At 40.9% G+C, this 72,089-nt stretch overlaps 2 protein-coding genes and 1 pseudogene across 4 annotated transcripts; 2 read left to right on the top strand and 1 right to left on the bottom strand.

The window, feature by feature from the left end:
- Positions 1-13,352: 13,352 nt before the first annotated feature.
- On the top strand, positions 13,353-40,306 carry sh2d3cb (SH2 domain containing 3Cb). Of its 2 annotated transcripts, XM_076730181.1 has the most exons (12): positions 13,353-13,465; positions 17,611-18,316; positions 25,687-25,726; positions 27,088-27,216; positions 28,192-28,583; positions 29,344-29,447; positions 30,783-31,249; positions 32,084-32,199; positions 35,018-35,189; positions 36,078-36,189; positions 36,325-36,531; positions 37,341-40,302. In XM_076730181.1, exons 1-12 carry the CDS (start codon positions 13,447-13,449, stop codon positions 37,508-37,510), a joined length of 2,634 nt encoding a protein of 877 aa, XP_076586296.1. In that variant the 5' UTR covers positions 13,353-13,446; the 3' UTR covers positions 37,511-40,302. The 2 variants fall into 2 exon arrangements, with proteins under 2 accessions (XP_076586296.1, XP_076586297.1); XM_076730182.1 differs by lacking the exons at positions 13,353-13,465; positions 17,611-18,316 and adding an exon at positions 19,168-19,363 and having other exon boundaries at positions 37,341-40,306.
- Positions 40,307-44,635: 4,329 nt separating this feature from the next.
- Positions 44,636-48,258, bottom strand: LOC143320488 (UDP-glucuronosyltransferase 2A2 pseudogene; annotated as a pseudogene). The gene is made up of 2 exons (XR_013077159.1): positions 48,144-48,258; positions 44,636-46,357 (listed from the first exon to the last, which is right to left on the bottom strand). The product of XR_013077159.1 is annotated as a UDP-glucuronosyltransferase 2A2 pseudogene (transcript).
- A 1,880-nt stretch (positions 48,259-50,138) lies between these two features.
- Positions 50,139-54,900, top strand: tor2a (torsin family 2, member A). Its single transcript, XM_076730183.1, has 5 exons — positions 50,139-50,322; positions 51,040-51,305; positions 51,578-51,753; positions 52,770-52,897; positions 53,835-54,900. The coding sequence occupies exons 1-5, from the start codon at positions 50,202-50,204 to the stop codon at positions 54,077-54,079; spliced, it is 936 nt and encodes a 311-aa protein (XP_076586298.1). The 5' UTR covers positions 50,139-50,201; the 3' UTR covers positions 54,080-54,900.
- The last annotated feature ends 17,189 nt before the right edge of the window (positions 54,901-72,089 follow it).

Raw genomic sequence — 72,089 nt, 5'->3', positions numbered from 1 at the left:
TCTTTTCTGCAATCTGAAATGTTGTTGTGTTTTGTGAAATACTGTGTTTTTCTTTTTTCTGTCTTTATTTTCCTTTTCCCAAAAATGTCCTCAGTTTCAAAAATGACCTCACTTTGCACTCATGCATTCACTTTTCCAAATGTTCTCACTTGCACACTCACTTAAAGGTCTCAAAGTCTGACTTTAAGAAGACTCCTGACTTTCCAAACATTGTCTCCATTTTCCAAAATGTCCTTAGTTTTTAAAACACTACTGGTCCTCACTAAGATAGAAGTACAAGAAAACACACATACAGTAATGCTCACATGTACAGTACATGCCTACAGACACACAAAAATGTGAAGGGAAAACACACACACACACACACACACACACACACACACACACACACACACACACACACACGATTGTGTTTCCATAATTTTTGGTGAGATTACACAGATTCACATTCATTTCCTTGAGATTTACCCTAACCATAACCACGACTTACCTAACCCTAACCCCAACCCTAACCTAACCTTATCTAAGCTTAACCTAAATTTACCTGAATCTTAACCTCAGTCTTCACCCTAAATTTTAATAATTCAGATTAGGAGGGCCTGCATTTTGTCCTCATAAGGAAGACGAGTCCCCACAATGTGACTGTGTAAACAGATTTATGTCCCTGCATCATGAGTAACACATGGCCACACATACACACACACACACACACACACACACACACACACACACACGCACAGATGCTGCAGCTTCTTGGTTCACCAACTGTATGAAAAATACCTGATCAATTCGTTGATACATGTTGTGCTCTCATATATCATTAAGGCATCGTCAATACTTAACTCATTTATAATTAAAAGCTGCCTAGAGGGCTGTGAAGGATCAGAGAAAAGAGCAGCACACTAAACGTCCTCGCCTCCATCTCTCTGCTGCTGGCGTCAGTCCATCTGTGCTGATTTATACATGTCGCTGCCACTCACATCCATCTGCTGCAGGGTCGCTGAGATGTGAGACGGCTGATGGATGGAAGCGAGGATGCAGCTCTGCCTGTTTGGTTTAAAGTTTGAGGAGCGGGGAGATCAAGGATACATTACTATTTTGCCACTAGGGGGCAGAAAACAAAAACAATCTGACACAAACTGGACTGAGGTCAGAGCTGGAGCATCATGCATGAGGAAGGTTAAAGATCCCTGAATTTTCATACAACACAATAATGTGTGTGCTCCATTAAACTCCATCTGGATACAGGCAGAAACAGCTGATAACAAGTGTGTATTCACACTGTTCTTCACAGAATTTCCTGTTCGCTCTGGTTCACCCACCCTTCTGGTAGGTTCATGTGTGTTAACTTTGTTCCACCGTCTTCATACTGCAGTTATTAATCTTAGATAGCCACAGATACATTATCTCATCACTATATGCGTCCTGCAAACAGCGGTGTATAAAGAAGAAAAACAGTTTTGAAAATAAGTTGCAGTAGTTCACACACGAGCCAGATCAAGATCTTTGCACCACAAGGCAGCGATGCTCATGGGAAAGACTCCGTTGCAGTGCAGGTGTCATTGTGGGTGTACTAGCGCTTTTCTCTACAGGGGCTGCTAAAATCAACACAAAATGAAAGTTCTTTGTAGTTTCTTCAACTTAAACTTCATTTTTACAGAATATCTCATGGATGTGGGAAGTGATGTGTCCTTTCAGGATTTGGTTTCAGGCATTGGTGGTCCCCCCGGCATGAACTGTAATAACTTTGATTATAATCTTTTGACTTTTGACTTTTTGTCAGAATGTTAATTTGTCCATTGTTTTGGTTTATGACCACATACCTGCAAAACTCATGATAGTCCAAACATCCTCACCGGTGCTTTGTGTTAACTGCTAATGAACACATTTTAGCATGCTAACATGGTAATATCAGCTTGTCAGCATGTTAGCTCCGCAGGTCAGAAAAACGACATAGTGCATGTTAATCCGTGAGCTCTGGAGGATGTTGATGGGTGTATTTTGAGCTTTGGACCGAGCCAGCTAGTTATTTTCCACAATTTCCAGTCTTTGTACGAAGCTAGTCCTGACTCCAGCTCTGTACTTAGACAACAGATCGGTATCGATCTTCTCATTTAACTCTGCAAGAAAGTGAACAAGTGGGTTTCAGAGTATTTCAGTCTGCACAGAGTATATTGTAAGCACACAGATGCAATTTGGAACAAAAAAGTGAGATGTGTTGTCAACAAAGACTCGATTGGTGCCCCCCAAGTGTCTCTTTACACTCAGCACAAGTTCATTCTGATGGTCATGTTACGGTCACTGTGGAAATGAGCTGATTTTCCATCAAGAAATATGAAGACATCGTATTTACACACTTACAGAACCACAGTTGATCCAGGATGGTCTGTGCTCCTCACAGAGAATAACGGATCAGTCAGCCACAGTATTTGCTCTTCCATATCACACGGAATGTGATTAAATACTGCAGAGAAATCTAATCCAGCACTGACTTGTGTACCCTCGATTGTCTTTAAACAAGCAGAGAAACCTTTTAGTTAGGTGTGCATCAGCTCGGCAGTGGAAGAAAGTGCAGACATTCACACTGTTTCAGGGAACAGGGGAAGGAAGACGTATCCTCCGTAGCCTACTTCTGGGTGATAAGTCTGCTATTTTGGGCAGTCGTTAAGACAGGTAGCATCACTTGGGAATTACCTGAAAGCCACAGAGCGGTGATAAATCACAGCCGTAGAGATGTGCTCAGCAAACGAAGCGCAGAGGGAGAGGGGATGAAATTAGCAGCAGAACATGTCTCTCTCAGGCTCCAGAAGGTAAAAACAAAGACAGCGTATAAAACAGCTCTCGAGGAAAGCAGCAAACTGGGCACAGATCATAGTGAGATGAAAATAGTGACAAACTGTTCACAGCGCAGGATGGTTACCCATCCTCTCCCCTCTTGCTTTATGTGGATTTTAAAAACATGGTCTGCACTGCGGCTTTTGTTAACAGTAAACAGTCCTGGTTTGGCAGGAAAAACACCACAGCGTTCATCAGTCAGAGGCAAATATCTGAGACAGCGTAAAGGGAGGCTCATCAATATTTCAGTGCATGCGATAACAGAAAGGAGGCCAGTGGCTTTAAGATGACATTTCTGTGTCGTTATTCACAATGAGATGTCTGCTGTTCATCAACGCTTAAGGGTAAGTGAGTGACAGACACTGGGCTGTGTTGGACTCGCGGGTTTGGGTGCATGGGATGCCAAATTACCACCACACAACCACTCCTAAAAACACAACTTTAAGCGCCTGACTGGATTAAAATAAGAGAATAATAGAAGATATGAAAAGGACAAAATCAATGCAGAAATAAAAGTAAGGATTAATCCACGCCTGAAAATAGTCCCCAAGAATTGCACTTCCTCCCGCTTGAGTAACGTTTGCTAAAAACTACAATGACCAGCTGTTTGGGGAAATGATTCACCACAGACAGAGTGTCAGGGAGTACTGAGAGACACACGACCACACCGATGGTTCTGGTCTTTTCAGGGGATTTGCTGACAATCAGAAAAATATATACTTAGATTTACTGTTCTGCTTTTAATAGAAATACCAATGATACTATTTATCTGATTCTTATTTTCTTTCACATTGTCACATACGTGTTGCAACTCGATGACACCTCTTGTTAGATCCTCTCTGTGTGGACTCAGACACCACACCTCCAGCATGGAAGACAGGCTGTTGTGTTAATGTAGTCCTTGACATACTGAAGTGACATAATGCACATTGTTTTCTCCTGACGTGGCAAACCTCTTCCAGAGCCAGAGGACATTACACCACTGTTTCACAGGTTGAGTAGATCTCCTGCCACTAGGAAAAAATGTTTGTTTCATGTATGAATGTGAGGTCCAGTGCCCTCATCGCTGCACACAGATTCGATGTTTTCGTCTCCTCTTCTGAGGCTGTAGTGGACGTTTAAGCCACACGCCTCGTGTACGATCTAATTAATCCACCAAATGTGTTTCCATTGCACTTTGTCACATTTCACACCAACTTGTCCACCTCACCCAAGTGTAAAAACTGTTTTGCCACTTTATTTATGAATTCATTTATTGAATTCATTTTCAGCATTTCCTTTCACGGTTTTATATAAGTATATATACACAAATTGGGTAAAAGCCCACCTGGTGAACGCCCTATCAAAACTAGACTAATGTGGTCTCTCATGCGAGTTGGGGTTAATATTCCAGCAGCTGTGTTTTCTGCAGTGATCCTGGACAGAGCTGACAAAAGGTAATGACAGGGGAGAGAGTGGATCAGGATGGAATCAGGCCATGAATAATGCTCTTTTCACTCCATAATCCTCTTGATTGATCAGGATCTGATCCTGTATTTCACTCAGAATCACTTTAGCCAACTGCCACAGGAAAGTGACAATGTGTGTTTTAATTAATGTGCAGTGATTTAGCATTTATTCACTTGAGTGTTGTGAAAAAAAAAAAAAAAAAACCCTCATAAATTAGCGAGTTTACAGCTCAGTGGGCCAGATGGTGCCGTTAGATGAGGGACACATTTTAATTTGATCAACCAGATGTCCTCGTATTCTTCATGTTTATTTGCTGTAAAAGAGACCTTGACAACATCATGTCAGACGTCATGTTTCTTACTAGCAGATGGTTCAGACAGGAAAGTCCTCAATGATCACAAAATACTTTCAGGGATGCTTCCAAGCTTTAAGGAGACTCTCTGGTGACTTCTCTTCTGAGACAGATTTGAGACCTGCGACAGTGACGTCCTCTCTGATGGTTTCAACTCTCCGGTGCACAGAATTCATTTCATGCTCCTGTTTTTATCCAGTGTCACTGCTGCTGAAACTAAACTGGACTGATATACAACATTTGAGTTTGTGGGGTTTTTTTTTTTTTGGTTTTTTTTTTTGCGTTGATTCAGATTCTGATTATTAGTTCTGGCTCATCCCAGTTTTTATGTTTTAAAACCAAATAAATGAAATCGCCTTTTTACATTTATTTTTCTTAGTCTGCTGTTTGACTTCTCTTTCCCTGAGTTGGACTCAGTACATCAGCTGATCCTGGATCTTATGACAACAATGGGGGGTGGGGGGTGATATCCAAAACTAGTTTTGCATTAATCTTGACACACATTTTAAGATAAGGTACAAGACATATGCTGCATTCAAATACCCATTCTACCACTCTATGGGTATGCCAGAAAATGAAATATGTATTATGTCTCAGTACATAGTATGCAGAATACTGTGTGCCAAATGAAAACAAAGAGACAAAAAATAACAAATAAATAACATTATCAGCCCCTTTATGAGCTACAACATTACATTGAGGAACACATGAGTGCATCAATGATTAACAGTATAATAAACATTATTCTGAGATGGGCCACTCTGTATTATGACTGCTTTCCCTTTTGATACTTACATTGAAGACTTTTACTCGTCACAGATTGTTTCCTCCAATACTGTTGTATTGGTACTTTTACTTCAGTAAAAGGAGTACTTCTGGCTCCACTGCCTGGAGGTATCCTGATCGAATGAATGTTGCAGATATTACACATTTACATTGATCACCTTCCTGGACTCACTCAACATTAACTGTGAGCTAAACCTGAACTGACTAAAAAGTTACTGTACGCTTAATGCAGGTTTGTTTACAGCAAGTGAACTGTACCTGAGCCCTGCCCTGCTGGTCCAGGATCAGATATCGATCATATCCCAGCAGAGAGAACGGCTTTCTCCTTCTGACTGAGCTCATAATGGAAACTGGATTATCTCACCAGACAGGCTTTTTTTTTTTTACGCTTAGGACAAATGATATTTGATGAGTCAGTCAAATTAAATGGCATGTTACAACAGATTTTCTTCTGCAGAGACTAATCTCATTTAGCAAAACATCTGACGGGAGACCAAGCTGGTCCTGGTTCAGTGTGTCTGCTTTCAGATGTAAATGGAGGCGAGGGGCCACGCAGCATTTTCGCTTTGATTTCATAAAAGACAGAATGTGTCTGTTTTACCACAGCTGTGTAAATCCCAAATCTAAAAGAACCCACTCCAAAGCTAAATGTTTTATTCTGTCATTCCTCTGCTTTTTACTGCTGCTCATCCTTTTTCTTTATTCCACTAAGCTGCATTTTCTGTGTCCATTATTCTCTCACTGCAGATTACCTTTGAGAAGTGAAGTGAATGCACCAACCTATGTGTGTTTGTACTGCATGTTCATTTCTGTGAATCCTGTTATCCTCAGCAGGGCCAGACACTTCAGCATTCAATTACTGCATTGACAGAATCAGGAAACACATTCTGTTTTGTCAATTAAAAGACTACATTGATTTTTTTTTCGGTACTTTAAGTTCCTGAAATATTTTATAGCTTGTATGAGGGTCAGATCAGGTGTTCTGGATTTATTTTCTGGATGTGAATGATTATTTTTTTCTGACGGTACAAAGAAAACAAACAGCTGAGCAAGTGATTTTTAAATGGAACAATATCCAATTTAATTTAACCCTAACTTGCAGTTTTATAAGTTGTTGTATATTCGTTCCCTGAGCCTGAATTCAAAACCTGGGATGAAATTTCAAAGTGCCATGAACATCAACAGTGCAGGCAGTGATGTCTGACCTCCGTACTTTGACGTTCTTACACTGAAGTAGAAGAACCTTGAGTCTCAAAACTGCACTTCACTTCTTCAGCATTTGTAGAATTTCTTCTTTTACTGCACCACTTTTCTGAGGGAAATATTGAACGTTTCACTCCGCTTATCTGACGACTCCAGGTGCTCTGAAGGATAGATTGACATTTTTTAAAATCTTTCTTATGCAGCATAATATTCACGTCTGTATTTATAATGAAAGCATGAATGGTCACCGTGATCTTTATTCCTGATCAGACTGATCACAAGGACATCCCGAATGATAATAATAATACAGTAATACAGTATGTAATAGTAAACATTCATAGCTGTCATTTTTCAACCGAATAAATCGTTTTACTTTTGAAACTTTAAGTGTATTTGATTGTATGTTTTTCTACTATCTAATATTTTCAATGGAGAACATTTAGTAGTGGAGTATTTTCATGGTGTGGTATTAGAACCTTTACTTAGGAAATACTATGATGAATGTGAACCTACCGATTACACAGTATGGACTTCTCTCTCAGAAATGTCGAACTTTTCAGGAACTTTGGAAAATTAAGTAACACATTTGATAAAAGGTTTGAGATTTTTCTCAGCCCACAGGGGAGCGTCATGAGCCGAAGATACAAACCATGTACACACCTTTGTCACATTCAGAATCAACAGACGATGATGTGATGGAGTTTAAACCCTCCATGAGCTAAAACACTGCTTTAACAAACCATCTCGAATAACATCATGAACCTCTCGAGGCTCTAAAAAGACTTCTGGGACTCTGCTACCACCTAGTGTCCAAAACCAAAACAGCAGGCAGGATACACTAAAATTACTACTATAATAATAATAATAATATAATAATGGAATGTGTGGAATGTAACTAAGTATCTGTGCTCAAGTGCAATTTTGAGGTCCTTGCATTTTCTTACTATATCTACTCCACTACATTTCAGAGGGAAGTATTGTACTTTCATAACCAACATTAGTTAGTTATTTACTTACTTTGCAGACTTAGATTATCAATAAAGTTAACAGCTGCAGTATTAAGGTGATGGACACATCAATCACTACTTATTATCCAGTAACGTCATCTATACAATTTTAAATGGGTCATTTGGCATAATGAGTACTTTTACCTCTGATATTCTCAGTATATTTTGTACTTTTACTTTTTAATGCATGACCTTTACTTGTACGTAAAGTGTTACTACTCTTACATGAGTAAAAGATTTGAGCACTTCTTCCACCAAAGCAGCTTTCTGCAAATACACTGATTGTAAAACCTCTAAAATGTGAATAAAGACTGTCTGTACCATTCACCATCACACTGATGGCTTCATCTGTGATGTTAGTAACAATTCAAGTATGGTGCTGTGATGGTGTTTTTTTTTTTAAGTGTGACTCAAAACCTTCAATGTCAGAACGGGAGGAAGTACTCACTGCTGAAAGCAAAGTTCTGACTGGCGTCATAAAAAGGCTGAGGAACACTGAGAAAGTTTCATACAAAGAAATCAAAGGAGACAAGGCTTTTATCATCTGGGCTGATTTTAATTTTATGACTTTTACTTTGAAAAGTAGAGGACAGGTTGTCTGGCATTTAGATTTTATTCTTCATAGGAGGGGACAGTGAAGCTGAAACATGAAAGGTCTGATATATAAGATCACAGCTGTGATGTACAAATTCATTATCATTGCTTCGGTTTTGTGTTTGTGTGATTTGTGAACTGACCCTTTAAGTTACAGTCTCTTATGAATACAGTAACACGGCTCGCTTGGTACATACAGTGTTCATTCATCTGAGCGACTCTGAGCCGTCCTTGTTCAGATGACATATCTACTGTTATACGTTGCAGACAGACAGTCAGTCACAGCTGTCAGCTGGGCCGAAGCACAGTTCAACACCAGCAACAGGCAGCGGTGGAGAGTAATGAATTACGTTACTCAAGTGCTGTGCAGTACAGTTTAGACGTACTTGTACTTCTGAGTATTTTCATTATTAGATAAATCAGCTCCACTTCAGCCATCTGCAACACTAACAGTAATTTTATGGTAATACTAATGGAATAAGATAGTATATGATGTGCTAGCATTACAGTGACAGAGGCCATTCTGCTGCTTGATGAGCCGTGCTGGAGGAAGTATTCAGGTCTTTTACCAAAAGTATTAATGGCACACTGTGAAAAGTCCTGCAATGAAAATGTTACCTATGGAAAAAGTATGTTAAGATAATCAGGAAAATGTACATGAAGTACAAAAAGCAAAAGTACTCAGTGTGGATTGTTATAGGTGGGAGTGGTTCTGTCTCAGCGTTCAGCCCCAGATCAAGTACTTCACACAGGCCTGGTACAGGTGAACCGTGCTCGTTCTGTGTACTATTCTGTAACTCACAATTAACGTCCAAGGCCAGCGTTCAGTCCCAGTGCAGGGAGCAGCATGACCTGCTTTCTGTCAATTCAATGAATAAATTGTTGATATAAAATATAATATCAAAAAAGTTAAAAAGGAAACACTTCTCAAGTATTGTTGCAAACAAAATGAGCCAAAGTCTGAGTCTGGGCTTTGTTTGGAGCACTTGACTCGACTCGCTCTCTCTGCACAGTCTGAATGTCTGAAGAGAGCAAGCTGACCTGTGATGCTCTCCAGGAGGAGCTCCGAAAGCAGCTGGCAGAGAGAGGGAATCCACCAGAAGGAGCTCTCAGAGAGACGAGCCAGCTTCAGGAAGCAGCTCTCTGAGACCGAAGAGTGCTTCCAGAAGGAGCTCTCTAACGTGTCTGAGAGCTGGGAAAGGAGACCCAGCCGAGGCAGAAAGAGATGCTGGATGAGATGCTGCTTGTTAAGGAAGAGATCCGGAAGCATGAGGAGGCAAAGGCCAGCTCCTCACACAGGAAAACGCTGCTCTTAGCTTATCTTTTGGATTCTAACATCTTTTTTCAGAAGACTTCAGACCTTTGGAAGCGAAATAAAAACATGCTGTGTTTCTGTTTTTAAGTGCTCTTAAAGGAAAACAAGAAGAAGAAGAGCTTTTGGGGCTGCTTTCATGTAGAAAAGAGTCCTCGTCCTCCTTCATCCTCTTTCCTTATCCTAACCCCAACCTCTGCTCTCCCTCCTACAACTCCCTCCACCCTTCCCTCCCCACATTTCCGTCCGTCAACTGGAATAAACAATTTATTAAACTTTTAAAAACCATTTCCATACGTATCTGTCTACTGACTGCAGAGAGATCCCACAGAGGGATCACAGCAACAGAAGTACAGGAACAGATGCACACATGTCACTTTAAAGAGATTTTTTTTAAATCTAGGCTACTACATACATAAAACCTCCTCCACCACTGTGAATAACAAACAAAATCTGGGAATAACGCATCATAATTCAACGTCCAGAGTGCCACGTGGAGCTGTTTTGGTCACTTTAAAGGTAAAGTCAGGAAGAGGCGCTCATATGTTGTGGGACGGTTGAGGTCTGGGACAGGCTGCACACTTTCCATCTAATCATCCTGCTGACAGAAAACACGCTCCCCTGAGAATCACCATGAACTGTAACTAGAATCAGGTTTGCTGTGAATTTGATTAGTGGTGAAATTAAAACCTGCCTCGTCTGCACCGTCTGCCACGTTCGCATCACATGTGACGGATGGCAGAGATGGAAAAGATTCCAGTGTCATACGAGCGTTCGCATCATCCAGATGGTTGTATGATTACAGAGCTGGACGTGTGAGGAGTCAAATACTCTGCATATGACACCATATCCATTAAATTCGAGATTGATTACCCTGATAGAGGTCTGCCCACTTCAAAAAGTTGTATACTTTAGAGTCTTAGAAATATAATTCAGTCATTACAAGTACAAGTAAGTTTGACTTATACTTTTAGGAAGTGGACTTCTAAATAGATTCTAGTTAAATGCATTAAAAATGAATATTCTAATTCTGCAATACTTAAAGTGGTATTTCAAAGTACTATATTGACATCACATTGGTACTGTAATACAGTTGTACTGCAAGTGTGTTTTGAATGATTCATGCATCCTGATTTTCACTGGTGTGCGTCAGGACACTTAAAGTTTCTGCAAAGTTGTGTCTCAGAGTTGTTGATATTTGGTGAGATGATGCCTCAGAGAAGACATTTATTGGAGCAATAACTTAGGCTGCACACACACACACACACACACACACACACACACACACACACACACAGAAATGACAGTGAATCGCACATCATAATAATTTATGCTGTGATATCGTGAAGTGTGGGGATAAAGTTTTATCCCAAAGGTTCAGTTTCTCATCACTCTATCCCACAGTTACCCAGTATTTATAAAAATTCTGTACTTTCTCCTTTTCTCTAACTTGCTCACATGTTTTATTCCACTGTACATACATTTAAGCACCAGAGGGAACCGGTAAGTATTTTATCATTCGTGCAATGCAATGACACTGTAAATCTGTGTGATGAAGTGTTACCAGATTTTCTCGCATAACTTCAGTTACTTCCAAGGTGGATGGAGATGAGAGTGTGAAGAGGTCAAAACTGCAGTGGACGGTACCTCAGTTATGAACGGTCCAATGTCTGCATGCGAGGTTGGTGATATTTATTCTGCATCAGCTTGAGTTTTGCTGTTTTGGGCTTTAAAGACAAGGTGTTTTCTGCCTTATTGTTTACTTCATTGTTGGATGAGGCGTGTCTGGATTTTTAAATCTCAGTGAAACTACCTGCAAAATAAAGTTTTCTTGACTGTGTGGTTTAGTTAAGCGCACAAAATCTGCCCAGTTCGGTTTTGGGATTATGGTTCACCAGCGAACGTTGGCAGGAAATGTTGCAAGATGTTGACAGCTCTGTGCCTCCACCCACAGAGCCTGGAGAGTGATAAATGCTCTCCTGCTGTGGTGACATGTTTTCTTTTTCTGTGTCTGCCTGCTAAAGGAGAGCCCCCAGTCGGAATGATTTATTCTCTAATCTGACAGCAAGAACACAGAGAGGGAAACATGTCAGCAGACAGACAGACAGACAGATAGCAGCAGCAGCAGCAAGGCAGAGGAGTTTACCTACACTGTGTAGGCAAAACTGAAAAGACTTTTGGTCCATTTTTATTCAATTTTAACTTTTTTTTGTGTCATAGTAACCTTCACACAGCTTTAGATGCATACAGATTGAAGATTTTAATTATGCACTAATGAGCAGGTTCATTCCAGGATTACACACTCAACACTGACCTTGTCAAATGACTGATAGTGGAATAAAATGTGCTATTTTTTCCTTTATGTTTTGCAGCAATGAAGATCGCTAAAATTCTTAGTTGAAAAATTGATCACAACATTACAGACGCAAGACAAAATTTTACTCTGAGAGAGTTTGATGTGGTCATTAGAAGATGATGCCACTACTTAAAAACCTCCAATATACATAGATACATGTGCACAGTTTTATGATATGATACGGATTATTTTACAAGCTAGATCGTCGGTGCTTTGAAATGAAATGAAAATGAAAGACAAAGTTTATTCCTCAAAATGGTTAGCGGAGGACCATGTCCTCCCTGCAATGTGTGTTTTAACAGACGAGTGAGGAAGGAGTCAACCGAGCTCCACCCAGTGATTTTAAGAAATGAAACAGGAAGTGAAATTGCTTTAATGTCGTGTTGTTTAGGGAATGCTGTGCTGTGTCTTCTAGTGTCTTTGCTTATTACTTCTTCATATACTGTATATATATATACATATATAACTCAAAATATCATCATGGTAAAGAAGAACATACGGAGGAAGAGGTGGGAGTTCAAAACATGTCAAACATTTTGCTCTAGTTAAGTCTGGAAAATTTTCATTTCATGAAACAATATGTTGTTTTGTACCTTGAAGAAGCGACATACTGCTTTACACAAAGAGGCTCCAGCTCTCTCTTCACTGGAGCAATTTGTGCCAAAAGATTAACTTCAATAAACAGACTGTGGTGCTTTCAAAGACCGACATTTCCAACCAGCGATTAATGATTCAACATTTTTATATCAAAATATGACAAACTCACACAGCAATTATTACTTAAGACAATGGAAATGTAGTTAGACATGATGCTTTCTACCTGGAGGAAGCATTCAATTCTAAATACACGTAAAACTCACAATATCATGACAGAAAAAGTACTGCATTTGAGACAAAAGCACAAGAGGTCAAACTGTCCCTGTCAGACACAGTTAAGTCATTGATGAATAAATGATTGCTTATTGCTAATACTTGATCTTCATGTATTTTTGTGTCTGACCACATCATCACACCGATATGTCAGTGTGTCATCTTGCTGCTATCAGGGCAAAACCTCCTGTTTTGGGGATTTTCCTGCTGTCAGATCACTGAAAGGATTATATGATGCTCTTCAAGCTGGGGAAATTTCCTTCAACAATGCGTCTTTAGAAATGGTAACAGTAATAGTTTTAGCATTTCTAACAGCAGTCAGAAAAGGGATGAATCCATGTTTGCCCTTCGTGCTCCCTTAGGGAAAGGAAGAACGTCTGATTTGGCCTTTGAGTTGACATTTTAAACTAAAACGTTGTCAGTGGCTGCTGAATGACACACATTTTCAGAGTAGTGGAGTCAAAAAAACGTCTTGTCACCTGATTGCATCAACATAACATGAAACTGCTTTGAAATTTAGCCCCAGCGCTTCCGCTGTGTTCAGATGGCAGGAAGCAGATTCACTCTGTTGGGTAAAGAGCATGCGACTCAGGGGCACACTGCAGCAACAAGTGGAGGTTTTCTGACCGTTTTCTATGCGTGAATGTATCCAAAAGTCAAGTCAAAGTTTAACGTCTGAAACATGAACAAACGAAAACTGAGTAAGTAAACATTTTACTTCATGATGCTGTTGTGCAATATTTTTAGAGTTTATTTCCCCAAATTATCATTAGAAAAGCCTGACATCTCAGTGAACTGTTATGTAAAATACAGTATATAAATGTGTATGTGACAAAACAACAGATAGTAGACTTCTTTGTTTTTAGAGGCATTACTAATATTGCTTTTTTCATTTGTTGTATTTTTCTTAAGAATTCTGTAAAATGTCCCCTGTGACTGTTATGTGTGTGTGCGTGTGTGTGTGTGTGTGTGTGTGTGTGTGTGTGTGTGTGTGTGTGTGTGTGTGTGTGTGGGTGTGTGTGTGTGTGTGTGTGTGTACAGTTACTCAAGCACTGTACTTTTTACACAATTTTGAGGTACTTTTATGAGTATTTCCATTTAATGTGACTCCATACTTCTGCTCCGCTACATCTCAGTGAGAAATACTGTACTTTTAACTCCATTTACATTTATTTGACAGTTTCTTTAAAAACAGATGACGACAAAACAAACAGTTTTGGTCTGTGGCCTCGTAGTGTCTAGTTGTGGCCTCGTTGTCACATTTCACGCCTTTCAGACTTTCCCTCTAAATCTATCACATGGTTTCATGTTTGGGTCCAGACATTAGGGAAAGCCCTGAAAAATTAATCCGAATTTATGTATCAGAGCTTACAGTTTTTTCTTCTTTCGTCTCCTATTAATCATCTCATGAGCCCTCACATTTATGCTGTGACCTACCCTTTTGTTTGGGAACCACTGGACTGAACTACTGAACGCTGCTTACACATTGGCACAACACTGTTAATTAAGTCATTTATCATCTCACAATTGTTGATTTTCTGCAAGTGCTTTTACTCTTAATACTTGAAGTAAATTTAGCTGATGAGATGTCTGTAATGGATTGGATTTTGAATGAAGGATTTTTACTTGTAATGCAGTATTTGTAAGTAAAGAATCTGAATAATTCTTCCACCACTCCTGCGAACATCCTGTTGAAATGTGAAATATGAGAACGAGATGCAAGCCAAAAAGGTTGGGAGCCACTGGTTTAATCTTAGAAGCTTATCGTACATATTTTAAATATTTCGACCTAAAAAAGTAACTAGTATTCATAGCTGTCAGATAAATGTAAAAAGTACATTATTTCACTAAAGTGTAGTGGAGTAGAACTGTAGAATCGGTATGTGAGTAAATGTAGTTACTTAGTTACTATCCACCAGTGGAGAATGAATTAGTAAAGAGACTTAGTGTTACATGATGAGTCAGGGAAAAGAGGCTGATGTGGGTTTATTTGTGTAATCCTGTAAAAGAATGTGATCTATTGACACTTGTCTCACTGTGTGTGTGTGTGTTTGTGTGTGTTGCGTCTTTGTTCACTGTTCCACTTACAAATAGTTTTTTGGTCTATTGTAAATGAAGCATAGATGTGTCTTTGTGCAGTTTGAATGGACAGCAGCCCGGCTCAGAGCAGAGTTTAGCACGGAGTTGAGCTAAGAAAAGACAGCAAATGTCTGAAAGGACGGCAGCTCACAGCGCTTCTCTCACTCTCACTCGATAGTTGTTCACTGTTTAAAAGCTGAATTTCACCCATGGTGCATCTGAAGGCTGCTCATTCAGCTTGCTTAGGCCTGAAAACAGGGCCAAAACTGAAATAAATCATCAGTTTTCAGAAACATTTTTGGAAATCCTGCTGTATGTGACCTTTCAGTGGATATCAGTTTAATCACTGAGTCCAGTCCGCAGACAGATCCAGAATGTGTTTAGGCTATTTTAGCACAAAGCCTCAAAACAGGGAGAAACTGGAAAATTAACTGCATCAAAGTGAATAAAAGTCATTCTAGTCTTAATTAACACTAGTCAGCTGAAACTTTACTTCAAAACCAAAGTCCACTTCAACTACTGTGTACAAGCTCAAGCACCCTTCAGGATCTTGAATCTTAACAGATTGTCCTCACCATCATAATGACGCCATCAGTCATTTGTTCAAACATTTAAAATGGCCCTCCTTTATGTTTCCCTGATAAGTGACCTATTTTGGCTGTGTTGTCTGACCAAAAGAAAAGAGGACTTTGCTGCTGTTGCTAAGGCCTCGTCACACCAGGAGAAGTTAGTCTACGTGTCTTCATGGAATATTTGATTCTGGGTGACGTATGTGGGCGGGAGGAGCTGGTGAGCTACACACACAAGCTCATTAGCGGCCTTAGCTTGACTGCTAACGGGACAATAAGTTCACCTGTTTTATTTAATAATCATATTTGTCCCATTGTCTCATAACTGTGAGTAAAACATGTGTCAGTTGTGGAGCACTTTATTCTCTGACAGACCAGGTTCAGTAAATCTGGATGGTGACACGCAGTTAATGAGAGCTAATAGCTTCCTGTTCATGGACTCTCTGTCTGTCCGTTCCCTCAGTGGCCAGCCCTGTCAACATGGCTTGTTATTGATCAATGGCGCAGTCTTGTTTGTTTAAGTGGTTAATTAGCGAGCTAATTGGTGGCTGGCGGAGGACTTACATTTATTTAGTGGACAGATATGAAAGTGCCATCCATTTTGTCATGTAATTCTCATCTAACCAATGAGGAAGCAGATTAGAAGATGGCGCATGAATAATTTTTTCAACTGTTGTTTTTTAAAGTGACTGACAAATCTTGAAAGCACCTGTGTTGGTCTCGTACTTATGCATCATCAAATCCACAATCACAGTAAAGAATGCACTTCAAAATGAATGTCAACACACTGTATCGTACAGCGTTCAGATATTTAACGGCCTAATCAGGAACCCATTACATAACTCTAACATGAAAACAACATATGTAGTTTCTTTGCATCTGCACCCCCACCGACTCCCATCTCGCTGTTTCTCAAAATCATTAGTCTATCTTTAGCTGAGGAAATAAATATCCATCAGTGTTTTCCGAGTCTAATAGGTCCCTGGGGCAGAAACATAATCAAACACTGCTGAGAGCTGGAGGGGCTGCAGTTTAGAATAGAAACGGGGAGAGTTTCAGCAGACGAGGGCACAACAACATTCCTCACATGACTCTGAGGCAAAGAAAACATTTTTGTTTTTCACAGGACAAAGTGAAAATTAACTGTTTGCAGCTGCTGGTGACTTAAACATCCCACATTATTCTTTAACTGTCCTTAAAATGTATGACTACATCTTAAAGAGGGAATACCTGACTGAGACATTGACCCTGAGCAGGAACGAGCAGGTGGAACACATGATGGATAGTATGTCAGATTAGAGGGACCTAAATTTTTTTTTTTTTTTTCGAATATTTTGGTTTTGCCTTCTTTACACAGCTCTGATAACAAGGTTAACAGTCACATTTTGTGTTTCTCTGCTCTACTAAGTGTAACATCTTATCTTTTGAAAGAACAGGAAGTCGTTTTCTACACTTCACCATTCAGTATCTCAGACTAGACTGCCTCATCAGTAAGGTTGGTAGGTCAGTCCAGTGTGCAGACATATCACAGGTGATTGGACATTAGGTTTGACAGAGCCTGTCTCATTTTTACCAGCCCCATGAGGCTGTAATGCTCATTACAAACCTGAAAACTAACGTAAGTACAGATGAGGCTAACAGGAATTTGGGGGAGGGGAAATTCAGGTATTGCATAAGCAATCTCGGACTGTGTGTGAATGTGTTCAGCCAAGAGCTCCAGCTCTTTCTATTACTTCCCTCCATAATGGCCCCTCTTGTTAAAAGCTTGGACAGTTTTTCAGCTTCCATGGTGACGTCTTCACCTTGAATCCTCACAGGCAAACTGGTGTCCCCTAACATCTTTGCACGGACATTATATGCAAATGTGCTGCCTCTAACATTCGCAAACACATTTAGAATTTATCATTTGGGACCGTATACCTTCAAATTCAAATTCAAAATCACTTATCCAACAGCTGTGGAGAGATTTCACTCTGAACCACAGAGTTTGGAGAGAAATCTCTGCACAGCTGACTCTCTGACTGAATTACATCTGGTGTTTATAAAAAGTGAAATCATTTGTTTGATTTGTGTGTGACATCATAAACTCTTTACGTCATAGTTTACGTACTCAGACTTAAATTCATGATGAAAAGGACGTCTAATGATGTCAAAGGAATGTTTCTGGCAGCCCTCATTAACTACCTCCTCATCTCCAGGTTTCAAATGGTTTGGGAGCCTCACTAATCTCTCCACCCGCCGCTCGTCAGAGAAGGCCAACATCAAGGCAGCCCCAGAGCATGATGGGATTCTCGGTGGTGCCAAATCAACAGTGGGGGGGCAGTCGGTGGATGACATGGAGCCCTGCCTCCACAGCCCCAGTTATGCCCACTCCAATGAAATGTACACACACGTGGGCACGGTGCCCCGCAGCCAGAAGCAGAAGAAGAGCTGGAAGGGGCTGAAGGAGAAGAAGAAGACAGAGGAGGAGGAGGGGGTGAGTGGGGGGCAGAGCCAGTGGAAGTCAGGGGAGCATGTCCGAGACTCCCCCCTGCTAAGTGCCCTGTCTACCCTCAGTTTGAGCAGTCTGGACCGGCCGCTGCCCGATCCCCCAGCACCCACTCAGACATCACCTTTGACCTCGGCACCTGAAAGCCGCTTCAGTGATCCTTCAGTGGACCTCTTTAAGAGCCAAGAGGGACTGTCAAGGACCAAGGATGCTTTAGATCATGATAGACCTGCAATAGAGCCCTCAAACATGGCAACTAAAGGCTCCAAAGTGTCTTCGTCGCAGGATGTGTATGTGCCGATGGACCCGATAGCAGAAGCAGCTAACAGCCACGTGGACGAGCAGCGAGGCATCACAAGTAAACAGGAAACCACAAAGACTGTCAAGGACTTACAGGAAGTGGATAGCATTGACAGGTGAGAACGTTGAACTATTGCACTTTCAGATGATGCAGTGACCAGCCCAAAAAATAGTCTGTGGTTTGGTTATTCAACCTGCCCAACAAACAGCAGGTCAAAGCATATGAGACTGAATGGTTCAGGTTTAAAGCAGAAAAAATTTCCATCCTGTCACTTGTCAAGTCTTGTTTTCTAAAGAATCATTGTGGTGGGATTATTTCAACCTGTTTCCACTGCAAAGCAACTTTCAAGAGTTTTCAAAATGGAATCAAGAAATCAATTATGATGTATTATTATAGTTTTAAGACTTTAACAATTCCTCGGCGTAAATTCACAATCTACCCAACAGTATATAAAGTAATAAAAATGAGCTTCACCTTTACCAGCTGTGGCATTCAAGTGATGGCACGTGACTGCATCAGTAATCAGAATCCAGTAAGTTAAATTATTCTGAAATGGGCCATTGTTCATCATGAGTATTCTGGTATATTATGATGCTAAAACTTGTACTTTTTAATGCATGAGAGAGTATTTCTACACTTTTACTATTAATACTATTATCTATGACTTATTTTACTTAGAAGTGAAAGATCCGAGTTCTGCTTCAATCACAGCCATCAATAAAGAAAACAAAAGAAAAACAATAAAAATACGACTTAAAATAACTATTAAATAACTCTTTAAAATAAGAATATACAGCCTACCCATAATGTACACTCATTTAATACAGATGATTTTAATAACCGATATAATCACCATTATTTGATTTGCCTTAAAAAAGACGACGTTTATTTTTAGTGACTCTCTATAAAAGTCGTAATGTAATGAAAGAAGTTGTGTAATTTTACGAAAAACGTCATTATAAGAAGAAATACTGCGATATTGCTCCCGTAACGCCGTGCGGAAATTAGACCGCGGCAGCAGCGCACATGCGCAGTGGCTCCCCGCCTGCCGCTCCGCTTCACTCGCACTCCGCGGCGCTGCGTGTCGGACTGTGCCGGACAAGATGTGCGAAGTTGGGCACATGAACTGTCGGTCAACCCGATCCGGGGAGGGAGAGAAAAGGTGAGAAAACTAGTATCAAAGAATAAATGAATAGCGGGTGAGGTGAGATGAAGTCAGTGCTGTGCTTGTGTTGAGATTATTCTGAGAAGCTCGCATCTCTGACAGTCAGTGTCAGAGGAGGACTGTGCGCTGTCTCACTGTCATCTGCTCCTGTCTCCTGCAAAAGTTGGACATTTTCAAGGACTGTCTTAATGTCTCCACTTTAATCGGTTGTTCGTGCGTGTCGTCTGCGGTTGATGCATTGAGAGCAGGAAACAGACACATGTTTTAGGTTACTGGCTTTAAAACATGAAAAGCTGGTAGTGAAACATTTACAACAACTAGTCCACTTTGAAGTCAGTGGGTTGCCAGGCCGGGCTGCAGTCTGTCTGTGTGTCTGTCTGCCTGTTTGTGTGTTATATGGAGGAGTGCAGGCTGAATCTGTTACATAAGAGGAGGAATTTGATCCTGGTCTGGTTTCATTCAGAACAGTGATAAGGCTTTTTTGGCAGAGATGCAAGCGCCTGTTTAATTTTCTTCTGTGTGCTTCGGTCTGACCTGACTTACACCTGAATTTGACCTTTGACTGTGCTCGCCCTGCAAAGGCTAACCGGAGGAACGACAGAGACAGTGAAGCTGAAAAAAAGGGTCTGAAGTTTTCAGGCTGGAGAGCAAAACTGTCAAACACATAGATAAGGTGTAATGTTTTTATTTGAGTTTTTTCAGGATGATTATTTTTCCCAACAATCATCATAGAACCCACACAGTAACATTACCTAAGAAATGCACATACTGCACCCTGCCTTTGGATAATCTTCACTGAACACTCAGAGAAGCTGCAGTATCTACCAACAAAATGTGTTCTCTCAGCTTTCAGCTCCACTGAACTTTGGTTTGATCATTACTCACAGTCTTATCTCTACACTTATTGCCATCAGGTGCTCCTGTGTTTTCTATCTGTCCAAGAACTATTAGTATTGATATTACAGATCACGACTAATGTCAGGGGAAAATCCATACCTAAACTTGGCGTTAGTTTTGGATAAGGCTAGCTCACAAGTGAGCTTTCACCTGACCTGACCTTCTTGTCTTGCCATATCTTGTTTCAGATTTCAGACTTCTCCAGCTGAATGCTGGTGAAATATGAAGGTGTTTGGTAGATTTCAAACAAAAAATAATGACTTGAGTGGCTGGAGAACATTTACCATTCAATAGCTGTTAGATGTTCACATTTTACAAAGTCAATTTCCCTCATCTAAGATTAGAAGAAATGATTCAAATTTTCAGAAATATAATATTAGACTAATGAAGTTTCAGGGAAATTTAGGTGGGGTTTAAAGACCATGTATTTATGGAGTAAGGTGATCATGTGAACCGCACAGTTATGGCAGTTGGGCTGCAATTACTGATTATTTTCTTTACAATCTATTGATCATTTTCTTGATTACTTGATTAGTTGTTTGGTCCATAAAATGTCAGAAAATGGTGAATAATATTGAACAATTTGCATCAGTTGCATTGTACAATGTCTTGTTTTGTCCAGAACTCAAATATATTCAGTTTATTGTCACAGAGGAGTAAAGAAACTAGACAACATTCACATTTTAGAAGCTGAAATCAGAAAATTAGGGTTAGGGTTAGGGTTAGGGGTCTTTTCAGAAAAATGGCTCAAAATGATTAATCTATATCAAAATTGTTGCTGACTAATTTAATAGTTGACAACTAATCAATTTATCAACTAATTGTTGCAGCTATAGATAGCAGTAAGCTCGCGACATACGCAGCGTATCTATAAACAAGCTGCTTCAGGTTCAGCTCTGTTGATTCATTGTACAACTGTGTTTTCACATAATTTAACATTGACTTGAACTAATAACTTCCTGGGGGAAGTCCACAAGTCTGGTGTGTAAATGATTTCTGAATATTAAAGTTTGCATGTTGTCACTTGGGCTGGTTGATGTGGTGGAGATCATTGTCATTATTCACAGCAAATCAATGCGAAATCAAGCTGATGTTCAAAACAGTCAGCTGTCCTCCATTGTTACACTTCAAAAGAGACTAATCCCTCTTCATGCTAAGAATTTGCTGGTCGAACACTTAAGAATGAAAGTTTTCCTGCAGTGTTAAATGAGATCTTTTCATTAATATCAATATCAGTGTGCTCAATCAAAGTTGGCTTTTCTCTCATTTTCAAACACGCTAAAAGTAGAAACGGGGGAAATATGTTTGAACTTACTCACAACACATCTTAAATATTTCTAAAATACTGTATTTCCCTTTGATATGAAGAACAAAAGACACCTTTAATATTACTTATAACATTTCTATTTGAATTTATTTAACCTAATTGAGTGTTTCAGAGTTCAACGAGAGCCAACAAAGTGAAAGTAAGGCGTCCTTGGAGGTGGCAGATCAGCCATAGTGTTGAGTTGGACGTCTGTCATGATCAGAGGGACGCTTCTCTTTCACACTTTATGAATCACTCAGAGCTGAAGTGGTTACTGAGGTTAACCCTGACCTTCATTTAAAAGTCAGACACGCTCACTGCCTGCATCTCTTTTTCCACTTTGTGTTTGTCTGTCTGTGGTTAACGTCGAGAGCCTCTGCTCTGTGTGGACACGTAGGTGGTGTCACACTTGTTTTGGGTTATTATGGGAGCTTTGGAGCTAGAGCTAGTGTCTGTGTGTGTATGTGGATGTTATGAGTGCGTCTAATGTGGTGGTGCAAGATGTTCTGGCTGGAGGAGCAGGAAGTGCTGTAAAATTTGATGCTGGTTTGGGGAATGCAGCCCCAAGTGGAGAGAGTGTCCCCCCTCAGAGGGCTGTCAGGACATCGCTTCAGAAACACGAGGCGGAGACGCTCACTGAGGCTGTGGTTTCCTGTCATGGTCTCTGCTGTCCTTCACAAAACTAAGAAGAGTCAATCTGTTCAAGGGGTTATCTGCTGCACAAGATGCCTCTTTAACTGAGACCTTTGTGAAATTGCCCTTTGCATGTGCACATGGCGGTCCATTGGGACAGGTATGAAAACAAGCTTTTGAGGCCTGGTCTGTCTTCATAAATTGCTTTGCTGTTGAAGCTTGTGGACGGGAGGACTACTCGTAGGGCTGGTTGTTGAACTATTGTAGCTGGCCAGCTAAAAGCTAACATACCAGCAAGCCAGGAACGTGCAAGCGCTAGTAAGTCACAATAGCCCTCTGATCCATGGATCATGGTGGTCGGACATCCCTCTCCCCAACAATACCTTGTATTTTCTCTGCATGGCACTGCCTACCCTACTGGTATTTTGTTCTCAGGAATGTACACAATATAGTCCAGTATTTAATCAATTTTATTAAAGAGAGCAAAAACGTTCTCTAAGCTAACAAGCCCTCTGACTGCAGCTTGTTATGACTCCCAGTTGTGGCAAAATCATCCAACTGCATAGCTTAAAGTTCTGTTATGTGCCCCGCTAACAGTGAGCATGAGCTAAAGACGAGTGTTTAGGAATGGATAAAACAATGTGCATCAAATCTGCATCAAAACACCTGCACCTGTTGGTTTCTACGTGAGCTCACATACTGGCAGCATCTCGACACGCGTCAAATCATTGACACCGTCACCGTCCTGCCTCCCAACATTCATGCACATTGACTCTCCAGAAAAGCCAAAGTTTTATCATTTTATTATTTATTTTATTCACTCCTGGATTGACACTGCATTTGGAATCAGCTGTTATACAAAGGAATAAAACCGCTTTCCAACGATAAGGCTAGACTGTAACATATGGGTACAGTAGGCTTGCATCAAAGTGTCTGTAATTTATGTGCAACAATATTTAACTGATCTTATCTTATCTAATACTGTGTTGAAGCAGTGCTTTACTTGTAACGAGGGCCAGATGATGAAATGTTTTAAGTTATTTTCTTGTGATCGTGAGAAGTTACAGTATGTCGTGATCTCAATAAATCAAACCGGTTTCCTTTAGAGCTCTTGTCATTTCATGATCTCTTTTCTTTTTGCTGATGAAAGAAAAGTTTCACAGGAAAACAAAATGTCAGAAATAAATACATTCATATCCTCTCCTCCCAGACTTTACCCTGATTAGGAAATAATTACAAAAAATAATAATTCTGATGTCATCCAATGAGCTCCACACAGATACAAGCAGCAATCCAGGACATAAAATCAACTAGATAAGGTTTGTGAACGCAGCTTTTGATTGTCAGGGAGTTTCTTATGCAGTGTGTGTTTTACTTAAGTGTTTGTATGTGTGTGTTTGCTGCCTGCTCTCAGAGTTTGTGTTTGGGAACAAAAGGTCACCTCCCTTGACGTGACTCATGGAAATATGCAACATGTTGAGGAAGAGGAAGAGCAGAGTGACTGAAAAAGAAAAGCCAGTTTCACTGACACATCGCTGCTGTGAGAAAGAAACCACTGCACTGCACTTTGAGTGTTTTTCCCTTTGTCGAACGTCAGTTGAAAGTGTCTGCGCTCCCCCGTGTGTGGAGCTGAGTTTTATGACTCCCAGAGCCTTTGGACTTGGTGAGAAGCCAGCTGGTGTGATTACTGGTTGGACATCGGGGAGAAAGGAAGTTTCCTTTGCTTCAATCCTGAAAAACAGAGTCTTTTGCAGATTGAGGTTTCACACAGCAGTAGAAATATTCCCCGTCCTCCCTGGAGAAGTATGTTGTGTTGTAAGCTGTTGCTGGGTGGTGGCGCATTAACACACTGCAGCTGTCAGAGAGTTGTGCAACAGGACAGAAAACTGTACTACTACTACTATTGCTACTGCTACTACAGCTACCATCAGTACTATTACAGTACTTAGGACTGGGTATTCATCCTCAATACTTCTCTGGTCCCCCACTTTAGTCCAGACCGAAATATCCCAACAATTCTCCAATGGATCGCCGTTAACTTTTTGTTCAGATATTCATGGTGCCCAGAAGATGAATCCTAATTACTTTTTCTGTGGTGCCCCCAGGAGGTCAGTGTTTTCACATCCATATCAAAAATCAAGCTATTCTCTGATCAGATAGTTTCTGATTTAAATCGACATTTTAAGTTCTTGTATGGTTGCTTGCGTTTAGAATTTTGGCTTCTTTTCTTAAATAAAAAAAATGGGTTAAATTCCTCAAAGTACTAAAAAAAACCTCCAATATTCAAAAGTTTCAGATGAACTTCAGCTCCACTGCAGCTCCTGCTACCTGTGCTTTTGGTTTGAAGCGAGTGCTGTTGGGAGAAGTGGGACCTTCCCACACATGAACTCAGGATTGGCTAATATAAAAATGCTAACCTCAACAGTTGTTTGGGTTGTTTGCTTCGGTTGCCAGGCAGATGACACCGTCCGTCAAATCTGATCCCTCACAATCAAGGTGAAGCGTGATGAATGCTAATCTCTGACTAAATCCTTCCTCAAGATGTCGAAATGTGATTGTTGCATTCATTTTAAGAGGCTCACAACTTCCCAATAATGTCCAAGAAAGTTTCCCTGCAAAGAGCTGCTGAAATTAATTAAAGGCAAAATGGATATTTTCTCAAACCTCAGTACTCTTCTAATTTTAATTAATCATAATTCATTGTTAATGTAACTTAGAGAGTCTTTCAGTCTGTGTACTCACCGACAATGAATAAATATTGAATGATTATTTATTTGATTTAATCAGAAATGTTCTTTGAGTAAATTATTATTTTTTATTCAATTTATTTATCCTTTATTTAACCAGAAAAGACCCATTGACTAAAACACAAAACAGTCCAAAATACTTGAATAAAATGTTCTTTGTCTCTTGGAAACAATCTAAAACAAACCAGGAGCTGTCAGATCCCATAAGAATAAAAAGGAGCAATCTAAAACAGTAACTCACAAAGTATCTGCAGCCAGAAGACAGAGCATAGCATCTGTAGCAAATCCACAGAAAGAGACCAAATTTTGCAAGTAATTTCAGAAGGTTCCAGGCAGAGATAGCCACATTTAATAAAAACACATTGTGGGAATGAAGAGTCAGTCTGTCGGTTCACTCCTTTGACCCACACTGAAACATCTCAATAACTATTGAATGGGTTACTATGATATCTGGTACAGATATTGGTGGTGTACAGGAAATGAATCCTAGATAGATACATAGATAGAGCATTTTATTGATCCCCAAAAGGAAATTGCAAAGGAAAACGAGAAGTATTTGCGTCACCCACAAAGTTCCTAATGACTTTGATGATCCTCTGACGTCTCCTCGCCACCGGCACATCAAGCTTTTCTCTTATTTTTTGAAATATCTCAGCATCTTCTTCATGGTGTGCCACCAAATTGGTTCAGATATCCATTTTTGATCCAAATTTCTCATATGTTTCTTTTCTTATCAGTCTGCAGGAGCTGACAGACAGCAGTGGAGAGTACGTGAAGGTGGGCTTCTCCTATATATGACTTTAAATCTGTCTTTGTCAAACACTCTGTGATGCTGCTTTGCTCTCTTCCTCTTGTCAGAGAAAACACTTTCTGTTCCCAGCAGCGACACCATGCTCAGAAAATCTGAAATTAAAAATTGTGTCTGTCTGCTGCTGTGATCTTCTACACACAGCACACAGGGTCTAACCCAGTCAGCTCGAGTGACAGAGGGGAGTCGGGGAACCCTGTCCTCTACAGTGAAATACTTTGAAGCTGTTGCCGCTGGTAATGGTGACGGCCTTCATTCGGCCGGCAGCTCTGCCTGTAAGAGGTGGAAAGAGACACAGAGAGCGAGAGAATTTCCAGTTCATTGACCTATAATTGGATACTTGACAAACACACTTGTCTGAATGGGACAAGCTGGCAATGAATGATAATGCTAATGAAATTAAAGCTATTCAGTAGATGCTTCCAGGTCTTTCCCCCTCCAAAACACACACACACACACACACACACACACACAGATACACACACACACACACACACACACACACACACACACACACACACACACACATTTGTACACACTCTCCTGTTTTGTTTTGAAGTGTTCCTGGCCTGGTGCCCAGCCCTTTATACACAGGCCACTGGGACAAACCATTCTGTCAAGAAGCGAGGGGTGGGAGGTGCCAGGGAGGAGAAAAACAACATGTCACCTATGCAACAGTGTAATAACAGTAACTTGTGTGTGTGTGCGTCTGAAAACAAAAGCATTCCCAGCCCGTCAGTGTAAACTCTTGATATACAGTATCTTCATTTTGTTTTGTGTGTGTGTGTGTTTGTGTAATGACATGTCAAACAAAGCACCACTGAGCGATGACCCCCATCGCACAATGACGTTGCCACGGCGACGAGGCCAAGACTCTAGCATTGGTCTGGGTCTCGGGCCCCTGGTGCCGCCAGTGTGGGTGCCAGTGTGGGAATACCAGAACTGTCCACCCCCCCCCCACCCCCCCATCCCCGTTCTGTTCTCCTCTTAACACACACACACACACACACACACACACACACACACACACACACACACAAAAACAGAGCTGAGAAGGCAGCAGTTTGACTAGATTTACCCACAATGCTTCTCTCAGAGGACAAAATTTCAAGCAGCTTTCTTGAGGAAAGAGATTCTGGTTTGCTTTTACAGATGGCAGGAAAGAGGAAAGCAGCAGCAGAAAGGCAGCAGACTTCAGACACCTCTGTTGGTAGCTGGTATTGAACCCACTGTCAGAAGTTGCTACATGATGCTCTAAACTCTTGTTATAGTTTTGTTTTTGTTTGGTTTGGTTTTGGCATCTGATTGTGCACCTGTGATGCCCTTTAAGTTCTCCAAAGACAAGTTCTGGTTGGAACCGCCTTCGGAGAAACTGAGGAAGCAGCTGGAGGACGAGCTGAAACTGAGCGGCACCAACCTGAAGAGCCACGCCTGGTACCACGGACGAATCCCCTGGGAGGTCTGCCTCACACACACACACACACACACACACACACACACACACACACACACAATCATGCACACAGTATGCTTGTGACTGAGGAGGACATTGCATTGACTTACATTCATTGCCTGGATACTTGCCATAACTTCAACCCAAAGCCTTAACCCGTATCCTGATCTTAATCTAAATCTTAATTTAAAACTTCAGTGTGTTACCATGTGAGGACGTGTGTCTTGTCCCCAAATGGGAAGTGAGTCCTTGCAGTGATCAGAATTACATTATTGCTATTTAGGTCATTTCTCATCTGAAGAATTTCTACATTGCGTTTTGCTCAGAAGGGGATCTCCAAATTAGAACAGGATATGAGGACCTAACCTTCAAAGTTTCACTTTAAAGCAACACAGCTGAATTGTATTTTAGAGTGGATTTTTCCTTTAAAGGAGGGATCCATCTAAATAGTAGTATTATTGCAGTAAACAGTCATGATTTAGATGAATAGATAAGTATCTGAATAGATACAATATTCCAGGTGAAATCGTTAGAGTGAATCCAGATGCAGCAGGAATCATCGAATTAATCGTCCTGAGATATCTGATTGATTGGCTTTTTTGTCTGAGAATCTGAGAATATGAGATATCCTCACTTTACCCGCCTTTCCTTTCTGGATGAAACCGTTCATAAACTGAAAAAACAAATAGTTTGAATTGCTCTTTTATTGAATAAGCCAGAATTACAAACAGATACATTTAGATTTATGTCAGCCTCCTCCCGATTTGGACTAATTTAATTGGAAATAAAGGTCATGTTTCTGTCAGAGGGGTAACTTGTGATGACTTGACAGAGATCTAACCCAAAATTACTTACCCTAACCTCGATAAAAATAATCGAACATATGCTTTACCTACATAAATACAACTGACACTAAAACATAAACCAAAAAAGATCACATAGTGATTCGGAGAACCAAGAAGCATTAAAATGTCTCCTCAGGTGTCGGAGAGCCTGGTGGTGATCCAAGGCGACTTCCTCATCAGAGACTCTCAGTCCAGTCAGGGAGACTTTGTCCTCACCAGCCACTGGGAGAAGAAGACACTTCACTTCCTCATCAGGAAGACGGTGGTTCAGTGCGGTGAGACGTACACTCGGGTCCAGTACTGCCTGGAGGACGAAGCCTTTGACTCTGTGCCGGCTCTTGTTCACTTCTACGTGGGGAGCAGGGCGGCTCTGACCCGGTGGAGCGGAGCTCAGATTCACCAGCCGGTGAACAGGACGCTGCCTCTCAGCTACCTGGAGATGGCCTTCTGCACTGCCGCTCCTCAGCCCTCTGCGGCAGGACGGCGGGCTGACGCCGTGAGTGGAGAGGAGAGGGTCTGTCCGAGGAGGTGAAACATACAACACAGAGGACGTGTCTCATAAATTGTTTCAGTTGTTTTGTGTCATTCAGAGGAGTACAAACTATCAGAAGAAGCTAACAGCACCTGCTCACAGGAGGCTTCTAATGACTGATACATCATATTTGCTTGATATTTTATCTTTAGAGATGATGTTGCCTTTAAGTTGTATTTCTCCTAGACCACCAGACCAAAATGTTTTTACTCAGAGTGTCAAGGGATGCATTAAATGATCATGCTCACCAGTCTGATGAATATTTTTAGAAGTACTTCATTAAAGGTTTAGTTAATAAAATGTCAGAAACATCCAGAATATTCAATGTAAAATTTTACCAAGCAGAGAAAAGCAGCAAATCGGAAACTCCGAGGACATGGAACCAGAGAATGTAAATCACTCTAACAATCAATCACTTGTCAAAATTGTTGGCAATCAATTTTATGCCAATCAACAAATTAATCATTTGACTAATCATTTCAGCAGGACGCCTAAACACTTGGTTTGGAGTGTCTCATTTAATCTCAGAGAAAACTGGTCACAAAAGAGGATCCTACACAACATCTTAAAAACTGTTGTTTGGACAGATAGAAGTGTCTCAGGTAGTGTACAAAGTTGGTGCTCTTCTCTGTTACAGTCCCATTCCTGTGATAAAGGATGATAAGTTTTTTTTTTTTTTCAATGAGATTCAAAATGAGATGCTGTTTCCTGTATGTGATATCCATCTGCCATCTCTCTCTCTGTGTCTCCATGCAGTCCTTCCTCTCTCCACCACAGGGAGGCAGACGTAAACACGGAGCAGGACGACCGGCCTCTGCTGACGGGTGGAGAATCCTCACTCTTGACTCCATATAACAGCAGTGAGTGTAATACCACACAAAACTCTTTTTCCTCTTTGCATTGTAATAACATAGTTAAATCAGTAAGCTGCTCATTATTTGGGTAAATCGTTGTAAATCTGTTAGCCATGGCTAACAGGATACAGTAAGTGAGCAGCTGGAGCACAAGTGGTGCACTACTATTAAAATATTTCACATTGTTTTGATTTTATTGATTTTATCTGCATCAAATAGAGCTCAACCGATTGAATGACATGGCTGATTATATCAGATGGTGTTAGTTCATTAATACGCAATATATATTGTAGCATATAATTGTGAAACAGTCTACTGTAATGTAAAAGAGTAAGCGTGAGGAATAAACAGAAACTTCAAACACAGTGGTCATTTCCTACAAGCTCTTTTGTATTACAATAACCCAAAACTAGTTTAATGCTATGAATAGTGTAAGAGGATAGCAATAAGCTGCTGAGCTTCGGTGAGTCTCCTTAATGATACCACCTGCTTCAAGGCAGACAAGAGTAATTTAATACATCACCATCTATTTATCCTTTATTTAACAGAGACAATACCAGTTATTAAGCATTTACACGAAATGTTCTTTTCCTCGTGCCTTAATGTCCTTTCAGTAAACACATCCAACTGTATAGTCTGTTGTTTTCTTTTGTAATGCACAAAATACAACTTTGAGAGTGAAAATTACAAGAGATTATAAGATGTTTGCTACAGAATTGGACAAAGATGACAACTAAAGTTGTTAGATGGGTAAACTAAGCATGAATTTTATTCATTTAATGAAATATTTGTTTCAGTATCTCTCAAAAATTTTGAAAGAACTAAAGTAAGAAAAATACAAATTACAGACTAAAAGATCTTTATTTTATATCGGATTTGTTTATACAATTTATCGTATGTGTATACATGGACAAGTTCTCACATGCACAGATGTCTTAAATTTTGGGCCCCATTTAGGCCCGAAATAGATTCTGGTGGCAGAAATGAAAGAATCATTTGATCTGAAGAAGGTTTCATGTCTTTGCAGAATAGAGGACTGTCAATCGCCAATTTAAAATTCATTTTCAGTCATTTTTTCATAGTTTAATTCATTAAGCTATAAGGCAAATTCCATGCTCTTTTATGAGACAAATAAATTACACATTAAAACAAATGTGCTTGACCCAGAAGCTGAGTTGAAGGGTTTTGTGAGGACAAGGGACAATTTGTGTTGTATGTAACTGTATGAACAAAAAGGGGTTGAAAAATCATTTCTCAGCTTCTGCTTTTCTATACTCAGTGTCTCAGATGGTAAGACTTGGGATTAAGGAATAACTTCAATGCTTTTTCTTCTCTTTCCAGCTCCACAGTCTAGAAGTCCTAGCATTAGCCGGGCAGCCAGCGTGGCTCCATCCCCCTCCCCCTCCAGGCGCTTGGATACTTCCCGACCCCTGCCCTCTCCCAACAGCCCCCTCCACAGACAGTGTAACGACGGACCCCAACCTCATCTGAACCAGGACTTCCCATCCTCTGATGCAGGTGGAAGCTGCTACACAGAGCTGTACTTGGGCCCTCAAAGCTACGTTGAGAGGCTGCGGGTGGAGGAAGGGTCAATGGCAATTGATCCGCTGAGGGTGGAGGATGGGAAGGTGTACTTCTCCCCGGTGGTGGAGACAGTCTCTTCTTTCAAGCCGAGTAGGTACCAATCGCCACTGATGCCCAAGGAGAATAAGCCTTTGGAGGTGGGCATCCTGCGGAGGGTGAAGGAGCTGCTGGCCGAGGTTGACCCCAGGACAGCAGCCAAGCACATCACCAAGGCTGACTGCATGGTACCATTTACAGCTTCTGTCATCAATGTTTTCACATTAACAGTGGCTGAAATGACTATTTATAATGTGGAATTATTACCTAACTCAACTCTACTTTCATTTTATGGCCTGCAACACTACTGCTATGATGAAGTCTAACCACTCGCTGCTTTTCATGTCATGTCCAGATGCGATATGCAGCTGGTTTCTGGCAAAAAGCTCTGATAAACCTTCTGTACACTTGCTACTCAGCACCAAACACCAGACAGACAGAGTTAAAGACTAGTTATTGAAGAAACTGGAACATCGAGCAGCTAAAGAGTCCGATGTTTTTCTCAGGAGTTTTTAGAGCTCGAATGAGAGTGAATACTTGTCTTGCATTCATCAGGTCAACACAAGCACCTCATTAAATTAATGCTAATGCTAATGTTTGTGTTTGTTTACCCATTAGGCATAACAACTTAACGCTAAGGTGATAATAGCTGTGTTTTAATGCACATTTTGATTTATAATGTGTGTACAGGAAGGTGTTGTAAAGCAATGCCTAGTCCACAACAAGTCCACAAGTGTACACAACATTGTAAAGAAGCGAAATGTACTTGTGGACTAGGCACAAGTCATACACACACAGAGGTGTTGGATGGAGAAAACCATGGATGTGGGCAATGTCAGAATATCTCAGGATGCGTTTTCTTTCTCTTACAATTGCAGCTAACTAAAGAAATAAAGTACAAGTCTGAAATTGAATACATCACACAGATATGATGCTGCCAGACACTGTGCATTAAATCACCCACCAAATATAAAGAGAAACTGTCAGGAGTTGGCCTATAATCATGAGTCTGTGTTTCCCAGGTGGCCAGGATCCTGGAGGTGACTCCGGAGGTGCAAAGGATGATGGGAGTCAGTTCTGGGATGGAGCTGCTCACTTTGCCACATGGCCAACAGTTGAGACTGGACCTGCTGGAGAGGTGAGTAAAGATTCAGAAATGCTTGACACTTCCACCTCTCAAATGTGAAGGCAACCACATCCAACCAGCAGTTTGGTCCAGCAGTTGCCACATAATGATTCAATGGTCTGACAGAGTGTTTCTTTACTGTCTCAAAAGATGTATATCACTTGATTTTTTTCTTTTTTTTTCCAGTGATGGTATTTTACCACAGTACTATAAAAATAAAGTTTATACTCCATTCAAAACATGATTCAACTGTTAAGTTTCGGCAGGATTAGGAGTCAATAGCAGACAGGCAGACAAGGAGAAAGGGTAAAATAGGAATTTATTGAATGAACAGAACTGAGCAAAAGGGAAAAAGACGCAAGAGATCAGGCACTGGTGATTAACACAAGAGAACAAAAACCTAAGGATCACTTATAGTCGAAGGTAGCACTAAGCAGCAGAAACTAAAGCTGTGTCCCAATTCAGGGGCTGCATCCTTCGGAGGATGGATTTGAAGGCCGATTACGTCATAACGCTGCGCGAAGGCTGTCCCAATTCGTCCAAATTCGATGCGTCGCTACTATCCTTCACGTCCTCCCATATCCCAAGATGCTTTGTGCACCGATTGAATTTTTTAATAATGGCGACCTGTTGATATGAGGAGCTCAGTTAACAGTTAGCCTTATTAAAACTCTTCACTTACAAATGTTACAAGCTCGCATGTCAACTAATATCTTATTTTGAGTGAATACTCGATTGTGATTGGCTGCAGGGTGTCCGTTAAAAAGTGTTGTAGGACACCTATAAAAAAGTTCCAGTCAAATAGCCTGATTGTTCTAAATTATTGCGCTGGCTCAAACGCTACTTGGTAACCGTGGCAACAGAAACTCGAACATACGTTATTTCACAGTTTTTTTAACACAACGGCAAGACAGTAGAAAACATGAGTGATTTTACAGTTTCCTTTAACCACATTTAATGATCAGAGTGAATGGTGGATAATATTTCTTGCAATAAAAATGATTTAGGAAACTATCTGTCGTTGAAACAAAATCTGGCATCATCCTCTGGACACACACAAGCGGTAAGAGGTGCACTTGCCCTCTGAAATGATACTTTGTATCACGTAACATAACGTTAAGCAATCATGTCACTTCCCTCCACTGATTAGGCCTAATATAACAGTTGCGCCGACCGAGCTGCAGGTTCTGTGGCCAGAGCCGGTTACCTTGGCAACGCGTCACAACGAGCGATATTAAATAGTCCACTCAGCGGCCTCTTGTGAAAAACTTACGATTTTAACGGTAAAAAAAAACAACATTAACGTATTAATAATTGATTTAATATTTATTTCTTTCGTAAGTGACCATGGTAAAAGCGGGATAATGCCCTTCGAGGTGTCCATTATCAGAAATGAATGGAAGACGCGGAGGCGTGAACCGTCCGACACGAAGCTGTGAAGATATTCACATCAGGTGAATTTGTAAGTTGTATAATAGGCTACATTTCGCGCCTCTTACAAGCGATAGGAGCTGTACGGGCGCATCTCCGCACCCCATACGTGTGTTTTTCCCGGGTTAGGAGGGAAGAAGTTATGACGTCGTGACGCAATCACAAAATGCTCCGAAGGCTAGACCGTCCCATTTAACGATAGTTGATGCGGCCGACGGAGGATCCTCCGAAGGACCCAGCCTCCGGAGACCGCGTAGGCTGGGTCCTCCGAAGGATGCAGCCGCTGAATTGGGACACAGCTTAAATGAGTCCTCTGCAGTCCACAGTCTTTATACTGTGCTGATTGTGATGAGTCCCAGCTGTGCTGGAGCTCCCAACACACCTGGAGAACCACACCAAGACTCTGCCAACAAAGGACACACAGGAAACAAAGCCCCACTCGTATTGCAGTATGAATTGTGGAAATGGCGTTAGCTCTGGCTATTTGAGACAACACAAAAATGTTTCTCACATCCAACATACTACTGTGGTTATTTTATTGGCTTCAAATTAGGCTTAATGAGGCTTACAGGTTCTAAGTTTGAAGTAGGTATCGATCCATCCTTGAGTTTCAGTTTTGAAGTGAATCCTCCATCATATTGCCCATCAAAGCATTCAGAAGAAAAGAAATTAGTATACACATATAGCTGAAATATATAGTCCAGTTGTCATTTGCATAAAGTTAATCCACTGGGTCTCCACTTCCTCAGGTTTGTGTTGGTTCTTGCAGCCATCAACAGAGAAATTGGTGTGCGTTGCTAGCAATGTTACCTTCTACATCTTCATGTTACTGGAGTCAGTTCTATGAGTATGTCTGTAGCCCTCTACCTGCATTTTATCGCAGCGGTGAAGCACATTATTTTTAATATGCTAAAACTACATGGTAATGACCACATCGATGAAGGTGGTGAAACTGATATATCGTAACTGGTATAACTGGTATATAAACTTCTTACGAACACAAGAACTTTTTATTGGTTCATGAATCTTGACTGATGTTCAGAACTTGCTCAGAGCTCCTGTTTACATGCTGATTTAGCCTTACAAGCATAAATGTGTTCATTTTAACAAGCTAACATGCTAAATTTACACTTGATATTTAAGTGTAAATCAGTTCAGTCAGTTCTAAATGTGTCAAAGTACAGCTTAGGATGATGAAAAATTAGAAAAGTTGAGCCAAAGTCTGACTGTACAACTGAGACTAACAAGCTGAGTCTAAGATTAAAATCTCAGACTCAAGCAGACTTCTCCTCTGGTGCCACCCTGAGGGCACACTTTACATTTTGTGCCTTACTTGTGGTAAAAATGATACGATTGTGATATGAGCTACAATCAATTCCCACCTCCCACCCTCCTGCAGGTTCCACACCATGGCAACCATGTTGGCCGTGGATGTGTTGGGCTGCACAGGGACGACTGAGGAGAGGGCCGGCCTGCTGCATAAAATCATCCAAATTGCTGCTGAGCTCAAGAGCACAATGGGCAACATGTTTGGCTTTGCTGCTGTCATGAGAGCCTTAGAGCTGCCACAGGTAAATGTGCCTCACACACAATGAATATTTCCTTTCAAGGCCATTTATGGGTATGTTTTGCTTTCCTTGACAGAGATAGTGGAGACAGGCAAAAAACATGGGGAGACAGAGACCAGCGCTCCCTTGCTGAAATTGAACTAGGCTGTAGCTGAGAGCTTAACACATTATGTGACATCAAGGTGGAGATAAAAAATTATTATTACCTTAAACAGCAATAATCTGCGATAAAACTTGCAGTATAACCCCTTCCCCTCTGTACATAAATATGCACTAATAAAACTGCTTCATGACTCCATTATCTTACATTACCTTTGACTGGTGGTATAAAACTACAAAAATTGCTGACCACTGAGGCAATCTGTGACCTGTGTTCTTTATTTAAAATTAGTAGGATGACCTAACAGATTAGATACTGTGTCATAGGTGCTGTATTTTTATAACTCTGTCGTAGTCCTTCTCATTCATTTTTCTGTCATCACAAAGCATTTCTTATGGAAACTGGAATTCCTCTTTTACATGCAACATTCAGAAAACATCATTTTACTAACTAAACAAACATATTAAAGTATTTTAACAGAATTTATTTTAGATCAACCTGTGCCAGGGACAGGATACAGCAGACTGGTAACACAATGTGGGACACACCCCTCAAATCTGCAGGGGCTCAGCAGAGGGTTTTCATATTACACATAGCATGCCAGCCTAAGTGGGGAATTCATAATGACATACTTAAAACAATATTGCCAAAAATAAAGTTGTAAATTTATGTCAAATAATGGCTAGTAATGCACAAGCGGAATCATGAACTGTGCCACCACTGTGGCCCTGTCCCTGCATCTGGACACCAATACTGCCTGGTTTGAATAGGGATGCTTTTCTGTCTCTCAGGTGTCCCGTCTGGAGCAGACCTGGACAGCCTTAAGGCAGCGACACACAGAGGGCGCTATTCTCTATGAAAAAACTCTGAGGCCGTTTATGAAGAGTCTGAATGACGGGAGAGGTACGGGTCCTCTGACACGCCACACCACCTGTTTCGAGCCCTGAAAAACACCCAGAACTTTGTTATATACACTGACTCCTGCACATCTTCCTCTATACAAAACACACTGATTCTGTCTGTGTGTCTGTCCTACAGAAAGCTGTCCGCTGTCCAACACCACCTTCCCTCACATCCTACCCCTCCTGTCTCTGCTGGAGAAGAGCGTGGCGGTGGGTGAGGGCACAGAGCCGTGGGAGACAGTGGAAGCTGGGGTGGACGTGGTCATGTTCCACCTGGGGGCAGCAAGGACCATTGCTCAGCTGGGGGGCATCTACTGCTCCAACGCTGAGAGCCGACTCCACGGTAAGAGAGCGGTCAGAGCAGAAAAACTGTTTGGAGTAGTAGTGCTATATTACCTCTAAATCACTAGTAATCCATGTGAGATTTGTTTGCTTTGATTCTTCGCTGTGTGCATTGTACCAAAGTACCAACTAATTTGCTGCTCTTTAACAGAAATGTAGTCTTGGTTTTCTCCAGGTAAGAATGCAGATGCACTTCAAACTCAGTTAGGCAAGAGTATTTTGAACCTGTTTCTGCCATTGCTTGCTCTTATGTGCATGTGTGATAAGTTCACAAATGTATGGCTACCAACTAGACATGACCACCAAGAATGAACAGGCTGAAAGCAACACATCATGTCTCATTTTTCTACACACAACAACATATGCACTCAGACATCATCGTCACATAATTTTACACACTGGCACAGCGGCTTTAACTCAACTAACATGGCTGAGGTGCTCTGTCATCACTTCACTTGTCACATAGATGGTTAAAAGACAACAAAATTAAACACAAACAATAATTCAGCCACACAAACTGGTGTCTTGGAAGAGTCATCCAAGGTGTCAACCAACATGTTTTGAAACAGGGCTTCTCTTTCATTTCACCCACTTAATTCACATAGACCTTCCCAAATGCCCATCATTGTGCTGTGATATAGAGGACACTGGTGCCCTTTTTCTCTGTTCTTTTTCTGAATTCAATATTTGAAGAAGAAAAATATTTTTAAAAATGGGGTCAAAGGAAAAAAAAACAGTTGGAACTAAATAACTGTGAGCAAATTGTAAAGTCTGCTGTTGATACACTGATAAGATGATGTGATGTTGCAGGTTTCCAGGAGCAGGCAGAGGTCCTGGAGCTCTTCCTGACTGACTTCCAGATGAGGCTGCTGTGGGGGAGCAGGGGAGCTGAGGAGAGCCAGGCTCTGCGATACGATAAGTTTGACCAGGTGCTGACTGCCTTGTCCAACAAACTGGAGCCGGCCGTCAGACTTCGCTGACCCCAGACCTGTTTTTAATACCTTTCTTTTTCCAGGATGAGCTCCCTGTCAGGTTCTCATTCCTACATGGGACAGTCTGTTGAACACTGAGCCGCTTCTTCTAGCAGCTGGAGTTCTGATGGCCTTCCAGTTGCCCTTGAGCAAGGAATTAAAAGGGACAACATGATGTTTGAAACAGGGAGGCTCCAGTCACAAACTCACTTCATAAACATTTAGACTCTAGACATCTAAACTGGACTCAAACGGTTTGGTGAAACTCACCTTTCACCTGGTTCTCTGGAGCAAGTTAAGATTCAGATTCTTGTTCAAAAGCACATCAGCAGGATGAATGTCAGCTTCTAATTTGTTCTCAAACTAAACGGTTAAATTCTAATCCCAGTATTTTCAGTAGCTTTGATGCTGAACCCAACTGATGGAACACAAAGCAGAGTGCAACGTTAATTATACAACTTTATTTTAAAGTTCTTCAAGAGTTGTGGCCGGATGACAGAGGTACTGGAAGTATGAGGCAGTGCTGCATCCTGGAGGACAAAAAATACAAACCAAGAGGCTGCAAAATCTACTGTCTCATGACTCGGGATGTAATACCAAAAACTCACGGTACGATAATACCTCGATATTAAGGCCACGATACGATATTTATTGCAATGTTAAAGAAATAAAGAAAATTACTTGAAAAAAATCCCCTTATTAATAAATTACTGTATACAGCATTGTTTTTTTCATCTAAAATTTATTTTTCACTTAAAGTCCTTCTGCTTTCCTTCTTTGATAAAATAAAGTAAAAGTTGCCAGCCATGACCGAAGCATGAGCAAAAAACTGGCATGAATTGTCTTTGGCAGTGAATGATTGACTGTGACTGGCAGGTATATCAGTCTCTGTTTGGTGGTGAGCTCAGCTGTGGCAGTTGAATTGCAGTAAAACACCACTGCTACACACCTCACTCGACCAAGTAGACAACTGGCATGATTTACGCCCAAATCCACTTGTGAAGCGAGGTTTAGAGTGTGTGGAAAACACTTTATGTCGAACTCCCACTTCAAAACAGCAGATTTCAGAACCTCAGCTATGTTGAGTCCAGTGTGTGATGGGAAAGACTTTGTGATTTGGTGGTTATAACATGAACTGTCACTGTGATATAGCTCTGAGTGGCTCGTGAAGTCTGCCCATCTGTCGTTATTGAGATGCACTCTGCTTCTTTGAGGCTCTGCTTGACTTTATCTTTTGCCTCTTGGTACAGAGCTGCTATCACTGCGTGACTAAAGTGTGGCTTTGATGAAATTGTGTACTTTGGCTCAAGTACACAATTTCTGAAATCCATCATTGTTGACCCCAGAAAAGTCTTTATTCATTGATGCATTGTGTTATTTCTTCAGCTCTCAGACTGTTATGTGGAAGTGGGGCTCCAAATGCTTCTTTCAGGCTCCTTTGGCCTGTCCGAAGCTTTGCTGTTGTTGTGTTTTGAGCTTTTCAGGGTGCAATGTGCCAAATGTCCTCTCATGTGTGATGGGTTTCCTGTAGTGCAGTTGACCGTCATCTCGCAGTATTTGCAAGTTGTTTTCTGTTTGTCAGGTTCTTTTTCGCCATTGTGTGTTCTTGAAATGGGAAAACCGAAATGTCATGACATATCAGCTCTAAATGTTGATGGAGCATCCTCAATATTGGCATGTTCATCCGTCTCGTTGGGTTCACTTTTTGCAGAGCTTGGCTTGCAGGTAAAGGGTGAGGGGAGTCTGTCTTCTTGACTACTGTGATTGTGCCCTCTGCTGTTCAAACAAAAACAGTTACATTTTTTGACAAGGAGAGGTAGTAAATGAATATGTAATGACACAGTAGATAGCATCACTGTCCCACAACGGCATCAAGCCCTAGTTTTATCTCGATATCACAAGATTCAATATATCATTACATCCCTACTCATGACATCATAGCTCTCTGTATTCTATCTTACCATCCTCATCAGACTCTCATTTCCCACTATCTATATTCTTAATTGAGGACTTGGACCACTTTAATGTTTCAGTGTGCCAATGCCAGAGTCAGAAATCAACTTTACTCTACCGGCATCTTTTATTAATATGTTTAAGTTTCTTACCAGAGGACTTCATCTGTCCCACAATGAACCAAAATGTGAATGGAAGATATCAGTGTAAATATGCAGCGCTGCACTGGGTTCTGTTGTGGTACCGTGGGTTTGTTCTGCAGGAAAAAACCTTTTCCGTTCCAGGAAGCTTGAGATGTGTTTTCATGAAAATACGTATTAAGACGAAGCTGTGCCTCAGTCAGTTTGTGAATGTATAGAAATGTGTTTATGTCTCCTTGAGGGCTGGACCTTCCCTAAATCTAAAATTGTATGAACTGTATGTCATATTGTACAACCCACTAACAGAATAACATTGTATCCACAGTTCCATATTTTGTCCTGTTTTTATCTCCACATGTTAATAATTAGGATTTTCTAATATTAAGCGACTATTTAATGAGATTACCGGTGCTGTAATCAGTGTTGGGGTCAGTTCACTTTCAGTTCTGTACTTTTGTTTGTTTATCTTTTTAAACTTCCCTTCCCTCTTTCGTGTTCTTTCCTTTTCCTTCAAAATAAAAGCTGCATGGTTCTCCACATTATCACACATCCTGTATCTCTCATTATCACTATGTGAATCAAGTGAATGACCTGACCTCATGCACACAAATACAGCCCACAGGTACAGAACATTTCTATTACTTTACACAGTATTAATGCCTAATATTTTTCTGAAATTTGAAATGTAAATAAACATGTTTACCTCACTTGTTTATTGAGATGAAAAAGTCTGTGTCTGCCACACACATGCCTGAAGCTCATTTCTCAGCCTCCACTAAAGCTAACTCATGCTGCACATTGAGAAAAAAACAAAAACAAAAACAAAACAAAACACAGATTTCTCACACATTTCAGAATCAGAATCAGAATCAGAATCAGAAAAAGCTTTATTGCCAAGTACGCTTTTACACATACGAGGAATTTTTTCTGGTGAAATTGGTGCATGACACATACTAAAATAAGAGCATAAAATATAACAATTTAAATATATATACACAAGTCTGTTTATGTTGTTGCTATTTACCGGAAACACAGTCTGTTTTCCAGAAAGAAGTCCAAGTTGAGCGTTAATGTAACGCATAGAGTTATGTTTATATCGGTCAATGTGACAGAATGAGTCCGAGGTGGAATGTGAAGAGTGTCAGGGGGGGTTCCGGGCCTTGTTGGTAAGGCTGACAGCAGACGGGAAAAAACTGTTCTTGTGGCGTGAGGTTTTGGTCCTGATGGACCGCAGCCTCCTGCCAGAGGGGAGTGACTCAAAGAGTTTGTGTCCGGGGTGAGAGGGATCAGCCACAATCTTTTCTGCACGCCTCAGGGTCCTGGAGGCGTACAGGTCCTGAAGAGATGGGAGATTGCAGCCAATCACCTTCTCTGCAGACCGAATGACACGCTGCAGTCTGCCCTTGTCCTTGGCGGTGGCAGCAGCGTACCAGACAGTGATGGAGGAGGTGAGGATGGACTCAATGATGGCTGTGTAGAAGTGCACCATCATTGTCTTTGGCAGGCTGAATTTCTTCAGCTGCCGTAGGAAGTACATCCTCTGCTGTGCTTTCCTGATGAGGGAGCTGATGTTCGGCTCCCACTTGAGGTCCTGGGAGATGATAGTTCCCAGGAAGCGGAAAGACTCCACAGTGTCAATAGTGGAGTCACAGAGGGTGATGGGGGCGGGTGAGGCTGAGTTCTTCCTGTAGTCCACAACCATCTCCACTGTCTTTAGAGCATTGAGCTCCAGGTTGTTCTGATTGCACCAGGTCACCAGATGGTCAACCTCCCACCTGTAGGCGGACTCGTCGCCATCAGAGATGAGTCCGATGAGGGTGGTGTCGTCCGCAAACTTTAGGAGCTTCAGGAGCTTCATTTGAGGAAATTTGAGATGTTTTCATGTTCTTCTTGATGTTTTGAAATTCAAGGTTGTGTAACAGGGTTATTATAGATTATTGAAGTTCGCCAAAATTCATTAATATGTTCACTCACTGTTCCTTTAATTTTCTATTAAGTTATTTTGTTATTTTATTTGTTAAGGAAATAGATATAGTAGATACACATATCCTATACCCATGGCTCTCTTTATTTGTTTAAAAACAGCGCCCTCATGTGGCGGTGGTGGTAATTGTAGAGATCCGAGATCGTCAGCTCGCCCCTTTGCTTGCTGATGATCTAATGACGGTACGTGCTAAAAATAGCTCCGTGATTTGTTTCAAATATTATGCTATAAAAGTAACTTCACATTATTCAGAATGCATAGGAAGTGATTTAAGTGGTTTTACCACGTTTTGTGACTGTTGCAGGATTGTCATTTTGTGTTTAGATCGTTCTGTTGAGCGAAGTTTGTTTGCTAAGTCTTTGCAGCTAGCCGTCTAATGTCTCATGCGCTGTGATTACGTATGAACTGCGCAGCTTATTTAAGTACGGCGTCTGCTTCATTGTGTTAACTGTATTCTTATTGCAATGTGTAGGAGCTGGAGCTGTACTGTATGTTTGCCACCACCAACCACATTTCTGTGTTTGTTTGACAGGTATGTTTATATTTTTTTTTTTGTTCAAAGGAATTTTGTAATTTGCTAATTATTTTGGACGCTGTAGAGCCTTTGCATAGAAAAGTAAAATATTTTGCATATAAAAAAAAAATAAATAAATAAAAAAACTGAAAACAGGTTCATAGCAGGTTAGGTGATAAAATGAGGTGTTACATGGAAAGGAAGACTGCACATTTGTATTAGTGGATAGTGGATTTATTTTGCAATGCAAATGTATTTTTATTCTTTCAACAAAACTATACGATCACACTGTAAAGGAGGTGTACCCCTTTGCTTGCTGATGATCTTAATGACGGAGCTGGAGCTGTACTGTATGTTTGCCACCACCAACCACATTTCTGTGTTTGTTTGACAGCTGTGTGTGGAGAAGTAAATGCTACGAACCTGACCAAAAAGTCGCCACGTGATTCCTTCAGTCCATCAACGTAGATAAAAAGAAAAGGGGTTACAGTTGCAAACTGACATCTTTCGGTGCAAGATGGTACGATCTTAAATGTATCTGTGAAGTATATCATAACAACCTTACCTAATACAAATACAGCAGTAAAGAGATAATCTGGCCCCCAGAGCTACTACATTAAGCTGTCAGTATGATAGAGTATGTGCTAATGGAGGTAGCGTAAATGTGAGCTGACTGAACAGTGCAAGAATCGTGATTAATGTGGATGACGTAAATAACAAAATACAAGTTGTATTACTATAATGTGTGCAATGACTGGAAAAAAATATTAGAAAACTACACAAAGATTATGTTGTTTTTTTTTTCTTCTTAGTTCAGTTTTTCTGGTCTGGTCATTTTCTGTATAAATACTGAGGCTACTTGCACCATGGCTCTTGGTTACATCATTCCCACATTAACAGCACCCTCTGCTGTATGAATGATGTGGTAATACCACATACCTGCAACATCCAGGATTTCAGTTGGAGAACTTGGCTGCATGTCGTACGTCTCTCTCAATGTTTCTTGCCTCTCTACACTGTCTGCTCTCAAATAACTATTATATATATTTTTTTATACATATACACACAGACACACATTTATATATATATATATATGAACACAACTAAACAGAATAATATTGTAGCATATAATTGTGAAACAGTCTACTGTAATGTAAAAGAGTAAGCGTGAGAAATAAACAGAAACTTCAAACACAGTGGTCATTTCGTACAAGTCCTTTTGTATTACAATAACCCAAAACTAGTTTAATGCTATGAGTAGTGTAAGAGGATAGCAATAAGCTGCTGAGCTTCGGTGAGTCTCCTTAATGATACCACCTGCTTCAAGGCAGACAAGAGTAATTTAATACATCACCATCTATTTATCCTTTATTTAACAGAGACAATACCAGTTATTAAGCATGTACACCAAATGTTCTTGTCCTCGTGCCTTAATGTCCTTCCAGTAAACACATCCAAGTGTATAGTCTGTTGTTTTCTTTTGTAATGCAGAAAATACAACTTTGAGAATGAAAATTACAAGAAATAATAAGATGTTTGCTACAGAGCTGGACAAAGATGACAACTAAAGTTACTGAATGGGTAAACTAAGCATGAATTTTATTGATTGAACAAAATATTTGTTTCAATACCTCTCAAAAATAAGAAAGAACTAAGTAAGAAAAATGCTCTTATCAAATCTGTGCGGGTGATTAAATTCATTAACTATTTATGAATAGAAATGCTCTGTATTTTTCAACCCGCATCTGTATTCACATCTCCATAACAAACAAGCAAAGTGATTGAAAGGGTTCGACAATATAGATGTAATCATTATTATGGTATTAATGAGGATGTTTTTATTGTATATTATATTTTTGTGTATAAGTAACACTGTGTGTCAAAATGTTGGTGCGCTGCGTATGTATTGTCCAGGGACCAGCTGGGACACAAAAATTTACAAACCGGTGCTACATGATTTTTGTTTGAATTCATTTATTGAATCCTTTAATGTATGCAAAAGTGCATCTGAAATAATACAATTTTTGTGAATCAGTGAAATGCGTTCTACTGTTGTGCAGTACACTAGACCAAACTCTTCATATGTGTAAAACAAAGCTTCAACAAAAAAAACTTTAATAAATCGCTGTGATTTTTATTTACAGCTTGCTTGAAATCATCATTTGGACAAAATACATTTCTGAAATGATCACATCATATACCTTGAAGCCATAAGCAATATCAGTCATCACCCAGGCTAAGTGATAGACAACCACAAGATACATGACGTTTTTTTTTTTTAACAAAGCAAATCTTTTTTTTTTTTTTCATTTTATTTAAGGAAATTCAGTAATTTATGATAATAAGGAAAATGTGTAAAAACCTGCAACAAATCCTTCAAAATGTTGCTGGATAAGGATTAAAGACTGTTTTCTTGACTCAAGGTCTAACTTTTCCCGAAGTTGTATTTTTATTTTTTTATATATATCATACAAGTAAGCAAACAAACAACATGACCTCCTTGGTTAAAGTCATTATACAATGTTAGGTTTGTGTGTTGAGTCATCTACACACACTCAGACATTTAAGGATACCGGTCTAAGTCCTGGTCAGGACTCTAAACACAGAACAGCTTATGAATGTTAGTGTTTTCTGTACAACAAATCAGGTTCCATTGTTGGAGCATGTTCATTATTCCTTTTTGACTTTGCCTCTACAAATCACTCTCCGCCACAAAAACTTTACTGCAGAAATAAAAACAATAAATACCAGCAAAATAACTGCAAGCAGAAATGCCACCACATCAATGGAGTAATACTGGATCGTGGACATCTTGTAAGACTCTGTCCTTAGATGCTTTGCTCCTTTGTGCCTCATGACAAACTCGATCCAGAACATGGCACGGTCCAATGGTTTCATGGGCTGATCTCTCTGCAGGTTGGACAGTGTTGTCATCTTCTCCCTGTAGCTCGGTTCATAGAGTACCTCCTTCAGTGCCTCCAGAAAGATGTCTTTGTTCACAGTTGCAATGTCCAGGACTTTGGCCACACCTTTTACTTTCATCCTGAAGAAGTTGTCCTGCTGGTCGAACATGAGGGGCAGACCGACCATGGGAACACCATGATAGATGGCCTCCTGAATTCCATTGGTGCCTCCATGGGCCACAAACACTCTGGTCTTGGGGTGGCCCAGGAGGTCATTTTGAGGCAGCCAGTCCAAGAGTAATGTGTTGTTACCAAGGGTGGATGGTCTTTTGCCTGTGTGCCTCCAGATCACCTTTTGAGGAAGTTTGGCAAAAGCAGCGGCAATTTCTTCAGCAATGTCCTCAGGAAGTTTTTCCACCAAGGTTCCCAATGTCATAATGATGACCCCATGTTCACCAGAGCTCTGAACAAAATTCTGTAGCTCTTTAGAGAGGGGCTTGGAGGGTTTGCATTGAAATCCTGACATGTAGATGACGTTTGGCATTGTAGGTCGTGGGAACTCAAAGGTAAAATCATTCCTCATCAGCCAGATGTCTGCTGACTGAAACAGCTCCATGTAATGTACATCATTTCCAAAGTAATGACGAACAAATGGTATATAATTTGGGTCTGTGACATACCAAATTTGAAGACGAGTGAAGAAATAGTAAAGAATGTTGTTGATCCGCTGGGAAAACGTCATCTTGTCAGTCAGCTCTGTCGCTGGTAGTGGGACATAGGAGAGTGGGGAAGGTGCAATCGCAAGATGGCCCTCACCCTGAATAGTCCACCTGACATTTAAGACAAGTGGGAGACCCAGGCGGTGAGCCAGGAGCACCCCACCACCAGTTGCAGGGTCCGTCAGAACCAAATCATATTTGGCATCACGGAAACTCTGCATCAGTTTGGTATTCTCAAAAATCTCCCCCACCATCTGAAGCACCATCTTATTCAACTGATAGAACTCTTCCACTAGTTCATATTCCAGAGCTATCCGGCGCCAAATTGAAGCACCTTCCCGCCGCATGTTCAGCATTTTGGTTACAAATGACCCAAAGTGTTCCTGATCAAAACCAGCAGAGGAATTTATAGTGATGGACTTGTAGTATGGGGACTCTGGCTTGATGTACCAGGTGTCTGATGGCCGCACCACTGTGATTTCGTGGCCTCTGGAGTGAAGCTCCTCAATGAGGACTTTCATGTTGACCCAGTGGCTTCCATCCAAAGGATACACCAGGATTTTCCCTCCATTTACTAAGGGTGGGGAGCAGAGCAGCACCACAAGTGTCACCAAGGTCAGCCGGTGCATCTCTGAAAGAGATTCTGACAAGGGATGTAAGGATGTTAGACCTGTCAAGGCTTTACAGTTGTTGAGATCAAGAATATGCATCACCTTAACAAACAAGTGAACATAAAGAATGGAAGAATACAGAGAAGGGTTGCCTAATTTCTGCTTCTTCATAGTTTCAGAAATTTTTGTGCCAACTATGAGCTGTCCTCTCAGACTTGATTGATATTTTGCTGATTTTGAAGATTTTTATTTTTATTTTTTTTAAATGTGTTGTTGTCACCTTAGATTCATTCAAAGTTTCCAGCCAATGTTGATGGACAGTTTCGCAGAAGTTAGACACACAAGAAATTTGACTTTTGAAAAAGTTTAAAAATCATAAGCTAAGACGATGATGCTTAAAAGAAATGATACAAAAGAATAATTTGAGCTGAAGATGGGCTCATGTCTTTGCAAAGGAGAGAAGTGTCAATGACCAATTTGAAATTACCTGTCAGTCTTTTTTCCATAGTTTAATTCATTGAGCTATAAACCAAATGCCTTATGAGCCTTGCCAGTTGGCTTTGACAGGGAAACTTTAGTGTGCTAAGCAATGTAAAATAGCAACAGTGCTCATGCTTATCGATATTGGTTGTTGTTGTGTACTCTACTGAACAGAAACATGTCCCTGCTCGGAGATGAATAAATACAACTTACTCACAGTTGAGAGCAAAGAGTGAGTGTTAAAAGTTTTAGTTAAGTGCAGCCCAAGAAACCGGATGCAGACCACTGCAAATCTTTCCACAGAGGATTTTCATCATTCCTCCTGAAAACTGAGGCACACTGGCCCAAGACTTGCATAATACAGCTCAAAAACAGTTTGCTGATTACACAACTGCACGGAGTTGGAATTCGTCCCGTGGGTTTTGTGTTCATGTAGAAGTGCTGCTGAGTAATGACAGGTGCCGCACTGTGAAGGGGATTGAATAGCAGCTCCTTTTTGTATTTGGTCAAGGGTCAGAGGACATTTCCATATGGAACCATAACTTTCAGTAAAATGTTCAGTTTTAGCTTTGTGAAGTGCTTCATTGCTTAATTTTGTCAACAAAAGTACTTTATCTTAGGTTTATTAAAGATAATGTACTGCATCTACAACTGCTACTATCACTACTACAGCTTTTTATGTTGATTATAAATAACTTTTTTTGGAGACCTGAGCCAAGACTACCTGTAATAAATACATGTACATGTTCTCTCTGTGTAAGGAAAGAAAAGACTCTTCCAATCCCTTGTGCCATTTCTTCATTTCTGCAAATGGGAAACATGAGACTATTTTGTGAGCGGATAAGCAAATGTTTCCAAAGTAATCACTCAGTGTTCCTGCTTTAATTACATAAGATATCCGGGTCTCATTATGTTTCTTGTTGGTTTTGCTCATCCAAACCTCTTAACTTTTCTAAGATTTTCTCTCACTGTTTACAAACTGAACTTCAGCAGTACCATAGTTCTGAATGGGCACAGTTTGATGTTGGTTTGCTCAATGCATTTGTAAAGTCCAGTCGTGTTGTTCAGCTTGTCAATAGGAAACATCTGGAAGTTGCTATGTGGCTCTGTGAGACTTGGAGACCATAGCATCCATCTGAAAGTACTCAGCTGAGCAGTCCATTCATGCACATACACATGATAGTAATACAACTACTGGCACCATCCAACATGAACACAAAGACAGCTGCCCTGAAAAATCAATAAAAGGTCTTTTTTAGTGTTATCTTATCATACCACCAGCCTGTTTAGCTTCTAAAACTCCTTCACTGGTCTTGATTCATTGATATCAACACTTACCGAGACAGTGTCAGTCAACAGATTTCACGAGTCAACACAAGCTTGTTGTTGGTGCGTTCAACCTCCCTCACAGCAGACAGCTGCCTGACTGCCTGTTGTCCAGCACAGATGGTCAGAGCAGCTCCGAGGGCGTTGGCATCGAAGTAACAGGACTAAAGTTCAGAGTGTGTGAGGTATGCAGCAGCAGCAGAAAGTTCGTTACACAAGGGAGAACTGAGAGTTGAGTCTCACGTGGCAAACTCCAGGTTTGAATTAAGCCATAGTTCTTAGATAAGACTGTGACCTGTGGTTGCAGGTTGATGTGGAGAAAAGGCAAATTAATCTGACAAGAAGACTAGAGAGATTTCTTTTACTCCTTATTGAATCACATTTCTTACGTTTTTTCCTTTCTGTTAACACTTTCCATTTTCAGTTTGAATGAATACGATGACTGTTTAAGTTTCTTATTCATAGTTTAAAGGATGCTTGATGAAGAGAAACCTTGCATCAATTAATGAATATGAACAGCTTAAAGTGTGTGGATGCTTTTTCCGTTTATTTTTATTATTGAATCTCAGCTTCAGCACGTCCAGCGAGCCTTTATTTTGGTGAGAAGTTCTCTTTATGTATTCATGTTTTAAATATCAAAAACACAGGAGCAGAAATAATAAACCAAACTAAAAAGGGAAATAAGAATTCAAGGTGTGGTGACAAATACTAGAGCAATAAAAAGAACTTAAAATGCTGGATTTGATTTTAAAAAGTAACAAAAGAACTATATAACAACGCAAAGTGGCAAAAAAAAAAAAGGAAACACACTTCAGAAATCAAATGGAAATGTGGATAGACGGCAGTTCAAGTATTTGCTTTTAACCTTGCACCTACACGCATAGAGTCTTGTTAATCATTATTGTAAAGTCATGAACTACGTAACGCCTTTCACTGACTTTAAAACGATCAATATGAAGCTGAGGTGAAGAGTTTTTGTAAAGGACAGGGACAATTTTAGTTAAAAAAAAAAAAATTACTTCAATTTAATCTTCTATACCCATAGTTTTGCTTTTCTAACTTCTATCTTGACAAAACTAATACAATTACCATTCATATGCCTCACATAATGCACAATAAGTATTCGTCAAACTGCTGAGATCATTGGTGCTTTGTGATTACTTCACTTGTCACATAGATGGTTAAGAGACAACAAAATTATACATGAACAATAATTCAGCCACACAATCCAAACTCAACTTCTTGTCCCGTCTTCATGCCGCAATATAGAGGAGACTGGTGCCCCTTTCCTCTGTTCTTTTTCTGAATTCATTATTTGAGGAAGAACGATATTTTTAAAAATGGGATCAAAGGGGAAAAAAAAATCAGTTGGAACTAAATTATTGTGAGCAATTTCTAAAGTCTGCAGTTGATACACTGATAAGGTGATGGGATGTTGCAGGTTTCCAGGAGCAGGTGGAGGTTTGTTCTCAAACTAAACGGTTAATCTCTAATCCCAGTATTTTCAGTAGCTGATGCTGAACTCAACTGATGGAACTCAAGGCACAGTGCAATGTTCATTTTCTCTAAAAATACTGAGGCTACTTTACTAATTGTTAATTGCATTAACAGCACCTCTGCTGTATGAATGACTTTTCTATGATGTTCAGTTCTGCTGTGCAAGATTACAGTCAAATACACAGAGTACAATGTTCTGTTGAATTATATGCTCAAAAAACACAACATCTACAACATTTTAATTGTATTCTACCATATAGTCCCGACTGACATGTTTTGCACATATGTCCACTATGATTACATTTGATAAAACCTAAGTATATTTCTAATAAATTACTGCATGTACATCGTTCAAAAAACAAGCCAGTATTTTCGCTGCGCTTAGCACTGTGATTTCTGGACTGTGATCTTCCAACGTGTACAATACTACGTCCCTTGTTTCTGGGAAATGTAGTCCTCTCCGTCGCTCTTTGCGTATTTCTGGACGGCTTCCTCGAAGTAGAAAAACTACAAACTGACCGGTTATCGCCAAACCATCCACTCGGTTCCTCTGTCTGCCAACAGGCAGCTAAAATGTTGGCCATCCTGTGTGTACTGCTTTTATACCATTATAACCCGGTTTGTGGCGTTTTACAGGAACTTTACTGCACATTATTAGACAGCTGTGACTGCGATTTTAAGCCCAATATCAGAGGTAAGATGATGTGTTTCTCTGGCTGCTGCTGCTTCTTGTTAACCAGCTAGGCTGGAAAGATGAAGTATTGCAAGCTCGTATATCTGCCAAACGGTAACGTTCATGTATTTGATATGCTTGTTCGTGTACAGAAAGAGTTGGTTAACTGGCATTTTAAGTCTCCAGTGTTCACAAAAGGCTAGTGAATACTGTTACCGTAGAAACTGCTCTGCTGGTTAGCCGTTATGCTAGCTAGCAAAACACAGGAAGTCTACTGTTCTATTGAACACTGGAGGTACGGTTTAAAGAAGCTGGAAGAAATTATTGTTTTTCACGTTGCAAATTGCTTGTTACTTTTAGTAGTTATTTTAACAATGTTGCGACTTAATCAATTGTAACACAGTCCTGACAAAACAGGCCAGGTCCCATCATAACTCTATTCTTGAGGCTTATACTGATACTTCATTTTTTAATTTGAAGGCTAAAGGGAAACTTACTCCTGCCATCAAGTACTGCACAGATAAAAAAAAAAAAAGTGTTCAAAATCAAAGCAGCAAAGTCCATCAAAGATATCCTGATCTTAGATTTTGTCAGATTAAGTTTAGGTCCTGTGGCTGCTAGTTCCTGGACCGGTGTGGCTCAAAGGGGCCACTGTTAGGTGATGTAATCTGTCAGACAAGTAGGTGTTGAGGATGGCTGGTAACATTAACATTACACATGTCTTTATTTCCTGACCAGACCTGGAATGGGACCTCTACAAGAATGTTTACGGACAGCATCTGGCCCAGGACATCATTTCAGAGGAGGTGGGGAGGTTCCTTAAGAATAAAAGCCCTGAGCGGCCCCTGGTGCTGTCCTTCCATGGCTCCTCTGGGACTGGAAAGACGCTGGTCAGCTCCATGCTGGGAAATCATCTGTACGGCTCAGCGATGAGCAGCCCATATGTCCACCAGTTTGTTCCCACGCTGCACTTCCCTTTACCTGACCAGGTCAAGGAGTACAGGGTAAGTTAGGGACTGTTGTGGAAGGCAGTGTTACTCTTAATGTAATCAGTTCTGGAGTAATCATGAGTAATTACTGCTGTGTGTCAAATAACTTTATCTAAAATGAGAGACACAGATTAAATGTATCCTGACATAAACTGAGATGCCAAGAAGCCAGATTTGTTCAGTTTTACCTCAAAAAGAAAATGATGGCTGGCGGAAGAGAAATGTGTTGATTATTTGCAGCCTTTGGAGCTGCAGTCAGGACTGATTTTCCCTCTGCTGGTTGGCAGGAGGAGTTGAAGAGCTGGGTGCAGGGGAACCTGACGGAGTGTGCTCGCTCTGTCTTCATTTTTGACGAGATGGAGAAGATGCCTCCTGGTCTCATTGACGTCCTGGAGCCCTTCCTGGGTCCTTCCCATGTTGTATTTCGCACCAACTACCGCAAGGCCATCTATGTCTTCATCAGGTACACTCACACACACACAGTCATGTTTCCATCACTTTTGGGGACATTACATGGACTTACATTTATGTCCTGTAGACTTACCCTAACCATAACCTAAACCTAACCTTACCATAACCTTAACCCAAGTCTTCATCCTAAAACTTTATGATTTACATTATGATAGATAGAAACTTTATTCGTCCCCAAGGGAAATTCACAGGGGCCTTGTGTTTTGTCCCCATAAGGAAGGCGAGTCTCTACAATGTGATTGTGAAACAGATTTATGTCACCACAACATGAGTAATACCTAGCCACACAAAAAAAGGGGCCGCACCAGTCGGGGAATGCTGCTCAGGGTACAGATAAAAAGATGAAATGCAATACAGGAAGTACAGTTTGAGTAAGAGATCGTTGAGTTTGAAGGTTTAAGAGAAGCCTGCACAGTCATCTAAAATACTATGAGACAGGATGTCACAGCTCTGGAATCACAGTCACAACCATTTTATCCTCCTTCATTTCCAGAACACAGTAGAATTACACCTTGCATGTTACAAAGTACGTGAATGTGCAGAGTATCTGATTGGCTACAGAGTCATGTCAGTCTCAACACAGCTTTGGGCATCTCAACAGGGAAAATTACCCTGCAACTGCTGTTGGAGCCCAAAATTTACCAGCCACCATGAAAACAGAGGAAATCCTAAGTGAGTAAATCTCAGAATTGTGAATGTTTTGTTTTTGTTTTTTTTTTCATAATTTAATAACGTGAAGGGCTACAGAAAGTAGACTTCACTGAAGTGAGTTTAGAATTCATGCTCTCACCACTGTGTGAGACTCAGCTGAAGTTGGTATGAAAGGAAACAAGCAGTGAAATTGTCTTCTGACTTCCAGCAGGGACTCGCTCCTTGTTTGATCAATAGTGAATATTCATGGTGGAAATTCTCTCTGAGGGACACAGAAAACAAAGCATCCACATCAGAAACAGCAGCATTCGCCAGTTTTCACGGACTCTGACTGTGTTTTGTGTGTTTTCCCCGCAGCACCACAGGAGAGGAGGTGATTAACAAAATGGCACTGGAGAATCGGCAGGCTGGACGGGACAGAGAGGAGATCAAGCTGGCCGACGTGCAGGAAGCCATCGCACAGACAGTGTACAACAGCAACACAAGTAAGTGCCTTTTGTGATGTAACGGTACAATGTTCAGTGATTAGTTCAAACTGTATATAAGCCAAGTGAGTTACACGCCGCAGTGTAGAACACTGACTGTACATCCAGCTGTATATTAGGTCTAGAGCCAGTTCTGTTTGAATTCAGATATTAACGTTGCTGATTGAAATATGCTGTGATCAGTGTGTTGCCCAGCACTTAACCAAGCATTCCCTGTACCAATAATATATAATAATAAAAGAAAACATCACTGATCACTTATTTTTATGGTCACATGTAAAACATATTAATGGTTTAATAGGTGTCTATCAGGGTGGTGCAGAGAACTTATTTTTAGAGCTCTGTTATTTACACGTAATGCCTCGCATTGATATTCTATTATTAATAATGCAAAATGTCATGCTTTTTTTGTGTGTGATATGAACTGAATATCTTGGGCCTTTGGTTGGGGTCAATTAACAACTTAAAGACATCATCTTAGTCTTGAAGAAAGTGTACTACACAATAAAATATTAAAATCTAGCTAAAATAGAGTAGATTAAGGATAAAAATCTGAAAAAATCTATGAGGACAAAGCTCTAAAAGAATTCTTCGTCTGGTGTCTGTGGTGCTTTCTGTGGTCACACCGAAGCAGGCATTTCACAGCCGTCTCAGAACGTCTTCTCGTGGATGTATTCTGTGACTGTTGCTGGAAAAGAGTAGAAATTTCCACATTCAGTAATTAGTGTACCATAATATTTTGGAGATGATGCTCAGCCTCTTCAGTACACTGTACGGTGCACAATAATGAGCTAAATGTAGGACACAGAGATGAAACAGCTGCTTGTCGTTGTTCAGTTGATCAAACAAGCTAATTTGCCGGTATATTGCTGTGCAGGCCCAGCTACTGTTACATTACTGTCAGAGGAAGGAAACTGATGTGAGTTTCTCTCTCCAGGCGGCTTCTTCCACTCCAGCATCATCCAGCAGAAGCTCATCACCCGCTTCGTTCCTTTCCTGCCGCTGAGTCGACGCCATGTGGAGCGCTGTGTCCACTCACAGCTCTGCCAGCGGGGCGTCTGCGCCCGAAGTGACGTGGTGGAGGCAGTAGGGGGCGACATGATCTACACTCCCGTCCAGGGACAGTACTTTTCCTCTACCGGCTGTAAGGCCGTCTCTGCCAAAATCAACCTCTTCCTGTGAGTCGAGGGGGCAGCTGTTCATGATATTTAAGGACTGAAAGGAAAACTCCTTCTGAGGTGAGTCAATGAAAACAAACAGGTCTCGGAGTCTGTCTCAGCCAGTTTCTCCATCGCAGAGGTCAGAGCAGCATCTCTGGAGGAGGCAGGGATTCAGAGTCGAGGACGTCTCCTGCACTTCAAGGCAGTTTTGTGGCGTCAGTGTTGAGTTTCTCTGACAACGTTGCTGCTGGAGCAGTCGGTGCATGTCCAACTGTGAGCACAGGATGGTTTATTCCCTGAGGATGGTTCAGTGTCTAAACCAGGAGTCATGCCACACTTTATTTCAAACCCAACTCTGCCTTTAATTTGTGAACTCTTAACTTGGTACAGTGTGGCTTCAGATTTCAGCTGCAGTTGTGGAGATCTTGAATTAATTTTAAAGTCTATTTATCCTGTATTTATTTCTTAATACCACCCCCACTTGCGTATAGTCACACTACACACTGCAGGAAGCTTCCAGTTTGCCCACAGGAAGAGGAGGAAGGAGCTCAACCTCCTTTCCTGCTGATGTAAATTTTCTGTTTTCACTTCTTTCAGGTTGAGAATTTTTTTTATTTTGTTTTTTAATGGTCAGAGTCGCAACGAGTTTCTGCGTGCAGCAGTTGAAAGAGGGAATTGAAATTTTGTTATGTGTCTGGTACTGTATTTCAACTTTTCAGGAGCTAAGAAAAAATGAAATGAAACATGAACTCCATCAGTAATTGCTTTTTATGACTTCACTTAGCGCCTTTTAGCTTTCCTCTGAATAATGAGCATAACAGCATTCAGCGTGCTGCACCAAAATACAGACAGTATGTATTGAAAGTGTAACAATGTCTTCAAGTGTTTTTCTTCTGGAAGGCTGTGTTGAGATTCAATTGATGCCGTGGTGCTGTCTAAAGAGTGCCATGTCCATTTAAAAAAAATGAAAATCTGAAACCGAAGATGTATTTTTTGTGAAAATAGTATCACTTTGCTACCGTCCAACAGGGTTGATGTCACTGTTTTGGAGCACATCATCAGTTCTGCCATCAGGTGGCAGTAAAGGCCTCATTTGGCCACGAGTGGAAGAGGTGAAGCAGAGTTCACCTCCAGCTCAGTGCATCTTAACTCTGTTCATCTCATGTGAGTGAGATGTGTAAAAAATGGTATATTGTGTTTCGTTAATGTAAAATGTTCTGCCTGTGTGTCTAAACACACTCAAAGTGCACTTTACTTTTATGATGAAGAAAATGGACGTGATGTATTAATGACATGAAGAACAGTTTGTCTCGCTCTGTCTTTGTAGAGGCAGAGTATGAAATGAGAAATCAGTGTTCATCTACCAAAATCAATAGATTTCAGTTTGAATTGTTTCCGACCAGTTAATGACTGGCAATTATATGTGGACTTGAGTGACGGCTGTGTGAAGACCTGCTGCAGCAAGTCTCACAATTAAAATGCATTGAAAATCAAGCTGACTTGATTTTATAAGTGCAGTACATGGAGGTGATTTTTCTCATTGGAGCAAAGATGCAGGAGCACAGTAACAGACTGAATATTAACTCAGGATGGAGATGCATAGGAGTCAGAAGTGTGTGTCATGTAGGCCTTCTTTACTGTTCAGCCAGTCTTGTGTCAGGGTTTTGATTGATTTCACTCTTCATACACAAAGATGATCGCCTCTAAACTTCACCAGACTCCATGCAAATATCAGTTGTTTTTGGCAGGTAGGTTTCACTGCGTTCAGAGGTCTGACAGTGAGTGTGTTACCAGTGGTCATCAACTGGACAATCTCCCTTTCAAGCCACAAAAATCACTATCAGAAGCGGCCATTATTTTTAGGGTTTTTTTGTGTCTGTTTTTGAAGCTTCTGGCATCTTCCAGTTCTACGTGACCACTAAATTTCCAGGTTCAGCTGCTGAAGTGCCTGGATGTTGGTGACTGAAGCTTATTTTAAAGCCAAATGCAACTTCTGGTAATAAAGTGAAAATAAAAAAATAGACTACAAAGCTGTTGTTCTGTCCTCTTTCAGACCCATTGAGACAAATGTCCAATAAACACACCACAGTGGCATACAAATGTTTAGGCACCCCTGGTCAAAATCTCTATTACTGAATATTAATGTGAGTAGAGGATGGACTGATGTCCATAATTGATAAAGTTAAGATCGTCCTCAACATTTTAAACAAGATTAGAGAATTTTTGTACAATTTTGGAGTGAAAACAAAGACGAGCAGTGTGCATGCAAACGTTTGGGCACCTCGAGATCTGAGCTCTCAGATGACTTTTATCAAGGTCTCTGAGCTGAATTAGCTTGATAGTGCTACGGCTTGTTCACAAACATCGTTTGGAAAGGTCAGGTGATACAGATTTCCCTGTCCCAACAATTAGTACCCTAAGCAGCTTCCTACTCTCTGATGATGAATAGAACTTTTTGGCTCCAATGAGGAAAGGTATGTTCGAAGAAAAAATTTTCGTGGTAGAAGGAAGAATGGAGTCAATTAGAAGCAAACGTCACACAGTCTTTAAAAAAAAAAGGTGAAGATGAAAAGAGGAAAATGATCCTAAACACACCTCACACACAGGCGGAAGGTTTTGCAGTGGCCTTCACAGTCCCCAGACCTAAATATCAGGAAATCTGACCTCTAAAGAGCAGCGCATCATCACCATCATTATTTTATCACCTCAAAACATTTTTAAAGTCATTTAAAAACATTTTGAAACCTGTCGGCTTTGGAATCACTGCTGATTCCAATAATGAGTTCAGTTCAAAAGTTACACAAGATGCAAAACTAGCCTGTACAAACGCTGTACTGTGGTCATAGTGCAGCACCCATTCAGCATTAACAGTTATCAGATTATGTTTCCTTTCATTAGCTTTTATGGCAGAACACAGAACACTTCAGCTGTGTGTCACCGCTGAAGTAGAGAAGCTACTGATTCACTCAGTGACATCTGTGATTCAGCAGTCAAATCAGTTTAAAGATCCAATGTTAAAAATTCCTATATACCTGTGCTGAACACCTGGCTGAATCAAGGTTGTCATGGAGGTTGGCGTGGTGGGTTCGCATCCCGTCACAGACCTCACCGCTGGCCTTTTATTAACTGTAACTCAGCACAGCACAGACAGTTCAAGACCCTACAATAGCCTATAAAATGACGTAGTATTACTCAGCCTTCATTGCCAAATCATATCATCTGTCAGTGGCCCAGATGTGCTGTCTGAGCCATTTTGTTTCCCATTTACAGAGCTGTGTACAAAAAAAACAGATTTTTTTTCAGCGTACAAACAACAAGTTAGTCAACAATCTGTCGGCAGAACAACTCACCCCGCCTTTAATTTAAAAGTGTAATATGTAACATGTCTGCGACTTTACCTATGTTACATGTTTTGTTGATTTTTACACTTACAATATCCAAAATGTTTCCTCTCTGTCATTTTATTCACGCTAACAGTACGTTTCATTTGGTTGTCTGTCAGTGGGGTCACATCCCCTTTACTCCCTGTAGCTATAACTTCTGAGGAAACGGGAAACGACAGATGATACGTCAGAGGGTGACGAAGGACGTCTGTCAACCAGCTAGCCACTCTATTGTTTACTATTTTTATTATTCACTTGTTCATTTTCATCTGAACTGGTGGTTGTTTATCAATGGAGACAACAACTCCCATGATCCCACGCTACTTCACAATGTCATCAATCTCTGTCTTATGTTATTGGTTTAGTTGAGTGCCCCCTAGTGGCAGAAATTGCAACGGGGTAATATATGCATCTTGTGTTAGGTAAAAACCTCATGCTGAACAGATCGTGTCATCAGTATCCAGCATTTCGTTTGCTTGGGCCTGACTGAGCATTTTATCAGGACTTAATGGGGATAATTATACCTGTAAACTGGTGCAGTACCGATGTTGTTTTTCTCCACCTGTCACTGACAGAGAGTGAGTGCAGCTGCTGTTTGTCGCCGCCTCTCTTAACAGGAAGCAGAGGAGATGTGATCTCTCGTAGCTCCACTATCTGCTTCAGCAGGAAATTAATAGTTTCTCCATCGGAAATGAAGAGATGTCAGAGGTCTTTAGTATTCTGGATATAAATGAAGAACTGAACATAAGTTGAAAACGCTTCCTAAAAAAAGAAAAGAAAAAAAAAACTGAAGTTGTTTCTTGGTTGGACTGTCATGTAGACATTTAGATCTTCTTTTGTGCAAGATTCAGAACATACTTGTACATCTAAGGATCCTCTCAGGTCCAACCCTCAAGCCCTCTGGGCAACCTAACATCAAATATGCTGCTGAAAGGTGCACCCAGGAATGATGGAACCTGCAGAGCCTGCTAAACAGTTTCAGAACTTATCCAGAAAAAGTGATTTTAATACCTCATGGGAATAAAAAGAAACCTGAAAACGGTCATGGTGGGATTTTTCCAACTTTCCTGCTTCTTTGCTCCCTCAACTCCCAAATGTTACTTTGTTGGTTTATCTTATGCTACGTTATGTTACACATGGATGTACTGTATGTGACATTGCAGTAAGTTACTTTGTTACAATAAATGACACCACATTAAGATGAGATAAAACTTTATTGATCCCACACTGGGGAAACTTGGGTGCTAAGAAAGGATGAATTAAAAGAAGACATAGAAAAAGAACAAATAGACAAGAAAAAAGGATAGAATTTCAGCTAGTTATTCTCTAGAAAAAGGAAGTGGAGTTTAATTTTTCTTTTTTTTTGGTTTGGGGGCGAGAGGTTTAATACGCTGCCCATGAAAATGCATCATCCCAGGCTCATGCTCTTTCAAGACCTGTGCAGCCCATCGTGCCTCCTCCTTTGCTGTGCTATTTAATGAGCTAAATAAAGCACATAAAAAAAAGTTCCCTTCCACAAAGTAAAGTTTGTTTCGCCATATCAAGAAACGCCATGGATTGGCGACAGTAAGTTACTGCTAGACTTTAGCAGCTACTTTAACTCAGTTTTTTTTTTTGTCGATGTCCACCAACATTTTGGAAAGACCTCATCCTCTGACGGTACCCCGTCTCCTCCTATATATGCCACATCTCGCCGTGATCCTGCTGTGATGACTTCATTAAACCCTCACCACCACCCTCCAACCCACCCACTACCACCACCGCACAGACGGCGTAAGGAAGAGGAGGGGTTCGAAGGTCAGCGTAGAGGCCTCTTCACCCCAGCTGCTGTATCGTCATCTCCATGCTTCTGGACAATGAGACACACACATACATAATAATGCCATGATGACCACCACACACACACACGTATATACACACACACCTCCTATGACCCCTGAGCCTGTTTTCACACGCTCCCTGCAGAACAGCTGGACCACCCTCTCTTTTCTACTACTGGAGAGAACGAGCGAGGATAGTTGAAAACGGGGAGAGAGAGGGAAAGTTGAAGGAAGAAATCAGAGAGAGAAGCTGGAGCAGCCATCCTCTCTGTCCACTTTATTTACTTCTTTCCTTTCCCCTTCTTCTCCTTCTTCTCAACTTCCACCCCACCTTTCTCTCTCTCTCTCTCTCCTGCTCTCCTCCCCCATCAAAAATTGGGTGGAAAAAGCCACTTTCACCTCCTGCTTTACCTCCTCACCCCTTCCCAGCCCTCCCTTTTTCCTCCTCTCCATCAGTGGTGGGGTGGCAACAATGGGACGCTGCTTCTTCTTCCCCCTCTCCCCACCCACCTCCACATCTGTGAGTGCCCCTCTGTCTCCTCATTCTTCTCCCTAACCGCTCCATTATTGGGCCTCTTTCACTTGTAAATGTGGCCAGCGATACTTCTGATGGGTCTTTTATGCACGCGGCCGGGGTCAGGAGAAAGGTAGGGGCAGGAGAGGAGGGGGTGTGTATACAATGAGGGGGTGGGTCAGGGTTGAGGGTGGCGAGGGGAGGGGGGCGGTTGGTTTAGGGAGTCTTGTGCTGTTTTTCCTTGCAGGCCAGAGTGTGAGGGGACAATTGTGACAAAGAGTTAAATCCTTTTTTGTGTGTGCAGTCATTTGGGACGGTTGGGACGGGCCCAGCTCTCGCCTCACATTCCTGCAGCCGGCCATACTCCGGCAGGACAGAGAGAACAGGATGGGATGAGGTGGACTGACCAGGGAAAGCTCAGCGGTCAGAAGTTGTGTGCGTATCCCAAATTAGTGTGTAGGGAGGCCCTTGGCATAGTACTACAAAGCATAACACTGTAATCCATAACATGCAGCATTGGGGTCCCGTCATGACAGGTGCTCCAGCTGTATGTTGATGGTTTTCGTGTGTTTTATGATAATTTGAGTGTTCTACATATGAAACACCGTCTCCTTAACAAGACCATGCTTCACTTAGCCACAGAAGTGCTTTGAGCTAAATGCTAACATCAGCATGCTAACGTGCTCACAATGACGATAAGCAGGTAATATTATCCGGTTCACTATCTTAGTGTTAGCATTCTAGCATTTACTAAATAGCATAAACCAAACTATCTGGCAAACCGAAATTGTGTGGTGAAATGTAACGTTGATGCTCTATGAAATGTCAATGGATCAACAAAGGCAATAATGTGTGTACAACATTTCATGGCAATCCATCCCATAGTTGACTGACAGACAAGGTGCTAGCTGCAAGGCCCTAGTGTGGCAAAACTTCTCTTCATTGGTTTCAAATGCTCATTTTCTCCCCCAAAATCATTTGGCAAATGTTATTCTGCCTGGATTATATTCACTGCCAACTTTTTTTTCCCCAATCCAGAAAGTGCTTCGTTCTTGTATTTCAGAGAAGCCATGGTGAGGTGATCAGTGCGATAGTACGGCGGCCCAGAGGATCAAAAAACAGAAACCCCGTGTCCAATGAAATGTTGTGTTCTGTGTGTTTTGTGAAATGTCGTGTTTTCTAAAATGTTGTCTTTTGACCCCCAGGGCCACCATAGCATACAAAGTACAGGTCGTTGACGTCAAAGAGTGGGATCCTGTGTTCCCAACCCTGTCACTAGACATGAAAATCAATGCTGGACCACTGTACAAAACCATGGATCACGTTCAGTGACAAGATTTCTTTCTTTCTCTGCACGTGGCACTTTAGGACTCCACAAACGGTTGGCTCAGGCTAATGGTGAAACAAAGCCATGTGATCAGAGCAGTGCAAACTATTATATTGTTGCTTTTTTTTCCCCACAGGAACATGCATTCAGTTTATGATGCCGAAAATCTTTTTTTTCCCCGTTAACAATCAACACTGTAAAGTTTACACAGGATATCATCCAAAGACGAAGGCCAACAAACTGTAGACCATTTTGAGTTATGTTTTTAGGCTTGGTCCTGATTTGTTGTCAAGTCCGTTTCGCACTGCTGATATTGCAGCAACAGAACACCAATTACAAAACACAAAAATTACAAAAATATTTAATCAACAAGGTCATTTCACTTTGAGTTGGCCAAAAACTTGAGTGATATTCACATATCCTTCATTAGAGGACAGCGTCTGCATGAAGTTATCTTGGGTTACATGTGTAACGTTTGTTGTTTATGTTGTCGAGTGGCCTCCATGGTGTCATGGCCTGACCAGTGTTCTGTGGGATTATCTGTTATTTTAGCTTCTGTTCTGACCTCTGCCACACACACACACACACATACACACACACACACAGAGCCAGCGTACACAGTAGAGGGGTGGTCTCAGTAGCAATCGAGTCTCCGGGACAACAGGTGAACAAAGGGGACGCGGCGGGGGGAATGTGAGAGGAGGAGGGAGGCTGACTGGGGGGGTGAAGGGTGACTCCTGGAGAGGGCTGATGGGAGATGAGATGGTGGGGGGGGGTCAGGATGACCTTGGCCTCTGTACGGTGGTCAGATGGGGTGCGAAGGCCGCTGGCCGTGAGGGAGGAGGATGAAGAGCAGGGAAGGATAAAGGCTGTGACGCCTCTCGCTCTCTCCAAACCTGGAGTGATTAATGACAAAACACACACACACACACACACACACAGAGCACCCCGGCTGACCCCTGTGAGCCCGCTGCTCAAACAGCGGCCCCGGGTCTTTGGCGTGGTCACTTTCCCAACACTTCTGATTGATGAGCAATTCCTTTCCCACCACAAATTATGGTAATAATGCTGAAAGAGACGAGGAGCCGCAACTCTGCAGCTGCTCTGCACAACTCTGATTCCACCAAACAACTGGAAGTCCAGCCTTTACTCATTCCCCAAAAATGGGTGTAGAGTAATAATAATAATACTAAGAAGAAAAAGCTTTATTTGGACAGAGCAAAGTTACAAAGTGCTTTACATACTTTTAACCATGATTTAAACATTTTCATGACTGAGGCAGATACAATCTGGCAGTTAAAATAATACAGAAGTAAAATGGAATAAAACATATGTATGAGCAAGTTGAGCTTGGTTCTCCAACAACACGCTTCTACATGCAGGAATTTCTTTTTAGATGTTTTAAAAGTCTAGTCGCTGACATTTGTGACTAGGTGCCAAAAAGATTTTCTTGCATTTTGTGGAGTAATTTCAGAAAGTGCCAAGTTTCCAACCCATATAGATGAACTTTATGTTGCCTATCATGCAGAGTGAACTTGTGTCTATTTGTATCCACTTGTGTCTTTGAACTGCCTTGTTATGCAATCATGCTGCCTCTCAAATTTACTTTGCATTCAGTTTTAAGATAGAAAAACTGTCAGAGAATGGAAAAAAAAGACAAGGATAGGATTCAATACTGAAGTAAATGACAGATGCACAGTACTCAAGGATGTTCTCTCTGAACTCTGTTGTCTTTTAATATTTCTGCATGTCACACACCTCAGTGAACCTGTGTTTTCATACTGTATGTGAATATGTTGAAACTGCACCCTTTCAGTGTCTTGATCCCAAAATGAAACGAAGAATCGCAGAAATCACGATGTGTTCATGCACCAGACGGTAGAATATTCCAGATCTTTGGTGTTTTTTTTTTGATGTTACTGGTGGTGACAACAGTGGGGTCCTTAATTGTCGCTACACACCCGAAAAGCCCAGAAATGTTCAAGGTTTGAGAAAAGATCAACAAGTGCTCCGTTGAAAGAGGTAAACATTATTATGAACCCTCAGACAAAAAACAGCACTGGTTTAATGAGAAGGTGCAGTGAAGTGACCCCAGTTTGATCTTTCTGCTGCAAGCGAGTCAGTCTCAGCTGTTGCACTGCGGCCAGATGTCTCCAGTGTGTGCAGTGTTTAATGAGTTATCAAAATGCTGCTGTCACTAAACCATAAAACAGAATACTCACTGTCTGTGTGGAAAGAAGTCATTTCTACATTTCATACACTGTTCAAAAACTTGTTGATGTTTGTCTGCTCTGCTCATCTATAAAAGCGTCTCTGCTCTTCGTTAGAGGAATTGTGGACGGCAGTGGAGACATGGCAACTTCCAGCAAAACAGCCAACATGTCCTCCTCTGGCCAGACAGTAAGTGTTGCTTAAAATAAACAATGCAGATGATTGGCCGGGAGGAGGTGGTGATGTCAGAGCGCAGCTGTGCGTCTGCAGCTGGGGCTGAACAGTGGTGCAGTGTGGGGTGGACTGGCTGCTGTTTGGTACCAATAAAAGGGGCAATGGGGGGGTTGATGGCAGCTCAGTCAGGGACGGGTGCAGACGTCCCAGGCGTCCCCAACCCGGTGTCGAATGGGAGGAGCAAATGGCGGCCAAAAAGCATGGAAACTCCTGCTCACATATGTTTATGTCATGTATGAGCTCAAAAATTGTGTGGTCGGGTGTCATAAAGGAGCCATTTGTCAGCTCTGGCATGTTGCTTCAAACGTGGCCTCCTGTTCTTGCATCCGTTCCAAACGCAGCAGAACAAACTGTGCTGGCAAGAACAACAGCAGTGACATTTTGCAGGAGGTGATGGGTTCGTAATGATGATGCAAGTGTTTATGTGTGTATGTGTGTGTGTGTGTGTGTGAGTGGCAGTGGGAGAGGGAGTGGGGGAGTTAGAGTAGGGGGAGTGCTACATCATATGGACATCTGCAGCCCCTCTCACACTCCCAACCCCAAAACGTTAACCCATTTCAGCCTAGCTAGCACTGCGTGGCGATTCGCCTCCAGTTGTACCTGTGAACACGTGAATACTGTATGCGAACGCACACATAAAAATGGCCTCTTCACTCTTCACTAGAAAAGACGTCACATGTCTTCGTGGAGTCACAGGAAGTCATTTCCAGCGATGGACCTTCAACATTCTTGCACGTTTCTCACATGCTGCTGCTGGAGTGTGTGTGTGTGTGTGTGCGTGTGTGTGTGTGTGTGTGTGTGTGTGTGTGTGTGTGTGTGCATGCATGTGTGGTGGGAAGGAGGAAGGGAGGGATGCTGGGAAGGAGGTCGTGATGTGACGTCACCCCTGTGATGCTCCCACACCTCCCCCTCCTCCCCCTGCGCCCACATCCAGTCCCCTCCCTTCATCTCCTTCTCCATCCTCGATGTCTTTTACTCTGCGGCGGTGTGTGTGCGTGTTTGTGTGTGTCACAGTGATGACACAGCCCTGGTCATGTGACTGTGGAGGTGGTGGTGTTGGATGGGAGGAGGAGGGGGAAGGACATGAAGGAGGAAGTGACTGACCCGGAGCAGAACACAGCAGGATGAGTAGCTGCTCGACGGCGTCCAACATGGAGGCCGAAAGCGGAAGGGGAAGCGTTTTCAAATGCTTTAACGCTGCGTCAACATCCGTAATCACATTTGTCTTCAGTCAGCCCCCCGAAACAGACACAAAGACCTCTGACCAAACATAGAGATGAAGACACAGGTGAATCTGTGCTCTTCTTTTGAGATATTTGCCAAAGATGTCCACTTGAAACAGAACAGAGGCTTTCAGGCAGCCAAAATGTTCATTTTTGCCAAATTTAACCTGAATGTATGTGCACAGGTCCATTTTGAAAATGTGTGATGCTGCGGATGCTTCATAAAGTCTTCAATCAGAGAGGAAAACACTTCACAGGAGCTGATTTTATGAGAAAACACGCATTCAGAAGAAAAGCGACATAGAGACACAACAAGCGTGAGGAGAGGTGATATTATGTACAAAACACAGGAGTCACACGTTTTAGCTTTCAGGACTCAAACCTGACTGAAAAAAGCCCAGAGATCAGTCCATACCTCATCAGCAGATGCCAGCGAGGTTAAATGACTGTAATGATCTCCCTAATCATTACACTGCTCTCCTAATTGTTTCCTCAAGATATCTTTGTCATCAATATCACTGTCGATACTGATCAATTCCTAGTTTAGCCTGAAGTAACCCTGACTGGCAGACTGAAGCTTCAGCTACAGCACCACTCCTTCTGTGGAGGCTTTGTGATTTCACTTGGTGTAAAATAACGAGGAATTCTGACTGTTTTTTTTTTAATTCATGGGAATTGAACAGAGGGTTTGGTCCGATATTGAATCTTTCATCACCTAATTCTGTTGAAACTCCTCAGGAAAACTTGAATTTTAGCCTTTCAAGTATTCATTTTTTAAACATCAAATTATTGAAAACTTACACCTAATTCAATAAGGCAGTGGTTTCAAACCTGTGGGTCAGGACCACCAGAAGGAGTCAGAAGATATATCTGAAGGGTCTCCAGAGAAAAAGTATATTTCTGCACAAAATTATAGTTATTTTGCCTTTTCTAATTACTGGATGATTTTGAATCCTCAGGCCTCAAAAAAATAAAATGAAATAAAATAAAATGAAATAAGCAAATAAATAGATCAATAATAATAACCACATTATTATTATTATTATTATTATTATTATTATTATTAGAGTATTATTATTTTGTGTGTGTGTGTGTGTGATGAAGGATGGCAGGTGAGATATTACTTTGTAAAAATGTGGTAAGCACTTCAATATAAGATGAAAGCTACTTTTTTAAAATTTGATTTGATTTTTTTTTAAGGTGTTTTTAAATATTAGTATTTGGCCTTAAATCCTAAATTAAGACTTTGCAATTATATTTTGTTTCAGAAAACAAAATATAAATATAATATATTCGACAGCGTCAACGTTTGATCAGCTTGTTCCAGACTTCAGTCAAAATTTGGGGAATTTTAAGACTGTATTCTGTTCTTGTTTGGCTTCTTGTGTTGGACATTTAACATTTGGAAACTTTTACCATTTTTGTTAAATGAAAAACATTTTTTAGAAATAGTCATCTATATGTGTCTCAGAGTAAGGTTTAAAAAAATATCTATTTGGTACCAAAACTGATGCATCTAATGTTGAATTTGTCATATAATACTCAGCTCTACTCATGAACTAAATAATAATTTGGAAGTGGAAAGAGTCTCCTCTCAGTTTTAACCCTCAGAGTCAGTCATGATGGGGCGTTCACTGGCACTTGGTCAACAGACGACCTGTGTGTTTTTCCCCCCAACTTGGGTGGTGGTGTTTGGACTCGGCACACACACCTCCCCGAGTTTTTAATCCACTGTTCTGAAGCTGAGCTCCGTCCCAGAGCTGCTCGGCTCCTCGGGCAACACGCTGAGAGCGGATTACAGCAGCAAATTAGTCTGAGGAGACCCGACGCATCAGAGCTGAGGTGATGCTGTGGTGTGAAAATCAAACAGACCCCTGTCCCAAAACCCAAGGAGGCCAAAGTCAAACTGAGGGTTTGGTTTACCCTGCTGCTGACAGCTTTTCTTCATGTCACAGCCAGTCATTCTGTACCAATTTATAAAAAAACAAACACTAAATTAAATTAAAACAGGCATTTTCAGCAACTACTTTCAGAAATGAAAACATCTGAATCTTATTCTAGAAAAAAAAAAAAAGATTCCTGACAAAGTGAAATTCAGTGTGACACATTGTTGTGAAGTTTTTAAAGTTTCGAAACTTTCTGGAGATGTTTTTTGACATTAAATCTACTGCAAGCATCTTTTTCTTTCTTTCTTTCTTTCTTTCTTTCTTTCTTTCTTTCTTTTTTTTTTTTTTGGATCATTCCAGTTTTTGGACTGAAACTAATTTCTAGTAAAAGAGACAAAACCTTTGAGTAGAAACAGTATCTTTCCTCCAACCACCTACATATCATATTTATGCATCTTTTGACTTCTGAAGAATATTGTCAGGATGACAGAGGTCACACACATGAACGCCCACCCAAAGAAAACTAACCATGAGGCCTGTTCGACCACAAAAAGAAGACATGTTCACAAAATAAAACAACTTAACTCGAACTTTTTGCACCAATAAATAAAATGTAAAGAAAAGAGGACAATTGTTTTAAGAAATCTGGATGCACATGAGATAAAATAAAGCAGGCAAGATGACCAGAAGAAGAAAAAAACATGGAGCAGTAAAAATAAAATCTGATGCTTCCAATGATAATTAATTCTTTATTATTCATCAACAGTAGAATCAGTACAAACGAATTCCGTCTTTATTGGCTTGTAATGGCATCCTTTATCAAAAGGATAAAGGGCTTGGAAAAGGTCACGGTTTGTTAAACAAAATTAAAATGATACATTCCTGAAGAATTATGCAAATTATAATCCCCAAAACGCCAACAAAAGGCGGCAACAAAAGCTCACCAGTGGAGCGACAATAAACCTTCCCTGCGAGGTTTTCAGCAGGAAAAGTGCGAATAAAGAGAGAAGCTGTGGAGCTGGGCCTGCCTGGGAAATATTAGTTTCACTCCAACAACTTAGAAAAAATGGCCCAGCTTGTAAAATACTTAATTATCACTCTTTATTTTTTGGTTGGCCTCCTTCTCCTGCAGGCTTGCAATGAAACCAAATCTGCAAAAAGTGAGTGTTTGGACTTTTTCTGCTTCAGTTAATCAGTTAAAGGAGCCAAAATAAGCGCTTTTGGAGAGTGAAAGTCCATTAAAAAGGAAACTGGAGTGAAATTAAGGTTGCAAGAAAAGACTGTGGCCCTGCAGAGGCCCTGAAACGTAAAGCCCACAGCATGTATGGACCAAAGCAACATGGACAGGATGATCATGGGCTAAAAAAGAATGACTCGAATGAGAAACAGAGAATAAAAAGCAGATTTTATCGGGAAAAAGAGGATCAGAAGGACACGAGCGTCCAGCAACAGATGTCCAGGCACAATTCTCGGGTTGGATTTGAAATTTCACAAGAATTGCGTTTGGACAATCAGCAGCTAGAGCTCAAAATACAAATAAAATCATCTTTAAAGCAGACGAGAAAAGAAAAGCAGCAACATGCAACATTCAGAGGAAGGATTAAGTTTTTTCTTAAATGGAAAAAAAAAGGCCGAAAAGGAGTCGATTCATGTGTTTACAAGTGAATCTTCTCCTCCATCACGACCCTCATTCAATCTGAGCTCAAACTGAAGCAAACAGCAGCGTGTTCACGTTCAGGCTACACATCAGAGGCCACATCAGCCATGTTATCCAATTACAGCCGCTAATTAGCTGCTCTCCAATTTAGCCTATCAGAAATAATCTCCCCCCCAAAAAAACAGCAGCCGAGGAAAAAAAAAAAAAAAAATCAACCCCCATTCATAAATATCTCACAGACAATAACTTTGAGTTTAAATCTGCAGGGGAAGAAGAAAAGAGGAATCCTGGGAATCAAAGCAGTTTTTGCCCAAAACTCCTCTCCGCCATATCTGCACCTGTTAAGACGCATCTCTCTCCTCCATCCTTCCTTCCCTCCTCCCCCTTGTAGTTTCTCCCCCCAAAAAAGCTACAAAAAAACGCAACTACCATCTACCGCTCTTTTCAGCTGCACAGCATTTCACCTTTTCCGCGCACAAACCTGCAAAGAAAAAAAAAAAAAAAAAACGAAAGAAAAATGCCGGGAAATGTGCTGCAGGTTGCATGATGCACCTGCTCCTCCGCGTGTAGTTCCAGGAGACAAATTGAAGGGATGTAGGCTACTCCAGCGGCAACGAGGAGAGGCTGGTGATGGAGGGAGGGAGGCGGGCAGGAAGGCTGGATGCTGCCCCGGATGGTCGCAGGGAGGACGCTGGTGCGAGCGGACGGCAACCCGCCGCCACCGCCGCCGCCGCCGCCGGCTCCGGCTCTTCCTGGTCTCCTGCACCTCCTCCCCTACTGGCCGATTTGGGGGGCTTTTTCTGGGGCTCCTCCAACAATAAGCCCCGGTGCGTCCGTGTCACCGAGAGAGAGCTCGGGAGTGGGGCCGGTCCGCTCTTGGTACTGAGATTTGAATAAACACACACATTCACACACACCGCGGGGGTGATGATAAATGCCCATTGTGCCCGGAGGAGGGGAAGAAGACGAAGAAGAAGTAATGGATCTGCACTGAGAGAGAGAGAGAGAGAGAGAGAGAGAGAGAGAGAGAGAGAGAGAGAGAGAGAGCAGCTGCGAATGAAGGAGCAGCAAACCTCTTAAAGACACAACGGTCTCATTTTTCCTTTTTTCCTCTCTCTCTTTTGCTTTTTCTTCATTTCCAATTACAATCAAAACACTGTTAACCCTCCTACGTAAACACAGCACTGTTACACACACACACACACACACACACACACACACACACACACACACACTGGGTATGACGTTCGCCTTTTCGCTGCTGCTGTAAGCGACAGTCGGAGGCTTCCCTCACTGATGATGTGATGGTGGGAAAACAATAATAACAATGACAACAATCAACAGAAAGAGAGATAAAGTTCATTTCACTTCAGGGAAACGAAATTCCTTCAAAATAGGTGTTGATCACGACCAGCCGCTGTTTACAACAAAATGAGTTTTCTTTGGAGGGAAACAGGACTGAGAGACAGTTTGACTGCAAGCTTTTCGTTTATTTACTCACTGCGTGAGGTTTTTAAAGTTCTTTCAGTCTTAAATGACCGGATTTCGTTCTAACATTGGTGGACTACTGTTAGTTAAAATGTAAATTTTAGAAATGTTAAGTATTAATTTGGAATTGAAAATTAATTCAATAATTAATGAATCTGATACTCGACTTTTCAGCTACCGTGGAGGAGAAGTCCTCAGTGCTCAGGGGAAAAAAGAAATATTTGAACATCCAGTTTCCATGGTGACTTGGCAAACTTCATAGGCTGATGAAGATCATGTGATGTGATCGAAAGCTCCAGAGCAGCTGACCTTGAGGCCAGATTATTTTGTCAACTAGTTTAATGATAAACAATGAAACTATATATATATGTAATGTGTTTATCTGAGTATGTAATATATTTTATTATATACAGTTTATAATAAATCTATACATAAATTAAACTGTTTACAGAATATAGGTAAATTAATAATCAGGATCATGGTTAAAAATCATTAATTATTATCCTTAAAAGACTTAATTCCTTTGTAACACTTGATACAATGGTTTGTGTTATCATTATACAAATTAAATATTAAAAATCCAAATATTTGATGAACCTTTTCATTAAAATGAAAGAGAGCAAACAGATGTCAGTGATCAACATTGAGTAAAACAATCTAAATTAAATGGACAATGACAATATTTTTTTCCCGTAAGTAAAATGGAGCGATCAGCTTATTATCAGGTTATTGCTGAATAGATCATGTTTTGTGAGTTTAAAAAAGACGAGTGAAAAAAAACTTGCTTCATCAATCAAAATTCAGTTCAGAACAGAGAAAATAAAATGCTTACAGCTTTGACGTTGCAGCTTTCTCTCTCCTCTAATGAAGCTAGGCTAGCAGTTTCCCTCTGCTTCCAGTCTTTGTGCTAAGCTAAGCTGAGCACGTCCTGGAGTGGATGCACAGAGATGAAAGTCGTATCACCTGAAACATCTGATTAGACTCTTTTGGCAAATTAAAGGCTCAGCCTCTCTGAACTTTTCTACCAAACAAATACCAACAGAAACGTGGTGAAGGCAGAAACATCATCAGCCCACTGATGAGGTGAAAACTGGGTCAAAGCCAATATCCTTTGCTGATTTTCCCCATTAAATCAATACTGATCACAGAAAGGTTAATGCAGATGAAGCAGATGAGACACGTTTCACTCTTTAGCTCTTCTGCTTATTTTCTGTATAAACTGAAACAATTTTGGGAAGATGTATAGTTACAGAAGCCACCGTTTAAATACTTCTGTTTTTCAGGACTACAGACTGTCATTCTGTTCAAAGAAAGTTACTCCATCTGTTCAGTTATACATCATGAAGAGGGTCTGGACCAAACCGAGACCTGACCTGACCTGACCCTGAGCAAATGAGAAAATAATACTTGGAAGATAACCAAGTCTGAACCCAATGAAGCTGATCGTGAACAAGCTTTACAACATGCCAGATGTTTGCTGACAGCACACTTTGCCACAAATTCTGACAATACGACAATGCTGATAATTATGACAGAAACCGAATGAATTAGCTATAGAAGGTGGCTTCCTCCATTCTCAACCATATGACGTGATGTTTTCCATTTGCCAGTGGCAGTGGTGGAGGAAATATTCAGTTCCTTTACTTAAACAGAAGTACCAGAACTACACTGTGAAAATACATTAAAGTAAAGGTATCAAACATGTTACTGTAGTGTTGTAGTTGGTTGTGATGGAGCTCATTTGAACTATTTTGTGTAAGACTACAACTCATTATTATTTTCATCATGGATTAATGTTTTATTTTCTCTATCAATCGATTGTTTGGTTTGTCAAAATGCTGAAAATAGTGAGAAAAGTCATCACAGTTACTCAGAACACAAAGTGAAAGCTTCACAACGCTTGTTCAGTCCAACCCACCGTCCAAATAATTAAAGCTCCAAATTATTACAATCTTTTTTTTTCATGAAAAATCTCTTAAATGATTATCACAATAGGTGTCAATTTTCTGTTAATCTACTAATTGATTAATCAACTAATCATTTGATTTGTACAAAAAGCTCTTCATATGCTTTGTTGCACATATCTTAATTTGTAAAGTAATTAGTAACTAAAGATGACGAAGGCTGATGTAGTGGAGGAAAAGTACACCATTTCCCTCTGAAATGTAGTGGAGTAGAGCTGAAGTAAATACAAGTGGGAAAGTTCACTTCACTGTTCATGAAGAAATCCGCAGATTGTCACAGCTTCATTAAAATAAGAGAAAGGCTTAAGTATCCTTTTTATATGAT

Source organism: Chaetodon auriga, chromosome 5 (assembly GCF_051107435.1).
Source record: "Chaetodon auriga isolate fChaAug3 chromosome 5, fChaAug3.hap1, whole genome shotgun sequence".
Classification (NCBI taxonomy): Eukaryota; Metazoa; Chordata; class Actinopteri; order Chaetodontiformes; family Chaetodontidae; genus Chaetodon; species Chaetodon auriga.
The sequence above is the reverse complement of the archived record's forward strand: the minus strand, read 5'-3'. Positions and strand labels throughout refer to the sequence as shown.

Excerpts from the sequence above, each read along its gene's own strand:
- tor2a (XM_076730183.1), top strand. The coding sequence starts at position 50,202 with ATGTTGGCCATCCTGTGTGTACTGCTTTTATACCATTATAACCCGGTT. Across the intron at positions 51,306-51,577 it reads ACCAGGTCAAGGAGTACAGG|GAGGAGTTGAAGAGCTGGGT; the intron begins GTAAGTTAGGGA and ends GCTGGTTGGCAG. Across the intron at positions 51,754-52,769 it reads GCCATCTATGTCTTCATCAG|CACCACAGGAGAGGAGGTGA; the intron begins GTACACTCACAC and ends TTTTCCCCGCAG.
- sh2d3cb (XM_076730181.1), top strand. Across the intron at positions 28,584-29,343 it reads GAGAGGGTCTGTCCGAGGAG|TCCTTCCTCTCTCCACCACA; the intron begins GTGAAACATACA and ends GTCTCCATGCAG. Across the intron at positions 36,532-37,340 it reads CGCTGAGAGCCGACTCCACG|GTTTCCAGGAGCAGGCAGAG; the intron begins GTAAGAGAGCGG and ends GTGATGTTGCAG.